Below are 72089 nucleotides of genomic sequence, written 5' to 3' on the forward strand. Positions count from 1 at the left end.
ATTAGGAGCCCCATTAGATAACTTTCTGTTATTTTTATATGACTTGAATTTTAGATATATTTTTCATGAACCCGAATTGTGGTCCGATCTGAAAATTTCGCGCTGCTACCTGATTGGGATAAAAAGTGAGATCTGTGGTGATAGTAGAGGGCACGGGCTATAGGGTTGCAATATTCTACTTATTGTTGTAGAGTTGTGAGATATTCAAGAAACACACTGTGGTTATGGTTAAGAGTTCTGAGTAATTGTATTTTATTTTTTTCATCATAGTGAAATTTTTTCTCTTATCTTATCCGTGGACATAGACCTTACAGTTAAACCACGTTAAATCCTATATTATTATTCTTATTCTCTTTTCTATACTGTGTAATTGTACGATTTGTGTGTACCTTAGATTTGTGTGCCTGTTATAACACTTTCAATATGAATCTCTCTACACCTTGTATTGTACTCCTATCCAACAAACAAAATAACTCATCCAAAAACTCACAAAAAATTCCTAAATTAGAAGACAACTCTATAAGAAAGAGACAAAATATAATAAATTCTCATTAAGGAAAAGGCAAATACACTAAGATCTATCAACAAGAATAGATTTGTGAACTTTGTGCAAAGGTGAAACTAGAAATTCAAATTTAGGGGGCCAAACATAAATATTAAAATGAAACTAAATGAATTGTTGACAAAAAATATAGAGACTAAAATAAAATTATAAAATATTAAGATATCAAAATTAAATAATATAAAAAATATGAATTAATTTACACAAAGATAGAAAAATTGGAGGGGCAAACAGTAATTGTTTCAAAATATACTAAAATTTATAGAAAAAATTTTAATTTAAAAAATTTTAGGGGGCAAACAGTTTCCAAATGAGTCTAGACCTCGGAGTTATTGTAAAAAAAAAATAATAATAAAAAATAAAAAATAAATAAGAAAAGAAGGGAGGATAGCCAAAGGCGAAAACCCTCACCAGTTTCCACCTAGAAAAACAAAATGGAGGAGGAGAAGATGGAAGGAAGAGAAAGAGGAAGAAAAGGTCCAAAAGGAAGGGGAAGATTCACCTAAAATAAAGTACTTATATCTCTTATAGGTTGATAAGGAAGGAAAACTCAATAATTAACCCTATTAAGTTTATAAATAAATTTTAAATGATAATGTATTAAATCATATGGTATATATATTTATTTTGTATAATTTTAATTATTAAATTCAATATAATGTTTAAATTTTAAATTTTTAAAATGTAATTAAAACCTTTAAAAATTTATATTTGGTTCATTAAAAAGTCATAATCTAGAGATGTTATCTTACATCGTAAATTTTAATTAGTAAAAAGTCTTTAAACAATACTATCATAGATTTTTTTTTCAAAATAAATATAATTTTAATATTTAATTATATTTTCATTAAGAATTTGATAAAATAATCATTTCTCGACAATTCATGTGACGATATTTTTTTCGTTCTTATTAATATTATGGGACTTTTTTTTACACATTTCGCAATGTTTTCATTGCATCTCTAATTTTCATTTTTGTTGTAGTGTCTCTGCTTTTGACTGAATATAATAAATTCATTAAAATATGATAAATAATATTTTTACAAACATAATATGATATATAGATATATTTAAATTTCTTCCATCTTTCTAATATCAATTCTTATTTTCAGATTTTTAAATAATAATGTTTCTATATTTAATTTTATATATATGTACATTATAGATTAACTGACTTTGTCAAGTAAAAATTGATAAAAAAAAATCTCAAAATTTATACTAATTAAACCGAATAGATTGATTTAATTTAATTTATTCAATTTGATTTTCATTCTATTATTTTCATTATTTTGAGTAAAAAAAAAAACTTCTTCTAAAAAAACTTTTATTAATTTTTATTTCTATCTTTATTATATAACAATAACAATTAATGATACCTACCTTATTTATTTTCTTTCCTCTCTATTGTGCAAGCATTTCATCAAACCTTTTATCATTTTCTTAATGAGTGCTACTATATTATACAAACAAGTTTTGATATCATTTTTTTTTTTTACAAATTTTTAAAAATAAATTTTATAAATATATAAATTTCATTATATTTAGAAGTACTATTAAAATAGTAAACAAAGCGAACGGACCCTAAGTAAATGAATTTAAAAATGAATTAAGAGAAACGTTAAATATAGTGGGTTGATGTGATTGTAGAATATTTTTTTTAGTAGAGAGATTGAGAGAAGGGAAACTCAAATTTGGATTTACTGCATGTGTGATATGCATTCAACCATTGAATCAAACTAAGTTAGGCATAGAATTTTAATTTTTAAATTAATGTACAAAAATCTTACATATTTTATATAGTAAGATATAAAGATTCATATCAAAATTGTACAATGGTATTACTCATGATTATATAAAATAAATTAAAAGAAAATGCAAATTTTGATGACACAAAAATTGACATAAATAGTTATTCATAATAAATAAATAAAACTCCATATGCACTATTGACTTTTCATATTGAGAAATAGCATTTCTCCTTGTCAATTAAGTTGGGAATTTTTGCAATTTTATTCATAAATAACCACAGTCAAGTTCTAGATTAATTGAAGTATATAGATTCCTATCACACTAAAGCTACTTGGGTTAGGAATATGCATATATGTATTATATTATGACATATAGCTTTTTTTTTAGGGGAATTGAGTCCTTAAACTTTATCTGTTAAGTGAATATCAATGTTTTTAGCTATTGAATCAAGTCAAATTAAACTATTATGATATACAGCTTGATCAATAACCATCATTTATTAAGGATATTTTAAGGGTTTAGGTTGGCACTTATACACCAAAAATCTTTTTTGCAAAGATGAAAGGAAGAAAAAAATAGAAATGACGTATGGAATTTAAGGGATTGAGTGTTGGGATTATTTTCATTATGTTCAGATAATAAAATTGAAGTTGACCTCCACCTTACGTAATAAAAAAGGTATAAAACGAAACAGAAGTAAGACTTCTAATATTTAAAACCTCCATCCTGGTCTACCACCAGCGCCACCACTACCAAATCCGAACTGGGTCACGGGAAAAGAACCGGCTCGACCTTAACAATCCCAGGAATGTCCCCCATACCCAGAGCAGAAAGCATGTCAATAGTCTTCTTGTCGACCTCAATCTGATCAGTCTTGATGGCGCAGACCTCAGGAACAAAGTCCATGCTGCGCTTACGCTCTTCATCAAGATCCCATGAACAGGTCCCTTCTGGATCCGCTTCATGAGATGGGTAGAAAACCCTTAAAGTAACATCCCCACATTGTCACGTTACATATCACAACCGCACTACATCTAACAAACTGATAGTAAAAGAATTCGCAGCTATGGCAGCGACAGCGGCGTTGATTGTAGCTGATACTGCCCACCTTCCTTCTTTCTGACCTTTTTTTCTTTCTTAATGAAAAGCAAGACTTTTTTTTTTAATTTTTTTAATGAAAAGCGGGACTTGGTTAAGTAAGTTGAATAAATGAAATCCAATATTGTAGTTGAAGTTCCCTCCTATTTCTAGGTTTGGTTGAACCCTACGCTAAGGCCTCAGAAGTCAGAAGTCTTGGATGAATTGTCTTTTGACTACTATACTGTGATTTAAAAAAGTCGGTTTTTGTCCAGTGAAGAAGTAATGACTCAAGACTTCTACGTTTTATCCATGGACACGGGGCCATGAATGCAAGTTTGGAGACTTGGTGTACCTCATTTCTCTATAAATATATAGCAACCTGACCATTCCAAAAGCACAGCCTACAATATAACCACCTAGCTATAGTTTGCCAAAATGATATTTTCCAAAATTCCCGTAGTTTATTTTCTCTTTATCGCTCTCTATTTTGCTTCCGCCCACGCAGCCACTTTTGCTATCACAAACAACTGCCCCTACACCGTTTGGGCAGCTGCTGTGCCTGGTGGTGGCAGGCGACTAGACCCTCACCAAACCTGGCGCCTCACTGTGAACCCCGGCACAACAGGAGCTCGCATATGGGCTCGAACCAACTGCCGCTTTGATGGAGCCGGCCGTGGCCAATGCCAAACCGGCGACTGCGGGGGTCTACTCCAATGCACAGCCTATGGTACACCTCCCAACACCCTTGCCGAGTTTGCCTTAAACCAGTTCAATAACCTGGATTTCTTTGACATCTCCCTAGTTGATGGGTTTAATGTTCCGATGGAATTTAGTCCAACTTCTGGTGGCTGCAGCAGGGGGATTACATGTAAGGCTGATATAAATGGGCAGTGCCCTAACGTGTTAAGGGCACCTGGAGGGTGTAACAACCCTTGCACTGTGTATAAAACCAATGAATACTGTTGCTATGACGGGAACTGTGGGCCCACAGATTTGTCAAGGTTTTTCAAGGATAGATGTCGAGATGCTTATAGTTATCCCAAAGATGATCAGACCAGCACTTTTACTTGCCCTGGTGGTACTAACTATAAGGTTGTCTTCTGCCCTTGAAGGGCCCTTTCTATAGCTACTTTCAGCAATGTCGATCGATCAGTATCCATCTATATGAATAAGCCTTTTAAAATTATTAGTTATAATAATAATCAAGGAATTAAGAAAGAAAAATTATGACCCGTTTCTTATATATTATAGTTCCTTTCATTGTATGTGATATTTGCTATGATGTAATCAAAATTGTAATGTGATCATGATTACATTAGATATTTAATTACGCTATTTGGTAACATAAAAAAATTATATAATAAAATGATAATTACATAATATAATCAATTATATTTAAAAAAATAGCATAACAATTATTATATATAAAAATGAATATCATGATAATTACTTGTTTTAACTTTTCAACACTACCACTACTATTACTATTTGGCCACTATTGTTAGTATCTTCAGTACTCCACCTTGCTACCACCATCACTGGACTATTGTTACCACTACTTAGATACTGCCACCACCATCACCGGCTGGCCAGTACCACTACCACTAACCTCACATTTCCACCATCACCTGACCACTGTTATTACCACCACCACCACTATTTATGTAACGCCCTCACCATAGGTAGTCCGTACATTTTACTATTCCGACGACTAATGTCTATTCGGACAGTCAAAATGTCTGGAACTATACCTAGACTATAGTGAGGAGGCATAAATTGAAGAAATAAATGTTAAGAAAATATAGAAAAAAGTAGAGAAAAATAAATTAAAATTTAGAGAATTTATAAATTGGTACAAAATAATAAAAATAACCTAATATGCACTACTAAGGCATTTTGGTCATTTCACCTCCAAAGGTGAATTTTGACTTAAATGTCAAATTAAAAAGTTAGAGAATTAAAATAATTAGTATGAATTAAAACTTTATAAATTGATGTAATGGCCCGGCCCACTAGTGATATTGTCCGCTCTGGGCCGAAACCCTCATGATTTTAAAACGCGTCAATAGGAGTTACGAACCACCAACTTATAAACTCAACATCTCTCCCGTGTTTTGTCGATGTGGGATTTGCCTAAGGTGTTACAATCCACCCCCCTTATGGGACTCAGCGTCTTCGCTGAGGTTTGCCCCACCATCGCTCAAGGTTGCACGCGGAGCGGCTCTGATACCACAAATGTAATGGCCCGGCCCACTAGTGATATTGTCCACTCTAGGCCGAAGCCCTCACGGTTTTAAAACGCGTCAATAGGAGTTACAAACCACCAACTTATAAACCCAGCATTTCTCCCATGTTTTATCGATGTGGGATTTGTCTAAGGTGTTACAATTGAAGTAGAAAAGAAAGAAGAAGAAAAGAAAAGAAAAGAAAAGAAAAGCTTGTGAAAATTTAAAACAATTTAAGTGCACATATAAATATATATATATATAGATAACCATAAGAGACAAAAGCCACCAAACACCATATTCTTCTCCACTCTTTCTCTCTCTCTCTCCCTCATATTGCCGCCCACCCTTGGTCCCTCATTTCCTCCATTGTTGTCAAGTTTCCAAGCTTGATTTCCCAAGCTTCCACACACCAAAACCCATAGCCCACTTCACAAAAATTTCTCCCCACACCCTAAGGAAGCTATAGATACAAAAAAGAAATAAGAAAATTGAAGTTTTGCAAGATACCCAAAAAGGTTAGTGCTTTAAACTTTTAATCTCTTCTTTAAGCATGAATATCATGCTAAATCAAGTGAAAATGTGCGTGAAATAAAAAGAAAATCTTGAGGAAAGAACCCTTGAATCTTTGGTAGCCATGGAACTTGAAATTTGTTATTTTTAAGTGATGAAAAATGATTCCATGATAATGTGTGATGAGTTGAAATGTTTGGGTGTTTGATTGTGTAGTGTTGTGAAAATTTAAACTTTGAAAACTAGGGTTTGTGTAAATGCTTGAGGACTTGGTGTAAATGTTAAAATTGACTTATTGAGTTGAGATTGTTGCTTATAGAAGTGTATTGCATGCAAATTGAAATAAAAAAGTTGAAGGAATTGAGATATTGGGAGTGTTCAATTTTCTGCAGCTTTGGACTCAATGAGTCCAGTGGGTTTATTGACCCATAACTGAAAATGTGTAACTCCAATTGGTAAGAGGCCAATTGGAGGTGAAAATAGACTCAAAATATCCCATTTTTCATGTAGACACCATGCCCAAATTTTGCCAAAATCATGACCAATTCTCTACCCAAACCCAGATGACCAAACTCTGAAACCCAGAAAATGACCAAATGAACAGTACGTGTTTATTTGGTCATAATTCTCTCTATACTGGTCCAAATGACCTAAAATTTATATCAATGGAAAGCTTAGACATAGGGCTATGCTTTTCATGAAGACCACTTGACCCAGTTTTGCCTTTAACCAAGTCAAATTATTAGCACAAGTTGGGTCACTAAAACTGCCAACCTAGAAATTATCCAAAATAATGTTCCTTTGGTATGCTTGACCAGTTTTGGCAAAAATGCCATAACTTGGTCTCTAAAGCTGCAAATTAAGTGAAACTAGTGCCAAAAGTTTTATAAGACATAGCACAACAATTTTTATGTTTTGACCAAGCTCTAAAAATCATTGCATCCTAGGGAAAAATTAGCCAAAATTAGGAATTGAAATCTGGAAAATGTTAAGTTGAACCCAGAATGCCATTTGATATCCGTGTGTTCATTTGGCCATAACTCCCACTAGGAAATTCCATTTGGGATCTGCCAATATGATATGGAAACATGATACTTAGGGCTACAACATTGATTTTGACACATTTGCCAAATTCTAAGTGTAAAGACCCTAAAAAGAGGGTCAAACATACTGCCCTGAAGTTTGACTATTGCCTTTATAGGATTAAGAGTCCAGGTCAATACATTTGTAATACCTTTATTTCATAGCCTGGTATATTTCACTATTCCGGTGATTGGTGTCGGTCCAGATAATTAAGGGGATTAGAACCATGTCTAAGACAACTAGATAAGCCCTGAACATAAATAATTAGTAATTGTCAATTAGTTAAGTATAAATAAGAAAAACAGAACACAAGAAGTTAAATGAGCCAAGAGTCACAGCGATAGGTGACTTTCTCGGGAAGGACTGCGAGATCGATTTAAACTTAAATTTCGAACCGTAAAATGTGACGCCGCAGTCCTTTGGACTATTGTGAACACAGTGGAAAAGAGAAAATCACGAAAAAAAATTGTTAAGTCGGTCAAATAATTAGGTCAGGAATCCAAAAGAAATATTAAATTATTTGCAAACCGGATCGAATTGGCGAGGGGCAATTTGGTCAATTCACCTCTGGAGCTGACTCCTGACCTAACTGTCAAATAAAATTGGAGAAAAGAAAATTTTGGGATCAAGAATTAAATTAAGGAACTAATAGAAAAATAAATACAAAAGAAAAAAGAAAAAAAAAAGAAGAAAAAGTTTATGACATCACCTTCCATGACATCATGGATGACCTCATAAATAATTATTGAATTAATGAATTTATTTTGACCAAGTAAAAAATGAGGATAAAACAAAAATAATTGAAAAAGAAATTTGGTCTTCATCTTCCTTCATTGCCGTCTCTCATTTCTCCCTTCTCTCTCTCAAAATCCTCCATTAGAGCTTGATTTCAAGCTTTTCAAACTCCCCAAAGTGGACATAAATCCCCCAAATTTCTAAAGAAAACTTGCTATTACCACTAGACAAGAAGATTGATCAAGAAATTTTGAAAGAAAAGTGAAGGATTTGGTGGTTGAATTTCAAAGAGAAAGGTTAGTAAGCTAAATTTTGTATTTCTAGTTTAATTATTGTTTTTATAGTTGAATAAACTTAGAAATTATGAAAAATGGAAAAGAAAATAATTTTTGGAGGACTATATGTAAATTTTGGCCAGCCTATGTAGGGAAATGATTTGCTTGAGTTTGATTGAATTAAACATCTTAGAAAGCTTGAATGAGTTGAGAAAGTATGTTTATATGCTTTAAATTAGTAAAATGTAACAAAATTAGTAAGTTAGGGTTTTGGGAGACAAAATTTTGAGAATTAGTCAAATGGTATGTTTAACCTTGTTTGAGCTGAAAAATGGTCATGTAGGACCAATTGTGGTATGTTGGAAGTGTTGGAATCAAATGGAAATTCGGATTAGTTATGGACATTCTGCAGGCAGCGGGACCAAGGTCCCTTTCAGGGACTAAAACTGAAAATTTACCAACCCAATTGGTATGAGGCTAATTGAGAATGAAACTAGACACAAAATGACACATTTTTCATTCAGGAATCATGCCCAAAAAGTGACCATAGCATAGTGAACAAATTGGCCAAATCCGGAATTGGGTGTTCTGCCCTGTACAAAAATGACCAAATGAACATTTGGCCATAACTTGGGCTAGGTAGGTCCAAATAACCTGAAATTTTACCAGTGGAAAGCTGAGATATAGACCTACAACTTTCATGAGGAATACAAACCCAAATTATGCCCTTAACCAAGTCATTTAGCCACCCAAATTTAGTTACCTAAAACTGCCAGAACCAGTTTTGGTGCCCAGAAAATCTGGGTTAGGCTAATCCAGCCAGCCATGTTCAAATGGCTATAACTTGAGCTATAAAACTCCAAATGGAGTGATTCAAAAAGGAAAATAAATTTAAGACAATAAGGAACAATTTCTATGAAGAAAACTTAGCCAAATTCTAACAGCAACATAACCAATGGAATAGTGCAACATAGGTCACTAAAACTGAAAATTTAAAAGTTTGCCTAAAAGACTTAAGTTTTGAGAAAATGACCAAAACCAATAAGTTTGGTAACCAAAATATGGTATGTGAGTATAGTTGAATTTTCCATACCTTTTAAGCCTAAGAAAGTCAATATTTTAACTTGAATAGTACAATGAATAGTAATCTCAACATGAAAATTTTCAAAAATATAAGTTTAAGCATATTGAGATTAATTATTGGAATTATTATGAGGTAAAGATACTGAGGTACTATAAATTTTATGTTTCAGCTGAAAAAGACCCGGAAGGTCTAAGAGACTGATTCAAGGCCTAGAGGCGACTCACGTCAGGTTTGTGCACAATAAAACCTATTTAAGCATTTTCTCATTGAAAATTTGATTTAGTATGCACTATGAAATTTCCGTGTTAATTATGAGTTTAAGAACTTTCGTGTTGCCACTTTGTGAATGAAAATGTGACTTTGGAAATTGATTTGATTTTGCATGCAATATTTGAATAAATTGTTTTAAATTGATTTTTGATTCACACTTAGCATGACAGTGCCTTATTATTCCTCCTCCATTTTTGGGGTTGAGATCGATTATTTTCCTCCCTCTCTGGTTTATCAGTTGAGGTTGTAGATCGGATGAGTACGCATTAGTTAGCTAGCCACCTCCCTCATTGATTTCAATTAGTAGGGTTGTAGATTGCTTTGTCGTGGTGTACAACGCGGCACTGATCGGAAATTTTGTGTTATGGCTTAAGTTGTGTATGAATTGACAACACTATGTTTATTAAATTGTTTGACCAAAATTGTATTATAATGAGTTTTGATAATTGTGAAATATTTAAATTGTGATTTATCAATGAATATTTTATGTACTGCATTTCAAATTTTTATTGTGCACCACTGAGTATTTTTATAATCAGCGATAACTTATTTTGCTGTCGTAGATAAGGGCAAGGAAAAAGCAGCAGAATGAGCTGCTGAATTGGCAAGACTTTCGCTAATCTTTTTGTACAGGTATTTATTTATACCCTTGTAGTTATTTGATGTAAATATTATAATGTCTTATGTATCAATGTAAAGTTGAGCAGTTGTATAATAAATTATAATAATGATATTTTAAATTTTCTTTTTGGAAATTAAGATCTGTATTTGTAAATTAAGTACTATATGCAATGTGAATGAATTTGTGAAATATTTTGAGATGATAAATTTTTGGTTGAGTTGTGGAACTAAATTGAACTGTGTTGACTTGAGTTGATTTAGGTTGGGAGTTGTGAAACAATTATTGGAAGTATTTTTTTCATGTATTTGATGAACTGTTTTCTCAAAATACAGACGGCACTCTGCCGAAATTTTTATAAAATTTGTAAAAAAATAAAAGAGGACAAAAATTTTAACTAGTTTTCAAACTTCAATTAAATGTTTTTAATTCCTACCAAAATGCTCACCACTTCCAAAAAGTAAGAAAATGGTTTTAAAATACCTTGTAAGGTACTTAATAAGTTATCAGTAGGTGAAGTTCGGTAGTTCATTAGGTATTCTACGGGATCATGTTATGCCTTACAGAGGGGTAAGATGTGACAACATTGACCATAACTCACTATACTAAGCTTGAAAAATTATGAAATTGTACCTGGAAGTCCCTAAGACATAGAGGAACATATCTTGTGAAGAAACATAAATCTAAAAATGACCATAAAATGATCAAATGACTGGTCAAAGTTTTTTTACCAGGAATTGTAAATTCTCGACAGCTTAGAGGCAAAGGGACCAGTTATGGTATTTTGACCATAACTTGAGTTCTATAACCCCAAATTCAGTGATTCAAAAACTGAAATTTAAGTTTAAACATAGAGGAGCAATTGTTATGAAGGAAGTGTGACCAAATGACATCCTAACCTAGTCAAATTCCTAGATAAAGATAACACATTAAAATGAACCTAAAGAAAGGTTCATGGGAAAAATGTTATATATGATAATTAAAATACTCATAAGGCTAAATAAATATTAAAAATGATATGAATATGTAAATTGGGACTAATGTCCTATTAATATGAAATTAATGGTACCACTGAACAGTACCAGAAAATAGTAACAATGAATAGTGCTAAAATAATTAAAAATGTTTAATTGCTCATAGTATACTTAGACTTATTTATTTAATATAGATAAATTGGTATACCAATTAGGGATTACAGATAACAGTACTACCTACCGAGAAATCATGAACTGACAATATATGTCTGGTATGATTGTTCTATAGGCTATATGCCTACTTATTGGCCATTGTGCCTACTTTATTTCTGGCTTTACAAGCCTGACAGCGGGTTTCGTGCCCGACAGCTGACCTCGTGCCTGACAGACGTATATTGGACAAACATATGGCTGTCTAACCAGTATACACCAGTGCATCCAGCTTTTATAATTTGTTATAGGTTTCTTGGGTATTGATAAAAATTAATTAAGACTTAAAATACAATAAGTAATCATAAAAGATCCCGATAATGTTAATTATTTCCAAAGAGCAATAAAAATATAAAAGATCCAGAAATTATGACTTGCAGATATTAATTCAATTGTTTAATTATTATTATTATTATAAATTATGCACCACTAAGCGTTATGCTTAGCGCGTTGGTTTTCTATTGCGTAGGTACTGGAGATCAGCAGCCGCCACAGTAGTGTTCGGACAGAGTTCCGACCAGATCTGCCACTGTCCAGAGTCACCTCACCGGTCTTTTGTATTTTTGTAGGGCCCATGTATAGACTAGTATTTTGATTCATTATGTCTAGTCATGATGTATTTCATTTTAGACTTGTAATTAAAATTTGAGATTGAAATGAAAACTTGTAATTTATTATCTATGAATTTCTATATGAATGCAATAGATGATACTTCATTTTTAGATCTCATAAATAATTATAAATGATATGATACAAGAGAATATGATATGGAAATTTGTGAAATGAATATAAACATGTTAACAGGTAATTAGTGGAACCTGCCAGATGCTAATAAAACAGGGGAGACTCTGTCCAGGTATCCACAGAAATAAGTAATAAAAAAAATTTTCTACACATAGAATAATATTTTAAATGATATCAAAAGTTTACAATAGATATGATAAAACAAGAGAGGGTGCTCCGGCACCGAATATGGCACTTCTTGCTTGGCTATACAGTAGATGGGTAAGGGGAGTCACAATTTAGCTATCACTAACACTCCACCACCAATTGCTATAATCATTACCACTAATTTTTAATACCATAAATAAATAAAATTTTAAAATAAAAATTATATATAATTAAATTACATTACTTATATTTTTATTTTGTAACCAAACATAGTAATGTAATGATAATTACATTACAATATTAATTTTATCACATAATTAATTACATTGTATTACGTTATATTCTACTAAACGTGATTATTGAAAGAAATTTCAAAATTACAGTGTCTCAAATTTAAATCCTAATGGAAGTCAATTATAATGAAAAAAAAAAAAAGGAAAAAATTTATTGTGTGCTAAAGTCAATTATAACTAAAATTTTATAAATATAAAACTAATTTTTTATAATAATTGTTTGTAAATTTCGCCTATGAATGATAATTATTACCAGCGACTTCATAGTTAAATGGAAGTTGTGCCCAAATCTCATAGCTATTTCCTAACCCACATCCCAACGATAACATTAGATCGCATCTTGGTCCAACCAATGTCAACGAGCCAAAATTTTCATAGCTTTACAATTCTTGTTAATTCATCTCTTGTTAATCTTGAAATTAATCCATCAGATTAATTTTCTAGGGTTGGCTTTGAGAACACCACTTGGGTCTTCATTTCCATCAAGAACGAAAATGATTAAAACTCTATTTGGAATTATGATGGACATATCAAAATACATTGTTTAAAAAATTGTGATTTTAAATATTATAAAAAAAAAACTGTTTAAAAAAAAATATTTAACTATTTTAAATTTTTATGAATAAAATATATTAAATTTAATTTTAAAATAATTTAATAGTTTTCCATAATATCAACCAATAAATAAAGACATTGAGTTTAGCTGTAAATAAATAAGCCTAATTAATTAGTCACTAGCCAAGAACCATCCACGAAACTTAGATGATGATGGGCAGAAATAACACAGGTACTTGATCCTTGGCCTTATCTCTTTTTTTAAATTCCACACATATGCTTTTTTATTATTATTATTTATTAATTATTTCTTTATATTCGTTTTATTGTCCATAAAAGACTAATTTATTCGGATTCGTATTCTCTCAACAATATCTTTTTTGAAAATTAAACTTGAAATTTTCTTTAAAAAATATGATAAATTTTATCACTGCACTCAACATTTATTGATCATCCGTTACTCCAAATGAGTGCAATTGCTTATACTTGTCATTAAATTTATCAAGACAGTATAAAATTTAATACATATATATAAATTGTATAAGGAAATTAATTAATTTTTCAAAATTTTCTTATTACGTAATTACTGCACTTTCTATTTTTGAAGTAATTAACGTACTTTCTGTTTATATTTTTTTTACACAGTTTAAAAAAAGAAATTTTATAAATATATCAATTTCATTAATTTCAAAGTACTACTAAAAATTTAAAAAAAATGATAAAAAAAATTTTAATCAATCAATAAAAATTATATTCATAATTTTTATGAAGTTTAATTAAAAATCATTATCTTATTACTAATTAAATAATATATATGAATTTAGAAAATCCGTAAACAGTAATGATTCAGAACTAACTCCAAACAAATGGATTTAAAGAATTGAATAAGGAAAATGTTAAATATAGTTGGGTGATAATGATATGATTGTAGAATTTGAATGTTTTTTCTTTTTTTTTAAGCAAAGAGATTGAAAGACTGAGAACTCAAACTTGAATTTGTCAGATGAGTGATATATTTTCGACTATTGAATCAAACTAGATTAGGCATAGAATTTCAATTATTAATTAATGTACAAAAATCTTACATATTTTATATAGTAACATATAAAGATTCACATCAAAATTGCACAATCGTATTACTCATGATTATATAAAATAAATTAAAAGAAAATATAATTTTTGATAAAAAAAATTGATATAAATAGATTCACAATAAATACATAAATAAAACTCTGTATAGGTTGTTTGCAATTTTATTCATAATTAATCACAATCAAGTTCTTAATTTCAAAAAATCACAATCAATTATATATTAATTGAAGTATATATAGATTCCTATCACAATAAAGCTAGTTGGTTAGGAATATACATATATATATATATATATATATATATATATATATATATATGTATGGGATTGAGGACTTAAACTTAGGTGAATAATAATGTTTTCAACCATTAAATCAAGTCAAATTAAGCTATTATGATCACCATTTATTGTTCTTAATTTCAAAAAATCACAATCAAGTTCTAAATTAATTGAAGTATATATAGATTCCTATCACAATATAGCTAATTGGGTCTGGAATATGCATATATGTGTTATGATATATACTTTTTTTGATAGAGGGATTGAGGACTTAAACCTAGGTCTGTTAGGTAAATAATAATATTTTTAATCACTGGACCATGCCAAACTAAGCTGTTATGTTAGTATTATCACTCTATGCAATTTATGTAAAGAAAAACTTAAAATTTTGAGATAAATGAGAAATGGAAAGTGAAATTAATTAATTAATGGATATATAAATGAAAATGTAAAGGGAGAAAGAGAAAGAACAAAAAAAATTTAGACTGCAAACCCTAATTGTTATATAATGTGGAGATCAACTTCAATTTTAATACCTAAACATAATGGAAATAATCCCAACACTAAATCCCTTAAATTCCATGCATCCTTTCTATTTTCTTTCTTTCACCTTTATAAAATGATTTTGTGTGTAAATTGAAAATCGCTATCATATATGCTTAAATCATAGTCATTAGCCATAAGTCAATGATAATAATTTGAGAATCATTATATCTTCTTCCATTATCATAGCATAAAGCAGGGGTTTGATTACGTTTGCAATGAATAAAAACCACTACCTTAAATATATGTAAATTATTAGTATTGTAATAGTTTTAATACCAAATTTATTAAATTTTTAACATAATTTATCAATTAATTTACAACGATTTTAAACTATTTCATAGCTGCGTAAAGGCAATAGTTGTATAGTTGCTGCAAGGAAATCGTTGCCTCAAATCTAATATGCAATATTATGCTTATTGATTTAATTAAGTAGCTAGGCTAGAAAAAAATAAAATTAAAATGTTATAAAAGCTATTTCTATTAATCGTATAATTTTAAATTTTGATATATTTATTTTACACTAAAATTAATTTCAAAGCTCAAAAGTGTCAAAAAATTGAATAAATTCTATTATTGATTGTTTTAAGAGTATGAAATAATTTATTCTTATTAATCTATTTTTTAAAAATAAATACTTAAAATTTATTCTTATCTTTTCCTCCTTAGCTCTAAATCTTGTCAAGAGGCTGCCTTGCTTTCTTGTAGAGCTACAGAAACCGACAACTGCATGGTCTCCGTTGAGATCCTTCAACGATGGTTGAATGGGTTGGCTTCCTCTGTATTTGCTGGTGAGTTTATTTCTTTGTTTGGGTGGAGCATTTGTGCTGAAATTCTCCTTCCTCGACCTAAGTGTTTGCTGATTGGCGTTGCAGTTTCCTCACTGATGGTTTCGCATCTCACAGGTCGAATCACCTATGGTTGATAGAAAATGGGTTTTTGGGCTCTCCATTCTTAAGTTTTCAGAAGATTAGGCTTGCTGGGCTTTAATTAATTTGCTTGTGCCTAGATTTTTCATTTGTTTATTCGAGGCTGTTTCTTATTTGGGCTGCAGGCCTAGTTTGGTACACTTCCCTTTTTTAATGAATCTACCATTAACTTTGGAAAAGAAAATGTTCATGGAAAATCAATTACGGCTCAGTTTTGATGGGCTAGTGTTTGAACACTGGATGAAGCCTGGAAGACAGATTAAGTTGTTGTTCTTATTAAATTTTTAATCTTTTTAAAGCTTCATTGATCTGTTAATATTTTAATTGTGAGTGTTTACAATTCTTGATTCTCCTTAATCAAATTAAAAATAATTGAAATTAAAAAAAATTACAAAAACTCAATAGCATTTAATTAATTTTATTAATAAAAAAAAAATACTTCCTTCATCATTCCAAAACAGCACAACCCACAAGAAGAAGATGACGGGCATCTCCTTCTCAGACTGGGAATTGGACGTGGCTCACCGGCTTCTGCAACTAAGCAAGGTCTACACCCTCCACCACCAGAGTGGTGGTCACGGAAGTGGCAATGAAAGTGAAGAGATTTTTGGAGAGGAAGAAGATGGGTCTCCTAAACGAAGGATAAAGAGATTGAAACTAGTTGATTAGATTTACAAATCCACTAAACCCATTACTTGCTAGAAAAGGATGATGAGGAGTTCATAGATATTTGGCTGTTAAATTATTACACAGAGATTGAAGGCTTAAATCACCGAGCGTGGTAGTTTAGTAGTTATTTGGTGAGACGTCCGTCCCATCTTACTTTTGACTCCCCACATTAGTATTGAGTATAATGACTAAATATTGTATTTGATTTATCGCACAAGGTGCTATATCAAATTAGGTGGCAGGTTCCTTTCTTTGGGATTGAGTTAAATCGAGAACGTCAATCAGTAACTTTGGGACTGGGACTATAACATTTATACCTGGAGAGCCTATTTTTTTCATTTTCAACAAAAAAAAAAAGTTAGAAGGCCTGAAAATTTTATATCTGCTTGTTTCCTAATATTAATTAAACAATGTAAATTAATTGGATCGTATCGATTATGATAATATTTAGTTAATTTGTATTTACAATTTTTTTATTTTCAAAAAAAAAAAGTTAAAGGCCCGAAAATCTTTATTATCTCCTTGTTTCTTAAAATTAATTAAGCAATCTAAATTAGTTGGAATCATATCGATTATGATAATTATTCGTTAATTTATATTTATGATTTTCAGGAAAGGATGGGTATAAAAAATTTATTTAGTGTAATTATGATATGTATAATGAATATATTTTAATTATTAATTATATAAAAATTATATACGAGTCATTACAATTAATAATTATAATATAATTATTATATTTTAAAACTTTTCGTATAATGCTTGTAATACTATTACTTGATTTTTGGCTTTGACTGGCTACGTAGCTCTTTCAAATTTGTGAGACATTAATTTAGATTTATTCAATTAGTGAATAATCTGTAAAATTTACTATAATCTATCGATTAATAATATATTCTGATTCTGAATATAGAGAGCTTCTTCTTTCCTATACATATACTTTTAAAAAAAAAATCAGATATACTTACATAATTTTATTATAAAATTATTAGTTTAATATTATTATAGAGTAGAAGCCAGTAATGGAAAAATAATTAGAAAGTTTTAAAAATTTTATTAATATTTTATTTGAATTAATATATGTAAAATAAATTAAAAAATATTATATAATAAATACATTAAAAATTTATTAAATAAACATGTGGTAGAACCTTTTATGCATAGGCCGTAATTAAGTATGATTTTTTAAAATCTCATATCGAATATAAAAATTAGTGTGCATCTGTTACTGAAATTTCAGACTTTAATAAAATTATTAAATTTTTATTAAGGAGCGTTTCCTGTTCATGATAAAGTAGAAATTAGAAGGACAGAATCCATGATCTGAGTGAAAATCTGACTCGACTCAACTCATTAACGCTTCCATGACTCAACGAGTCTAGACATTGCAAAACGCGAGGAACCACCCTCACTCACTGCTGCCTTGGCTGCTTTTTTCATAGCAATGGTTCGCTCCCTAACTGAGTTACCGGATTCCGACTGCATCAACTGATTAACTCGCTTCTCCACCTCCAACGCAGTTACAAACCCGTTCTCGTCTTCCTTCATTGGCAAAGCAATTTTTATTTCTTCAACCAACATCAACCTATTGAACTTTTGCTCTGCGTACAGCGGCCACGCCACCATCGGCACTCCAGCACACACGGCTTCAAGCACCGAGTTCCACCCACAATGAGTCACAAAACCACCAACCGAGTTATGATTCAATACTGCAACCTGAGGAGCCCATGACTTCACCACGAGTCCCCTCTCCTTTGTACGATCCAAGAAACCATCAGGAAGCAATGCGTTCAAATTTGGGTCTGGATGGGCTGAGATGGCTAAGCTTTGATTATCAGAGGGTGGATTTCGCACGACCCACAAGAACCTCTGGCCACTTCTCTCTAGCCCAATAGCTATTTCTCTTAATTGTTCCATTGAGAACAGCCCCAAGCTTCCAAAACACAGAAAGATAACACTTTGACTTGGTTGAGAATCAAGCCAGGTTAAACATTGATCTGTTGCACCATCACTAGCATTTTTGGTCACTATTAATGGGCCAATGGAGTAAACAGGAGGTGTGGTACTATTGGGTATGCAAAGTCCATCTGATATTGCCTTGAGAGCTCTGGCCTCCAGCAATTCAAAGGTGTTCACTATAATTCCTGCTGATTTTGGGAAGCAGAAAGCCATGTCCAGAAAGTATTCGTAGGCTTTATTGTTGCGATCACTTACTGCCGAAGAAAAATCGGAGGAAAATATTGGTGGAACACCCGGCATGTGAATAAAGGTGTTCAGATCTTTGAAACTTTTGGTAGTGTTCTGATGAAGGGTCGGAAAATACATGGAAGTAGCAAGAGACCCGCCACCAGAAGTATAAAAGAAATAGCCAGGGATGTTAAGTTGGGAGGCAAAAGATAGAGAAGCAAAACAGAAGAAGTCCATAATGAAGGCTTTAATTTTGTGAGTTCTGGAGATGGAGAGAAGGGCTTGGTGAACATGAGGATTGCTGAGACGGAGGACTTCAAAGATGAGAGTTTCAGGGTGTGTGCCGGTGGTGGAAGGGAGGGTAATGGTGGGAAGATGGTGGAAGTAAATTGAGGGAATGGTGGCAGCGACATCAGCAATGTAGGAGGTAGTGGAATCGGCATCGTAAGGGGCAGAGATAACGAGTATATGAATGGAAAGGGAAGGTTGGAAGTTGAGAATGAGCTTGCCAAGCTCTACCATAGATATAAAATGGCCTATGGCCGGTGACGGAAACAGAACTAACGCATCATCAATAGCTACAGCCTGCATGTTGTTCTTACGGCTATCCTCCTTCTGCTCGATCGATGAAACGATCCTCCTTCAAATCCAGGTTCTGTCTAGCTTATGATCAGAGATTGGAAGATGGACCACTGACGTAGTTCTTTTAACTGGCTGGCTTGGAGGAGATTACAAATGACAAGTGAATGACGATGTTTTATTATTATTAAAACATATATGTTAAAATAGCAATTTATCTTTGGTTTTTTTAATCCTTGATTTTCTGGAGGTTGCACTGCTTAAATACAAGAAATTCCTAAAAAGGCGTGTGTAGTGCTCTGACAAGTCTGATTTCCTGCTTTCCTGCTTTCAGGGCACGTAAAATTACTGGAAAAAACTTGGCTATATACACAGTAGGCCCCTGCAAATGGACACTTGCTTTCTGAAATATTTTTACTTTTAAACACACGTAAATTTGTATAATTAAAAAAGACTGCAAGAATTGTGATTAAATAATGATAGAAAGCACCTTTAATTATTAATAGAAAAATGACATGATTTTTTTGATACAAGAATAAATTTATTAACAGAATTAAAATAAAAAAATTAATTTATTAATCAAATCTCATACATAACTAAATAATTATGTAATTTTCCCTTTTATATAGTAAAGCTTTGTCAATTTTAAAAATGTTATAATAAGGTTAATTATTAAATCCCCAGAATATTAAAAAAAAGTGTTTATTTAAACATAAATATTTAATTTTTCTTTATTTATAAAGAAAAAAAAATCTATATTTTTTTATAAAAAAACATATGCTCCAGGAGCTACTAAAAATCCCTCCTCTTACACACCTTCTCACAATCTGAAGCCCTTCTCCCCCACCGATCCATCTTCCCAATCTTATCCTTCCCCGGGGCAGTGAACTTTTTTTCGCTCATCTTTACCATTTCTCAATATCTGCCTCTTCCTCTCCCCCTTCGTTGCCGACTACGATCAGTCGGCATAAAATATGGAAACGGTGCTCTTTGCCAACAACCTTCTCATCACATCCTAACCCCCCATGTGGTAATATTTTATTTAGCACCACTTTCGATATACAAAGCCATCGTCATGCATGTTTTCCCAACAAGAATTGAGTGTGGTGGCGTTGCTCCATAGTCCTCCCATGCCTGCTTAGGGTTGAATATTCGATTCAAATTAAAACTAAATCGAATTGAACTGAACTAAATTAAATCATGAAAATTGCATTATATATTTTAGAAATCGAATTGAATCAAAATAGATGAAAAACAAATCGAACCAAACCACTATATTTTAGTTTGATTTGATTCAAATTGATCGATTTTTATTTTTAATTTTTTTTTAATTTAGACTTGATCTTTAAGTTATTTAATCTAATTTTGACATTGATTTGAACCTAATAACCATTAATCAATGAAATTAAATAATTTATATATATATAATTACATATAATTCATAAATTTTCTATAAAAATAAATCAATTCAAAAATCAATAAACCTATTCGGTTCAGTTCGGCTTAACCAATTTTTTTTTCTCTTTAAAACTAAACTAAACTTAAATAACTGAAATTTTTATAATATAAAATCAAATCGAACCGAATCATATTAAAAATCAAATCAAATTATCAAATTAGGACAATTTAATTCGATTTATTCGATTTGAACTGAATAATACTCACCTCTATACCTATACCTGCTTACCCACACTCTTTCCGTCGGCCTTGTCATTTTTCTTTTACATTCAAGAGAAGTGTTCAAGATCACAAGGGATCGGCTACGGACGAAGCGGGAATTTTAAATCGAAACAAGTAAACTATTGAATTTTTTTTTTGGAAAAATGAATTTTAAAAATTAAATAAAAATAATATAATAAAATACTTATTTAAATTAATTATTAAAATAAAAAGTTAATCACTTAAATTTTTTTCTTTTTAATTTATAAGTAAAAAAATGTTATAAATAAATTAACATATAAAATTAATTTTAAAATTTTATAGACTAATTTAATTAACTCATAAATTAAAACAAAAATCTTCTCACTCTAAATTAGTCCATTTACTTTGAAAGGAAGAGTCTTCAGTGAGTGACATTTACTTGAATAAAACAAGGCGTAAGGTCGTCATGTCTTTTTCTGACAGGATAAGGGTGGTGTAACGCGCATTACAATGACCCTGATGTGTATGTGGAGGCGAGCTGTGGATTGGGCATGGCCATATATGTTTGGAATTAATCTGAATGATGATAAGGCTGAAAGCTATCCAATTGAGAGAAAATTGGCTATTCAATCACGTAACGTTTTGGTGGGGGACATATTATACTGTATTTCTTGCTTTTTTGGCGCTGACTGGCTTTGCAGGTCTTTGCACTTGAAACATCATCTGGGTTGTGCTTCATTTAATCTAGAATCTTATCAACATTTGTCTACTCCAATTCTCAAGCTTTTTTTCAATTGTGGTGGATGATTTGCATGTGATGGATTTGGAGCGGCTTATTTGGATAGATTTAGAGTTTAATTTTATTTTATTTTTAATTTCTTATATATAATGAGATTAAAAAAAACATGACAAAAAAATTGATTCATTTAATAAAACTTATGCTCTAAAGTTAAAAAAAAACTTAATTTTTTAATTAAAATTTGAAATAATAATTTTTTATTATTTTTTTAAATTAAAATTTAATAACTATTGTCAAAATAAAAGCATATAATATGGTAAAAATTATAAAGAAAATCTATGATTTAAGTATTAGTGGAATACACAAGTTCACTCCTAATTTTTATATGGTTCGCTCCCTAACTGAGTTAACTCGCTTTACAAACCCGTTATCGGCTTCTTTCACTGGCAAAGCAATTTTCATTTCTTCCACCAACGTCATAAATCCACCCACCAAGTTATGATTCAATACTGCGATCTGGGGAGCCCATGATTCTCCATGAGTCCCCTGTCCATTTTATGATCCAAGAAACCATTAGGGAGCAATGAGTTCAAATATGGGTCTGTCTCACTGGGTTGAGATGGCTAAGCTTCGGTCAATAGAAGGTGGATTTCGCACTACCCACAAGAACTTTTGGCCACTTGCTATTTCTCTTAATTGTTCCATTTGAGAACCTCCCCAAGCTCCAAGAACACAGAAGGACAAGTAGACAACACTTTAACTCGGTTGCGACTCGAACCAGGTTGAGATGGCTAACCAGGTCGATATAGTAAAGAGATGTGGAACAACTTGGTATGCAGAATCCATCAGAAATTGCCTTAAGAGCTTTGGGCTCGAGCAATTCAAATATGTTCACTATAATTGCCACTGATTTTTGAAAGCAGGTGGCCGTGTCTAGAAAGTATCCATAGCTTTTTATTGTGGCGATAAAGGCAAGTCAGAGGAAAGTAACGGCGGCAAACCTGGCACATGAAGAAAGATGTTAATATCTCTGAAACTTCTGGTAGTGTTTTCATGAAGGGTCCGAAGATGCACGAAAATAGCAGGAAACCCCGCAGAAGTAACGAAGAAATAGCCAAGGATTTGTTTTAAAATCATCCCTTCCACATTATTTAAAATAAATAATATTAATCACTGTGGACTTATTCTGTTTTGCTCCTCTATGTTTCTATTTTGTTCCTCCTATGTTGCCACCCAACCTAAGATAATAATTTTAAACCATTATCACTATTGATAATAATGGATTTCAAGTAAGTTTCATCCTAATCAACTATTAGAATTTATTTAGTATTTATATTTAATAGAACTCACAAATTAATCATAGATATAAGTTAAAAAATGATTTGATCCTTAAATTTCATTTTTATTAATAATTTAGTTCTCATATTTTATTTTTATTAACAAATTAGTCTCTATGAATAGTAAATATTGAAGACCAATTTATTAATAAAAGTAAAATGTGAGGACAAATTGTTAAACGAAAATAAAATTTAAGTGTCAAATTGTTATTAAACTTAAACTATGGATTAATTTGTAAGTCTTGTTAAACCTTAGGGAGGTAGTTGTAATTTACTCTTTGTAATAATCAGATAAAAATACAATTAATAAAATTCCAAATATATCCCAATGATAATAATAATTAACTCAAGGCGGCTTCTAATTAAATTACACTGTTTCTAACCGACTTAAATTCTATGACTTGCAGGATTAGGATTTCCCAGTCCACTTCGGACACGCTATAATGTTCTTCTGTATAAATATCAGACTAAATCCCAACTCCGATTCCATTCTCTTACTTTGTAAATCTTCAAGAAAATGGCAAAAAATCCTTCAACATTCCAAAACAACGCAACCCATAAGAAGAAGATGAAGAATATCTCCTTCTCTGAGTGGGAATTGGACGTGGCTCGCCTGCTTCTACGACTAAGCAAGGCCTACACCCTCCACCATCAGGGTGGTAGCCATAGCAGTGAAGAGATTTTCGGAGGAGAAGAAGAGGATGGGTATCCTAAGCCAAGGATCAAGAGGATGAAATTGATTGATCAGATTTACAAGTCCACTAAACCCATTACTTGCTAGAAAAGGGTGATTGAGGAGCTGATCAGCCTGCGGCAATATCTGTCTATCTGATAATTTATTCAATATAGCCATATAATCGTCGATTATAAAAAAACTAATATAAGTTTATTTCATTAATTTCATAATGCAACTATTGTATTTAAAATAAATTTATATTTTTATAAATAAATATTTAATATAAGTGATTCAACACTCTTATTTCTAAAATAAAATTAAATGCTCGATCCATCTGAAAAGAGAAAATATATATTGTGAACGTTTTGTCCCCTTAGAATAGAATTACTGCCAATGGGAGTGTTTTACCCCTTGTGGGCCAATCAAATATAATCATAACTTGACCTAAATGAATTAATCTTGATTCAGTAGACCGGGTATACCTATAAAATATTCAAAAAAAAATTTTAATATTTTTTAATTATTTTAATTAATTATAAATATTTTAATTAAATATATAACAACTTATAAACTTTAAATTAATTTATAAGTATTAGACGCTTATAAATTAATTATCATAAGATACTCTTGCACAAATTTAATATAATCGTATAATTTTAGTTTTTTAATAATTTTTTTACATTTATATTGAAATATTTTTTTTATTTTTTCAATTAGATATATATTGATAATTACTTTATATATATCAAAATTAATTTTCTTTTAGAATAATTTTACGAATATCTTGTTTATATACTTATTTAATATATTTAGAATTTTTAAATAATTTTGTAATATTCCTAACATTCTTAAAAAAAAAAAAACTCTCAATCTAATTAATTAGATTAATCATTTTGAGTTTCTTATACTAAGTAAATAGATAAATATATATATATATATATATATATATATATATATATATATATATATATATATATAAAGAGCCTTAACTATTACAGCACGAAACAACTAGCAATTATTAACGATTCAACACGTTACAGAAAGCCTGACTTATTCAACTCATAAACTATTACTCAAGTGAATAGAGAAACTGGCCGGATTCAACTCATTGACGATTCCATGACTCGGCCAGTCTGGACAATCCAACAAAGGAGGAACCACCCTCACTCAGTGCCTCCTTCGCTGCGTTTTTCATAGCAATTGTTCGCTTCCTAACCGATTTACCCGATTCCGACTCCATCAGCTCAATAACTCGCTTCTCCACCTCCAACGCAGTTACAAACCCGTTCTCTGACTCTTTCATCGGCAAAGCAATTTTCATTTCTTCCACCAACAATACCCTGTTGATCCTTTGCTCTGCGTACAGTGGCCACGCCACCATTGGAACTCCAGCACACACGGCTTCAAGCACCGAGTTCCACCCACAGTGAGTCACAAACCCACCAACCGAGTTATGATTCAATACTGCTACCTGGGGAGCCCATAACTTCACCACAAGTCCCCTTTCCTTGGTACGATCCAAGAAACCATCAGGAAGCAATGAGTTCAAATCTGGGTCTGGCTGAGCTGAGATGGCTAACCTTTGACTATTAGAAGGTGGATTACGCACTACCCACAAGAATCTTTGGCCACTTCTCTCCAACCCAATAGCTATTTCTCTTAACTGTTCCTTTGAGAACAGCCCCAAGCTTCCAAAACACAGAAAGATAACACTTTGACTCGGCTGCGAATCAAGCCAGGTTAAACACTCTGTCACACCATCTGTTTGATTTTTTGTCATAATTAATGGGCCGATGCAATAAACAGGTGGTGTGGTACTATTGGGTATGCAGAGTCCATCTGATATTGCCTTGAGAGCTCTTGCCTCCAGCAATTCAAAGGTGTTCACTATAATTCCTGCTGATTTTGAAAGGGAGGAAGCCACGTCTAGAAAGTATTCATAGGCTTTGTCGTTGCGATCAAGTACTGGCAAAATCATGTCGGAGGAAAATATTGGTGGCACACCCGGCACATGAAGAAAGGCATTCAGATCTTTGAAACTTTTTGTAGTGTTTTGATGAAGGGTCAGAAGATGCATGAAAATAGCAAGAAACCCAGCACCAGAAGTTAAGAAGAAATAGCCAGGGATGTTAAGTTGGAAGGCAACAGAAAGAGAAGCATAACAGAAGAAGTCCACAATGAAGGCTTTAATTTTGTGGGTTTTGGAGATGGAAAGAAGAGCTTGGTGGACATTAGGATTGCTGAGACGGAGTACCTCAAAAGTGAGAGTTTCATGGTGTCTGCTGCTGGTGGTGGTGGTGGAAGGGAGGGTGATAGTGGGGAGATGGTGGAAGCAGATTGAGGGAATGGTGGTAGCGACATCAGCAATGTAGGAGGCAGTGGAGCCAGCACTGTAAGGGGCAGAGATAATGAGTATGTGAATGGAAAGGGAAGGTTGGAAGGTGAGGATAAGCTTTCCAAGCTCCACCATAGATATCAAGTGGCCTATAGGCGGTGATGGGAACAGAACTACAGCATCATCCATAGCTGCACACCTGCAGAGTTTGTGTGTTTGGGATAGAGGAGGATTTATATGTGGAGGGATAGAGAAGTATTTATATGTGCAGACAGAGGGGTGAAATTATTGATAATATATTATATGGAAAACCTTTTAAATTTATGTCAATCATAATAAAAATTTAGAAAATCACATTTTCCAAAATTCTCTTATTACTAAATAGAAATTTTTGTATGAATTAATTCATTATAAATTCAATATATATAATATAATGAAACTCATTTATTAAATACATGAATCTCATATATTTATATTTTTTATTTATATTAAATTTAATTTAATCTTTACTAAATTACTATCTCAACAAAAAGTCAAATGAAAAATCAAAATTGTAATTTTACACGTATACTGGTTGATAGCTATATATTTGACAAATTGAGTAGAATTTAAGTGCTATATGCAATGAATTAATTGCATGAATTATTGGTTGGAATATAAATTCTCTAACACATGTGGCTCACACGCAACTCATATAAAGCCCACGATTCATTCAGTATGGCCCAATTGTTACAATTTTTTAATCAACTTGGTCAATCCCATTCAAGTTTGTGCACAAATTTTTTTATAGGAGATTAAACACTTAAATCTTGCACATGCTAAGTGAGTTGAATTTAAAATTTTAAAATTAACTGGATTAATATAATTTTTAATTTATTAATTAAATAATTAAATTTTTTCAAAAAAAAATAACATTTTAGGATTTTTTTTTAAAACTAACATTATAGGGAACACGTTAGTCACCATCATCTCTAGATCAAAGATGCATCTTATCCTCCACTTTGATTGAGTGCAACATTATTTATAATATATCATATCAAATAATTTTTTTTATATCATATCGTATAATATAATATAATATAATTTTTATTATTAATATATTTAAAAAAATAATATGATATATGATAGTTTAATGATTTTTTTATTTAATATAATAAATAAATATAAAAATTAGTAAAATATAATTTATTATTGTTTTATATATATAAATAATTTAAAGATATTGATGCATGCATTTTATATCATCATTTAGGTATAATTTTTACACATAATTTACCCTTATTCATAGCTATTACTATAGATATTAGGATATTTTTAGTTAATTTTGCCTTTTTACACTTCTTAGTTTAATTTTTAGAATTTATTTGTTTTATAGGTTAAATTTGGAGAATTTTAGTATATTTTGATCAGAGCAGCCATTTGGAAGAAATTAAAGTTGAATTGTAAAATTTTGAAGTTGAGTTAAAGAAACCGAAAGTTGCACAACCTGTGACACAGCTTGTGTCATTGTCAGATATGAAGTTTTTCTCGGGCAGAAGGTTTCACAACCGATTCAGCTTGTGTCGTTTTAATGAAAATGGCTAACGTGGCATTTTCATCCCTCTGATTTAATAAATCACTTTCTCCAGAATCTTTTACCTTTTTACTCATTCTAGGGCAGACATCTAAACCATATAAAAACTTCTTTTTCTCTTTCTTTCCAAAAAAGAGAAAAACAAGGAGATTTTGCAAGAGAAAGAGAGACAAAGGAGAGAAGCACGTGAAATCTGGTCTTGCTGCAGCAAAAGGGACGCCTTCTGCAACATTCCAGCAGCAGATTCTTCATCATTTTACTGGGTTTTTCTGTTCCTTAGCTTAGATTTTCATTATTTCTTCATTTCTATACTTGGGTTTGTCTTGAAACCATGATTTGTGTGTAGATCTTTGAGATTCTAAAGATGGATTTGTAAATATTGTTTTGTATTGTGGTTTTTGAATTGATTTAGTCATTTAAATGAGATTTGCTGCATTTTGATTTATTGCTTGTGAGCTTGTTGCCTTGCTTGATGAATGGATCCTCATTAAGTTAAGTTTTAATCCTTAACAGATGGACTAAAAAGTGAATGTTTGGGATAGATAATCTTGTAATAAACTTAGTTTTTTTAATGTTAGAGATAAGCTAAGAGGATTAAGGGGACTTTCAAAAATCAATTAGAGCTTTAATTAGGTTTTTATCAGGTTTGAAATACCGTGAAAACATGGTTTAATTTGATGAATACTAACTTTGAAATGCCTGAAAAAAGTTTAGATTTAATTTAGATTTAATTCCTCCCAATTTCATAATTAGCAATTTCAATTTAAATTTTGGTAATCTAGTTTAATTAATTTAGTTAATTGTTTGATTTAGCTTAAATTCCTCAAATACCAATTCTAAATTTTAAATTTTATTTTTTTTATATCTTTAAATTTTACCATTCTAATTAGTTTATCTTTTTATTTCCAATTTAAGCATAATTCCTTGTGAGAACGATATTATTTTTAAAACTATACTACTGTAACCCGTGCACTTGCGGAAGCTATTTCACAGCTAACACATCAGATATTTATTTAAATAAAAAATTTGAATTACTTTAATTGTTTTATTTAATTAAGATATTTTTAAATGCAGGCAAAGTTTTTTTTTTTTACTAAATTTATTAACAATATCAAAACCTTAACGCTTCCATGACCTCAATGCAGCCTGACTCAACTATAATGTTTCCATGACTCAACGAGTCTGGATAATACAACACGCGAGGAACCACCTTCACTCAATGCTGCCTTGGCTTCATTTTTCATAGCAATGGTTCGCTTCCTAGCAAAGTTACCTGATTCCGATTGCATCAACTCATTAACTCGCCTCTCCACCTCCAACGCAGTTACAAACCCGTTCTCGGTTTCCTGCATGGGCAAAGCAATTTTCATTTCTTCCACCATCATCACCCTATTGAATCTTTGCTCTGCGTACAGTGGCCACGCCACCATCGGCACTCCAGCACACACGGCTTCGAGCACCGAGTTCCACCCACAGTGGGTTACAAATCCACTCACGGAGTTATGATTCAATACTGCGACCTGAGGAGCCCATGACTTCGCCACGCGTCCCCTGTCCTTTGTACGATCCAAGAAACCATCAGGGAGCAATGAGTTCAAATCTGGGTCTGGCTGGGCTGAGATGGCTAAGCTTTGGTTATTAGAAGGTGGATTTCCCACCACCCACAAGAACCTCTGGCCACTTCTCTCCAACCCAATAGCTATTTCCCTTAATTGTTCCGTTGAGAACAGCCCCAAGCTTCCAAAACACAGAAAGATAACACTTTGACTCGGTTGAGAATCGAGCCAGGTTAAACATTGATCTTTTGCACCATCACTAGTACTTTTGGTCGCTATCAGTGGGCCGATACAGTGAACAGGAGGTGTGGTGCTACTGGGTATGCAGAGTCCATCTGAAATTGCCTTGAAAGCTCTGGGCTCTAGCAATTCAAAGGTGTTCACTATAATTCCAGCTGATTTTTGAAAGCAGGTGGCCATGTCTAGAAAGTATCCATGGCTCTTATCGTAGCGATCAATTAAGGGCAAAGGCAAGTCAGAGGAAAGTAATGGTGGTAAACCTGGCACATGAAGAAAGGAGTTAAGATCTTTGAAACTTTTGGTACTGTTTTGATGAAGGGTTGGAAGACGCAAGAAGATTGCAAGAATCCCAGCACCAGAAGTGAAGAAAAAATAGCCAGGAATGTTGAGTTGGATGGCAACAGGAAGAGAAGCAAAACAGAAGAAATCCATAATTAGGGCATTAATGGTCTGAGTTTTGGAGATGGAAAGGAGGGTTTGGTGGACATGAGGGTTACTGAGACGGATCATTTCCTCACAGGTGAGGGTTTCATGGAGCGTTGGGGTGGTTTTGGAAGGGAGAGTTATGGTGGGAAGATAGTGGAAATGCAATAAGGGAATGGAGGCAGTGACATTAGCAATGTAAGAGGCAGTGATTCTGCCACCGTGAGGGGTGGAGATAATGAGTATGTGAATGTAAAGGGAAGCTCGCCGGGCATGTATGAGCTTGGCAAACTCTATCATAGATACCAAGTGGCCTACGTTTGGTGATGGGTAGAGAACTATCGCTTCATCCATAGCTGTGTCTGTTTGTGCCTTGGCAATAGGAGATCTAGAGACGGAAATATATATGTGCATGCAGAGAAGAGATGGGTTGGTGGAATAATGCAGGTAATACAATTTATGTTTAATCTCAAATAAACATGTGTTATTGATATAAATATAATTATAATTACTCATAATATAATTGTAATTATTCATAAATTAAGTATGGTAGTAAAGCAAGCTCATGCACGTAGTTTATTAGTCAACAATCTGATTTTTTTTAACTCTTTACTAGATTATAATTTTTAATATCCCTAATTACATATGAATTTATATATTTGCTTTAATTTTAAAGCGAATTACAATTTGAGAAAATTATAATTTAATTAAATTGCTTCTTTCATTCTCAATATTCTCTCTCACAAATATGTGAAGTTTACTTTCTTCATTTTAAGAAAAATCCATATTTTTGCAAAAAAAAATGAAATATTAATTTTTTTATAATTTTTTTTAAAGACGAGGAAAATAATCTTCTAGATAATAATTAATTCTTTTTTATTTTGAATGACCGAACCTTCTATAACACTGTTCTTTCAAAAATTTACTATCTCCGCATAAGGGATTAAACCATCATAAAAATGAATGGAGAAATGATCACATTAACAATCTCCATTAATAAAATCCTATTACAGAAAAGAAAACAAGACCCGATAATAAAATATCAGAACTCGATATTAAGTAAAGAATCTCAAATTTATTCCTAATTAATACAAATCTAAGAGATAAAACTAAATCTATTTCAAATGAACACAAGTTTAATTATATTATCAACCACTAAATTATATATGTGTCAATCATTTATTAATAAGTATAAAATACTCAAACTGCTTTAACACTCATTTATTGATTTCATATAATGCTTTATTGTGTTTGGTGTATAAACAAAATTTTCTCCTTTAGAAATTGTAAATTAAAAATTTATAACAAATTAGATTTATTATTTACTCAGGCCAGAGTACTCCATGCACCGATTTCCTCTCGTCCCCATCATCCAACCACCGCAGAGAAATGGAAATGAAATTATAATTATTTCGCTAATTCAAGAAGAAACGAACGCATGCAGCAAACAAAATGATGGCAACTAATTAACTGCAGATTGAAATGAACAAGCAATGTTTATTATTCCTCATACACCTGACTATAACTCCTGATCCATCTAGCTTGCTGACGTTGATATACCTAGAGCTGGTCATGGCCGGTTCAGGGTTGGAATCCACTGTTTGATCGACCTCACAATTTGGGTTGGTTCTAATTCGTAATAATTTCAGTTCATTACATTTTCAATTCCATACAATTTTGATTCAATTTACAATTCGGCTCAATTCTAATAAAAACATGAAGGGATTCAAAATATATATATATTTTTTAATTATGAATTAGGCCGATTTCGTATTGAAATCGGCAGTTTTAGGCTGGCTCTTGTTTAGATTTAAAGCAAACTCTATACTTAAATCTTAAATCGATTCATATGGACCGAAACTATTAACCCGGATCAGTTCTAATCTGATTCACGATTCAAACAAGCCTATAGTTGAGTATAAGATATACCCAATAGTTGAATCAATTTCTTTATGTTATGAGAATTAAAGAAAAAAAAATGTAAAATTGGAGAAGAAACGAAGCCTATTTTGCTATAATTCTTTCATTTTCACTGAAAATTAAAGCAATGTTTTAATAATTAATGGCGTGCACTATTCAATTATAATTGAAAAAAAATTAATTAATTTCATTATTTTAATAAATGATAATATATTCAATTATAATTTAATTAATAATTCTTGAAATTTTCATTACTTTCTTGAATTGTCAATTTAAAATTAAATTTAAATAATTTCTTTTGTATATGTTAAAATTTTCATATTAATTCCGCCCTTATAATAAGGTGGTACATATTATTAAAATCTAGTCCAATTTATTATGAATTAAATTCCTGAGTATGCCAAGCTCAACCGATTAGGTTGATAAAGAGGTCATTAACTGTTCACCGTACCATACTCCTATGCACAGTACACCTGAAATTTCAGGACGGTGGGACGCCATTGTCAACAGAAACCCCAACCACCATCTTATTTTCCTTTATTATCGAAGCATCTCTCCAACCAATACCATATTTGCCTCAACAATATATATATCTCAAAGGCTTCCTGCCTAACAAGAAGTAACTCTCATGGTTGCCTTGAAAAAATAACCCTAATTGGATTTCTAATTGGGATTGAAGCTCGAGACACTATTGTCTTAACAAGATTTTAATACCATTAAAAAATTAAACTTTTTTTATATTATTAATTTTAATTAAAATTTAAACTCAAAATCTTATAATTCTTAAGACAACTCTAATATTATTGAAATAAAAAGTATTAATTAATATTTATTAGACTGATCATAAATTACACGTTAAAAAATAAAAATGAAATAATTTAAAAAGAGGCTACATGTAGTAAATTGTACAATGGAATTGAATTTTATTATAGTCACAAAATATTAATTTATTACAATTAAATCTCTTAGCTTTAATTTTATTTCACTAGGTTCAATTGGATAAATTTTCATAAGCTACTATATAATGAACATAAAAAATATTTTGATATACAACTCAACTCAACTAAGTATTTATTTCAAAAATTCAAGGTCGGCTATATGGATTCTCTTTCTCCACTCTAAACGATTTTGGGTTAAATCCTCGGAAATGTGTAATGCTTATAGGTCATGTTGTACTACTCTCATCAAAGTCAGTTTAGGTCTACTCTTTCTTTTTTTTTCTTTCTATCATCTAACCTAATGTGCTATACTTGTCTAATTGGAGCCTCCGTACGTCCACGCTTCACATGATCAAACCACCTCAATGTCCATTCTCTCAATTTATCCTTAATTGGCACTACTCCTACCTTTTCTCTAATACTCTCATTACGGACTTTTTCTAGTCTAGTATGGCTACTCATCCATCTTAACATTCTCATTTCAGCAACTCTAATCTTAGACACATACGATTCGTTTAGTGCCTAACACTCACTATCATATAACATAACCGATTGTATGGTTGTACAGTAAAATTTTGCTTTCAACTTATTGGGAATCTTGCGATCACATAAGATTCCTGTAGTACTGTCACGACCCAACCTCAGGGCCGGACCGGCACTAGGACCTGGGCCAGCCTAAAGCCCCCGAGGCCCGTAGTAAGCCTAACTGTTCATTAACCCAACTCTAAGGCCCATTTGGGCCCAATATCAAGAAAACAAACGGACAGAGTCCGGCCATAAAATGGACTTTCCAACGGGGAGTTTTTGACTCACCCGACCTGTAAACACAATAATACTCAATTGGGGAGCTCAGCTCACCCTCCACATACTCATCAGCATAAAAATAAATGGGAGCTCAACTCCCTCATCCAATCCATCAAACCGACATAGAATATTAAGTTTACAGGTACAACATGATCATAATATTACAGACCAAATTCAAATAAATACTGCTAACACATGCGAAAATTCTAGGAGTAAATAAAATTACACAAATATCGATAAACAACCTGCGAAGTATAAAAGCAGGTTAACCCAGAATAAAGTATCCTCCTGTGGCCTGTAAAAATTTTTGAACAGGAGTGAGCGTTCGACTCAGAGAGTAAAATATCAATCTTAACTATAATCTCTATAACTATCTGAACTAATGCACCCTGTAGAGTAAAATGCAACATAAACAACATTTTCACATCATAACATCAAAAAGGTAATTTGGAGCACTCACACACCCTGTAGTATCAATCATAACATATGGAGTGATCCTATCGACTCTCTTTAATCCAACACGTGCCGAATTACTCAAGCTCGGACTTCCACTTAATAACCAAATCGAGGGTCCCAATGAATTACTCAAGCCGTGACTACCCTCGAAGGATCGAGTCCCAATTACTCAAGCCGTGACTACCCGTCCTATCCATAGTCCACACCACATCACACGCACGCCAACGCACGCTGCTGCTCCAAATTACCACAACAACATCCATGGCACATCAGATTATGAATGCAACATAAATCGTGCCTAGAGTTTAACTGCATAAATATATGCATATAAGTGATGCATGGGCATGCTGAACATATAATAATATCGAAATTACAATTAAAATTAATATTTTACTCACAGACTTGTGATGGTCACCGAGGTGGCGGAGGAAGAAGGTCATCGGCTCACCCGACAATTTTATTACAATCATTTAATAAATTTGACTCAATACAAATAAAGAAAAGACCAATACGTCCTAAGTCGTGCGAAAATCCAGCAGAGTCTCCCCTATACCTAGGACCTACCCAACCTGCAAAAGGGCTAAAAACGCACTTCTATATTCACAATCCATATATCAACAGTTCAATCATATCACACAGCCCCTCCTGGGCCCATCAAATCAGTCATCCATCACAATACGCAAAATTTCAATTTAGTCCTTATTATTGATCATTTTTGCAAAAACTGCCCAAACAAGCTCTAAAAATTATAAAACTTTGCCCATGGTCCTTAGCAATATTACTAAGCTATTGCAAAAAGAATCGTAATTTTCTAAGCTACCACGAATATTTTATGGATTTTTAATCCTATTTAAGCACTAGAAAATTACGAAAAAACAAGGTTCGGGTTTACCTTTGCCGATTCCAACTTCGGGAACGCGCTCGGGACGTCTGACAATGGGGGGGCTAGCCAAAACCTCGGTCCAATTCGGGGACTTTTCCGTGCAGTCCATGCAGTCCGAAATTTGCGGACCAATCAGCTGTCAATTTCCGTGAATCGAGGGTACCTACACGAAGCCTATAACACGGGGGTTAGTACATAAATTTTTCAGAATTTTCTAAGCTCATTTAATGCTCGAAAATATACTGCGAAGTTCCGTGGGACCCACCGAAAAACGGTGTCGAAAAAATTTGAAATTTATGTCGTTGCGAAGCTCTCGTGAATGGAGCGTCTTTGGTGGCCTCGGTTTTCTCGGGGGATTCACGGTTTTCGAGAAATCTAGCCCAAAAGTCGAAATGGGCTAAAATCTTCCCGAGCAAAAATCGGACAATCCGCTCGATGGATTTCGGCGTTCTTAGTGTCTATGGAAAGCTCTCGCCGAGTAGATGATTTTGGACACAAGACCCGGTCCAATTGGTGGCCGGATCGGCCGGATTTGGCCGGGGAAGCTGGAGCGACGCAGCGTGCAGTGAAGCGTTCGCTCGTTTCCGGCCATTTAGGCGTGGCCCGGCCCATTTGGTGATTTGGCGTACGGCTGATTGCGTGGCCGGGTGGAGAGGAGAGAGAAACGAGAGAGAGAAGAGGGGAGGGAACGTCGCGCGTGGGAGGAAGAAAAAGAGAAGAGACCGGTCCGATTCGACCGGTCCGATTCGACCGGTCCGATCCGGTCCGGTTCGATTCGACCAGTTCGATTCGAAATACAAAATTTTGAATTTTTTTACTCTGCCTCGGGACCGAAAACGAGGTCCAAAAATTCCGAAAAAATTTCAGAAAACTCAGAAAAATACATAGACTCCAAATATATTTTTAGTTTTGCCACGTGGTCTTTAAATTAATTTATAAAAATCATCAAAGTTTATATTTTCGGAAAATCGAACCCGATTTTTAAAATCCGAAAAATCTCAAAAAAATTCCTAAAATTAAAATAAAATTAAAATACCAAAAATACTCATAAATAATAAAATTTAAAATCTTGGGGTGTTACATTCTTCCCCCCTTACAGAAAATTCGTCCTCGAATTTTTACACAAGGCAGAATAAAGCACATGATTATACATTGAACAGATAAGGGTACTTGCTGCGCATGTCCGTTCGACTCAGTGCACTCTTCCACTGACTGACTCCTCCACAAAACCTTAACCATAGGGATCTGCTTTGATCTCAGCTGTCTCACTTGGTAGTCCACTATGGCTACAGGCTGCTCCTCAAATGTCAAGTTCTCTTTTAGCTTTATCACATCCGGCTGCAGTACATGAGAAGGATCGGGAATGTATTTCCTGAGCATGGAGATGTGAAACACGGGATGAACGTGAGAAAGGTTGGGTGGTAGCTCCAACCGGTAGGCAACTGCTCCCACTCTATCAGTAACCTCAAAAGGTCCAATATACCGAGGTGCCAACTTGCCTTTCTTTCCAAACCTCATGACTCCCTTCATTGGAGAAACCTTCAGGAATACATAGTCACCCACTGCAAACTCCACATCCCTTCGTCTGGGGTCTGCATAACTCTTACGCCTCTTGAACGCAGCCCTCGATCGTTCTCGATTAAAGGAACTACCTCTGAAGTGTACTGCACTAGGTCTACATCATGCACCTTTGCTTCCCCCAATTCTGTCCAACACAGAGGAGACCTACACTTTCTTCCATATAGTGCTTCATAGGGTGCCATCCCTATACTGGAGTGATAACTGTTGTTATAGGCAAACTCCACCAAAGCTAGCTGCTCATCCCATTGACCTCCAAAATCCAATACACTCATGCGAAGCATGTCTTCCAGTGTTTGGATTGTCCTTCGACTGCCCGTCATGCGAGGGTGGAAAGCCGTCTTGAAGTTCAGCGTGTGCCAAGTGCCTCCTGCAACTTTCTCCAAAACCGAGAAGTGAATCGGGGCCCTCTGTCGGATATTATGGGCCGGAACTCCATGCAATCGACTATCTCTCGAATGTAGAGCCGGGCATCTTGTGCCCGAGTAGGTAGTCTTCTGAGTAAGAAGTGAGCCGATTTGGTCAAGCGGTCTACAATTACCCATATCGAATCATACCCTCGCGTACGAGGCAACCCATCACAAAATCCATAGTGATCATTTCCCACTTCCATTACGGGATAGGGAGCTCTTGCAGCTTCACTGACGGTCTCGGTGTTCAAACTTCACCTTCGACAAGTCAAGCACTTGGACACAAAGTCTGCTATGTCTCTCTTCATGCCATTCCACCAATAGCTATCTTTCACATCATGGTACATCTTGGTGGAACACAGGTGGACATCATGCGGTGTGTAGTGTGCCTCTCGCATGATTTCATTCCCGAGGTTGTCCACATCGGGCACACATATCCTAGAACCTTGCACTAGGGCGCCATCATTAGCAAATCCAAACTCACCACCTTCACCTTGTACTCTTTCTATGATCTTCATCAATTGTTGGTCTGTCTTTGGGAAACTCTAACTCTGTCCCTCAAGTCTGGCCTCACTGAAAAGTGAGCGAACAATACCCCCTCATCTAAAAGATCTAGGATTAAACCTTGATCCATCAACTCATGTACCTCCTGAATCAATGGTCTCTTCTCTACTGAAATGTGCGCCCAACTGCCAGAAGATTTTCTGCTCAAAGCATCTGCTACAACATTGGCCTTTCCAGGGTGGTACTGGATGGTGCAATCATAGTCTTTCAGAAGCTCCATCCATCTCCTCTGTCTCAAGTTCAAGTCCCTCTGTTGGAAGATGTACTTCAAACTCTTATGGTCGGTGTATACCTCGCACACTTCACCATACAGGTAGTGTCTCCAGATTTTAAGTGCAAAGACTACAGCCGCCATTTCCAAATCATGTGTGGGGTAGTTCTGCTCATGCCTCTTCAGCTGCCTTGAAGCATAAGCCACTACCTTTTCATTCTGCATCAAAACACACCCTAGGCCAACTCTGGAGGCGTCACAGTACACGGTGTATCCTTCACCACTCATAGGTAGTGTCAACACAGGGGCAGTGGTTAGACACTCCTTAAGCTTCTGGAAACTCACCTCACAGTCATCTGTCCAAATGAATGGAACATTCTTCCTGGTCAACTTAGTTAGGGGAGCCGCTATTCTGGAGAAATCTTGTACAAAACGCTGAGTAGCCACTAAACCAGTAAAACTTCGCACCTCGGTGGTTGTAGGCCTAAGCCAATCGATTCTGACTTCAATTTTCTTGGGATCCACTTGAATGCCGTCACTAGAAACCACGTGTCCCAAGAATGAGATGCTTTTTAGCCAAAATTCACATTTCGAAAATTTGGCGTATAGCTGGTGCTCCCTCAAAGTCTGCAACACCATCCTCAAGTGCCACACGTTTTCTTGCTCGGTCCGAGAGTACGCCAAACTGTCATCTATGAATACGATGACAAAACGGTCCAAAAATGGCTTGAACACCTGCTCATCAAGTCCATGAAGGTCGCTGGTGTATTAGTGAGTCCAAAAGACATCACCAAGAACTCATAATGACCATATCTTGTCACGAAGCCGTTTTGGACACGTCCTCATCCCCGATTCTCAATCGATGGTAGCGATCGCAGTCTATCTTGGAAAAGAATCTAGCTCCTTGGGTGATCAAACAAATCATCGATCAGGAAGTGGATACTTGTTCTTCACGATTACCTTGTTCAATTGCGTAGTCAATACACAACCTCAATGACCCATCCTTCTTTCTCACGAATAGAACAGGAGCACCCCAGGGTGAAGTACTCGGACGTATGAAACCCTTGTCCAAAAGCTCCTGTAGTTGCTCCTTTAACTCTTTCAATTCTGCTGGTGCCATCCTGTAAGGTGGCATGGATATGGGGTTTGTACCCGGAATAACATCAATGCAGAACTCTATTCCCCTTTCTGGTGGCAACCCTGGAAGCTCTTCAGGGAAGACATCCATGTATTCTCTGACAATAGGAACATTTTCCATGCTGACACCTTCTACAGATGTATCTCTCACCAATGCCAAATACCCTTGGCATCCACGCCTCAACATTTTTCTGGCACTAATTGCTGACACCAAATTATATGGAGCCACGCTCCTGTCACCATCAAAGCTAAACTCTTCCACACCAGGTATGTGGAAATACACCTTTTTGTTCCTGCAGTCTAAGGTGGCATAGTGAGTTGCCAACCAATCCATCCCCAAAATTACATCGAAATCCATTACTGGTAGAGGAACCAAGTCTGCTGGGAGGATCTTTCCATCCACTATCACTGGGCTACCCGGAAAAAATCATATCTACCTCTATGTTATCGCTAAGTGGGGTAGCTACCGACAAAGGGAACTCTAAAGTTGTAGGGTTTCTACCCAACCTCATGGCAAACACAGGGGAGACAAATGAGTGCGTAGCACCCGGATCTATCAAAACACGAGCCTCATAAGAACAGACCAGAAGAATACCTGCCACAACTGCATTTGAAGCTTGAGCATCCTGGTGGGTCAGGGTGAAAACCCGAGCTTGACCCCTACCCTGAGTGGCAGAACCCTGATACTGACTTCTACCTCCTGATCTACCTCCAAATCCACGTCCCCCTTGTCCTCGGCCTTGTTGGCCACCGAACTGACTGCCTGCCATGTTGGAAGCACCTGGATACAACTGGCGAGGAACATTTGCAACAGAACCCTGTGACCCCATCTGTGGCTCATCAAACGGGCATTCCTAGCAAAGTGACACGGTTGGCCACACACAGCATACTCTGAATCCATCAGACAAGGTGCTGAATGGCCTGTGCCACACTGTGCACAAGGTGGCAAGGAGGATCTGAACGGACCAGGCTGCGTACCAATCGTGACCCTTTCTTTGGATCCGTACCACAGTGCAATCCTCGTGGTCTGTGTCTAAAACCACTTCTCTTGCTCCTACCCTTTCCTCTGTAATTACTCTGGCCACCACTATCCGGAGTACCCATTTGGGGAACACCTGAAGAACCCTCTGCTCTGTTTTTCTTTGCTCTTCCGCTGTCATCCACAGCATAGCTAATCTCAATCTGTCTGGCTCGATCAACCACCACATCAAAAGACTGATTAGACATCATGGCCAGGTTCGCATACCTCCTGTCAAGCCCCTTTAGGAACTTCTTCACTTTCATAGTTTACGTAGCTCTCTGCTGTAGGGGCATATCTGCTCAATTCCAGAAATTCTGTAGCATATTCATCTACAGACCTGCCATTCTATCTTAGGGCCTCGAAGGCCCACTGTTTCTGATCTCTGAAGCTTTCTGGCACAAACCGATTGATAAACAGTTCCACAAACTGAGCCCATGTCAAACCCTCCGTCCGGGGTAACACGTAGTCATTCATCCATTGTCTAGGCATAGGCCCCATGACATGCTGCATACACTCTATCAATCTTCTATCACCAATCTGTAATTACATTCTGCTGTCTGCAGGAATCCAAAAACCGATATGCATCATCTGACACATCATAAGTACCAGGCACCAACTTCTTGAAATTTATGATCTGTTTGTAAGATTCCTCTCTTGGTGCAGTGGATTGCTGCTGCTGTGGAGGGTGTACCATATACTGCGCCATCATGTCGATGGTTCTCTGCAGACCAGCTAGAGTAGCTGCCATGGGGTCCATGGGACCCTGTCCATAAAGGACTGTTCCTGTCGGGGTGTTGCTCCTCTACTTGAGCGACTCTAGGCCTCCTACCCCGCCTCCTGGCGGCGCCTCATCTGTCGACACCTCGTCAGGCACATCTAGTTCAGTGCAGTGGCAGCTCTCCTGCTTCTACGCATCTTCCTGAAATTCAGCAGCATTAGCCCACAAAATTCAAAACTGCTCATTACACAGCTCTATAGACTCATATTTACACACAATATATGGAGCAGAAACTAGAAGCAAAGATGACAATGCAAGACGAATGTGAACCCTATTTTTCCGCATGTGACTCCTAGTAGACTCTTCCCAACACTTAGACAACTTTTCCCTAGGAATCTGGAGCCTAAGCTCTGATACCACATCTGTCACGACCCAACCTCGGTGGACCGCACTAGGACACAGGCGACCCTAAAGCCCCGAGGCCCGTAGTAAGCCTAATTGTTCATTAACCCAACTCTAAGGCCCATTTGGGCCCAATATCAAGAAAACAAACGGACAGAGTCCGGCCATAAAATGGACTTTCCAACGGGGAGTTTTTGACTCACCCGACCTGTAAACACAATAATACTCAATTGGGGAGCTCAGCTCACCCTCCACATACTCATCAGCATAAAAATAAATGGGAGCTCAGCTCCCTCATCCAATCCATCAAACCGACATAGAATATTAAGTTTACAGGTCCAACATGATAATAATATTACAGACCAAATTCAAATAAATACTGCTAACACATGCGGAAATTCTAGGAGTAAATAAAATTACACAAATATCGATAAACAACCTGCGAAGTATAAAAGCGAGTTAACCGAATAAAGTATCCTCCTGTGGCACTGTAAAAATTTTTGAACAGAGTGAGCGTTCGACTTCAGAGTAAAACATCAATCTTAACTATAATCTCTATAACTATCTGAACTAATGCACCCTGTAGAGTGAAATGCAACATAAACAACATTTTCACATCATAACATCAAAAAGGTAATTTGGAGCACTCACACACCCTGTAGTATCAAACATAACATATGGGGCTGATCCCTATCTGACTCTCTTTAATCCAACCCAGTGCGGTAATTACTCAAGCTCGGACTTCCACTTAATAACTAAATCGAGGGTCCCAGAATTACTCAGCCGTGACTACCCTCGAAGGATCGGTCCCAATTACTCTGCCGTGACTACCCCGGCCCTATCCATAGTCCACACCACATCACACGCACGCCAACGCACGCACACTGCTCCAAATTACCACAACAACATCCATGGCACATCAACAGTTATGAATGCAACATAAATCGTGCCTAGAGTTTAACTACATAAATATATGCATATAAGTGATGCATGGGCATGCTGAACATATAATAATATCGAAATTACAATTAAAATTAATATTTTACTCACAGACTTGACGATGGTCACTGAGGCGGCTGGGCGGAGGAAGAAGGCTGTCCCGGCTCACCTGACAATTTTATTACAATCATTTAATAAATTTGACTCAATACAAATAAAGAAAAAGACCAATACGTCCTAAGTCGTGCAGAAAATCCGGCAGAGTCTCCTCTATACCTAGGACTTACCCAACCTGCAAAAGGGCTAAAAACGCACTTCTATATTCACAATCCATATATCAACAGTTCAATCATATCACACAGCCCCTCCTGGGCCCATCAAATCAGTCATCCATCACAATACGCAAAATTTCAATTTAGTCCTTATTATTGATCATTTTTGCAAAAACTGCCCAAACAAGCTCTAAAATTATAAAACTTTGCCCCGCGGTCCTTAGCAATATTACTAAGCTATTGCAAAAAGAATCGTAATTTTATAAGCTACCACGAATATTTTATGGATTTTTAATCCTATTTAAGCACTAGAAAATTACGAAAAAACAAGGTTCGGGTTTACCTTTGCCGATTCCAACTTCGGGAACGCGCTCGGGACGTCTGACAATGGGGGGGCTAGCCAAAACCTCGGTCCAATTCGGGGACTTTTCCGGTAACGGGTATGTCTGGCCCGAAATTTGCAGACCCGGTCAACTGTCGAATTTCCGCGAATCGAGGGTACCTACACGAAGCCCATAACACGGGGGTTAGTACATAAATTTTTCAGAATTTTCTAAGCTCATTTAATGCTCGAAAATACACTGCGAAGTTCCGTGGGACCCACCAAAAGCGTGTCGAAAAATTTGAAATTTATGTCGTTGCGAAGCTCTCGACGAATGGAGCGTGCTGGTGGCCTCGGTTTTCTCGTGGGATTCACGGTTTTCGAGAAATCTAGCCCAAAAGTCGAAATGGGCTAAAATCTTCCCGAGCAAAAATCGGACAATCCGCTCTATGGATTTCGGCGTTCTTGGTGTCTATGGAAAGCTCTCGCCGAGTAGATGATTTTGGACACAAGACCCGGTCCAATTGGGAAGCTGGAGCGACGCGCGCGCGCAGGGGGAGCATTTTGCGCTCGTTTTTCCATGCTTACTACGGCCATTGGCTGGCGCACGTTTGGGTCAAGGCTACTGGGGTGGAGGAGAGAGAAACGAGAGAGAGAAGAGGGGAGGGAACGTCGCGCGCGGGAGGAAGAAAAAGAGAAGAGACCGGTCCGATTCGACCGGTCCGATCCGGTCCGGTTCGATTCGGCCGGTTCGATTCGAAATACAAAATTTTGAATTTTTTTACTCTGCCTCGGGACCGAAAACGAGGTCCAAAAATTCCGAAAAAATTCCAGAAAACTCAGAAAAATACGTAGACTCCAAATATATTTTTAGTTTTGCCACGTGGTCTTTAAATTAATTTATAAAAATCATCAAAGTTTATATTTTCGGAAAATCGAACCCGATTTTTAAAATCCGAAAAATCTCAAAAAAATTCCTAAAATTTAAATAAAATTAAAATACCAAAAATACTCATAAATAATAAAATTTAAAATCTTGGGGTGTTACAAGTACGTCTCCACTTCAACCATCCGGCTTTAATCCTATAACTAACATCTTCCTCACATTTCCCATCTCCTTGAAGGACTGAGCCAAGATATATATAAAAAAAAATCATTCACTGGTTGATTATAATTTATTCAATTAAATTTAATTAAAATAAATGTAAAGTATAATAATCTAATTATAATGAATTAAAGTATATAAAGTTGGGTTTCGAAACAAATTAATGCAATATTGCCAGGAGTTCGTTTGGTCTTGTGAAGATGCAGAATGCTCAACATCATGAGAAATGAAGGCAACTACTTGGTTTGGTGACTCAACTAAACAACAATTTCAATTGGTAAATTAACTAAATGACTTGTGAATGTTAAATTTGTGTTGGGGTTGCGCAAAAATCTAATAAAATTTCCAAGCATGCAGATTCCCATTCTTACTTTCCCATCTACAAGATTGAGTATTTTTCCATTTCAAAGGGAAATATATATATCCATTATTATAATTTTGACAAATACAAATATTTCATTTTTAATAGTCAATGCATCTTTTAATTAATTAGTATATTAAATTCCATATCAGTGTGACAATTATGACAAATTTCATTATTAATTCGTATTTATTTATTTATTATAAGGTATTGAGATAATCAACTTCACTTTATTTTTAGTTTCCCATAACCAATCCAAATATAATAAAGAAAATTGAAATTATAAAAAACTATATAATGTTACAGTCCTACATTTACCTTCTTCGAAACCTAATTTCTCAGGAAAGTGATTCCAGTTGAGAATATTGAATTCTGGCAACCAAACACTCCCTTCGTGGATTTCACCTATCAATTTTCAGCCATAAAAAGTAAATGACAGCTCTAGCAGAAGTACCCAACTAGATGGAAAAAAAACTGAATCTTAAGATCCTTTGCTAGCTGCACATCCACGTTCTTAACATGTTCAAGGCATTTACTCATTTGCTCAAGCAATCTACATAACTCGGGTATTCAGTAAAAGTTTTTAGAAGTTGTAACGCATGTCTAATGCTCAAGGTGGAATACATATTCTGTCAAGCGCTGTAGTTTACTGGAATCCAGTTTCTGCTCTGTCACAATCAGCTGCTTCTTCACAGTTAGCATCCCTGATGCAGGATCAACAATCCAACCTTGCTGCATTACATCTGCATATGACAACAACAATTTCATTAGCAACATGTACAACTAATTAAATCCTGTAGTATTTGCAACAGAACCTATAATTAGACAATCCATTGTTATATGCACACACACACACACACACACACACACACACGTAAAGCTTGTATATTAAGACCTCAAGCTAAAAGCTTCCAACCAAAGCACTTGCCACATTTCAGTTCAATGAATCATTTAGAATTTCAGAGATACAATTTATAGTCATCCTTTTGATCTTTACCAAGGATATGAGTGCCGTTAAAAGTGTTGCTCAAGCTTTCATAAAGCAAAGAACTGAATGAAATATCTGTAAGGGTTCATAATCTGGACTGATTGCTTGTCTAAACATTATAGCACCCTCCCATAGTTTGTATTCAGGTAAACTGGAGACATCTTAATTGGTTACAGCCTCTGGAGTCAGGTTGGACATCTATGTTAGTCCCCTTAAATATTGAGGGCAAGACGCCAAGTCCTACTCAGTGACTTTTCATACGGTCGTCAGATAATCAGATTAGACTGTATATTACTACCATTAGCAGAAAAGTAAATGTAGTTAAGACAGTTGCTTGCGTTATCTCTTGCATACTTTCTCATCTTTGTATGCCTAGTTTGCTTAAACTCTACCCATCTCCTCCTTTTTTAGGTGTATTTATGTGCTCACATGCATGTGAACATGTCATTGGCTAACATTTCAACCTTAGAACAACATGAAATGCTCAACTCAGAAATTAAAGGATATAAAAAGCCATCTTCAAATTCATTTTGAAACAAATACTGTCATCTTGGACGCTCATTGGAACAAATATCATAAAAAGGCGCAACAGAATCTTACAGTTTGCAGCATCATCCTCGTTCATTCCAAGAAAGTGAGCTGTGTCTTGGATGCTTATTGTTGAATAAGCAGACAGCAACAGCTGAAACATCCTCTTGGTGTAAAGCTCTGCATAGATGAAAGATCTAAAGTGTTATACCACTTCCAACAAATCCGGGCATTTGATTGTCAATACAATTGCCTCAAAACATCCAAGAGCTTGCTCAAACTATAACAATATTATGAATAGTTTCCAATTGAAGGAACGGAAGCGTGAAAAACACAAGATTATACCATTGAATTCAAAAATTTTCACCTAGGGTCACATGCACCATGCAAGATTTATTTTTATTTATTTGATTTCAATGATAAACAACATATTAAAACTCTTTTAATATGTTTTTGGATCTGTATTTGCCATTTAAGATTTTAAAATTAATCAGATTAATTTTAGAACCCTAGATTAAATCAAGAACGATTACACTAACCTCTTGATGTGCTGCAGCGTGTCTGCGCCTTTGAGATTCGTCTTCAGGACACCAGATGTTGTCCCTCTAGCTTGTCCACACCAAGAACACCTATAGCAGCCTCTCCTCTCCTTTGTCACGCCACTTTGAGCCTCTACACTTACAGTTCCACAATATTTTTCTTGCTTTCTTTTAATTCAAATCTATGTTCTGTAATGCAACTTTCAGGAAGGTACAGGTGGTGTTCTAGCAGTTGAGTTTGATTAGTATCATTAATTCATCATACTGTACAAGAAAATGAATCGCTTAAAGACGATGATTGATGAGCTCTGTAGATCCATATTCTGCATGTGCCTAAGCCCAACCAATACCAAAAGAGTCTCTCTTCCCATAGAAGGTAGAAAGGAATCTTTTTTAGTCAAGTTTGAAATAAGGTAAGGGACAAGAGATTTTGCAGTGACAAAGAGCTATTAGAGGTTGGTGTGAATTATACAACTTTTCTTTTCCCCTGGAAACCAAATAAATAAATAAAAATAAAAATAAAAATAAAAAAAGAGTAAAATCATTGTCTTAAGGGCATCCTAGTGCATGAGCTTTCCCACATTGCATGCTCTAGGGAGGATTAGACCTACACAGCCTTTCCCTCACATTGCAAGGTTGCTGATCAAAGCATGAAACTTTAGGGTCTCAATTCCAAATTTGTGCTTCTGTATGGACTTCAATTTGTTTTACTACCATTCATGACATTCAAAACAAAGATAATCATCAAGCAAATAAAACGATATGAACATAGTAATTGCGCTATATGAGTTATGGAAAACTTGCCTGAGAATGCAGCAACAAGAACACGAGTTTCTTGACTCCAATCAAAACCACGAATAGCCTCATGCACACCTGCATAGTCACGTGTCCATAATTTCTGACCAATTCTCCAAGCTGCTACCACTTCCGGTTGGTTTTCTTTGACAGCTGAGGGTATTGATTTCCAGAGAAATCGAGCACTGTTACTGCATGATCATGATCATCACTCAACAGATGAAACCCTTAAACTACACTAAAATCCCATAAATACAAAATCCTCTCCAGCTTTAAAACAACAAACAACTCAAAATAATTGAATAATAACTCCACCCAAAAAGTAAAAAATTGCAAAACATACAATCCCTTTAAAATCTCTAAATGCAAACCAGTAGCTTTCAAAACCCTCTATTAATCACCAGCAAAAACACAAAGCAAGGGAAAAAAAAAAAAAAGAACATATCAATTTCCAATCCACCATATTACATCCCAAACTAACAGAGAGGGGAGAAAGGAATAATAGAAGCAAATATTAACTAACTCACATATCATTAACATAAATATGGCCCAGAAGATGAATAGCATAAGGCCATTCGTCCTGAAAAGGAGTCCCCTCTGCTGCGAACTGAACACAAAGAAAGAGAATTAGGGTTTTGATTAGTGATATAATTAACCAAAAGGGTACCGGAACTTGACGAGAATCTGAAGAAGAAATTACGAACACGAGGTAAAATATGTACAATAGAAAAACTAGAACGAGTTAGAAATTGAATAATAAAATCCAAAAACAAAAATTGAAAGAAGAAAAACTGCCTCGAGCATGAGTTCGTCGCAGATATCAGAAATCTTATCATAGGATTTTGAGGACAATGTGTCTGTTAGAGGAGTGAAATCCATGGCTGCTAGCTTTCGCTCACTGGTTTCTGTACAGAAAGAGGAGGAGAAGCAGAGAAAGCGAAATTTGGGGCTTATAAATAAATAAAACTTGTAGTTTATATAACTGTAATTAATGTTAATTTCTAAATTTTAATATATTGCATTTTCTTAAAGAAATATATTGCTTTACAAATTCAATGATTAAAAATTGTTTTATTGAAATATTTAATAAATAAAAAGATTTAGAATTAAAATTATTTCATTTAAAGGTTTAAATCTTTAAAAAAGAAATTGCCACTTTTAGCAGGCATGTAATTTGTTTTTGTTGCAATGGAGGACATAAATTTTATTGCCATCGGCAATTTAAAGACAAAGAACTAACAGTGTTAAGTATCACTGACGTGCTGCTGTTAATGTTATCATTATGTTTAATGTCGCGTGACATGTTGTTAGCATGGCATGCTGATTAGTGTCATGTATGACATAGCATGAGCAATTTATGCCATTATTTATTTTTCTTACCCATGTGCAAAATAGTTGAAAGTTCATGTCTTGATTTGTAAAAAGGCTTAAAATACATATTCTAAATTGTAAAAATAAAAAAGTTCAAACCTTAAATATTAAAAATGCAAAAATTTTGAAAGTAAAAGGATAGTCACAAATGGAGGAAAGAAAGGCATGGTGGAGAGTGCGTGTGTGTGGGAGAGATAAGGCAAGAGAGACGTGAGAGAAAAAGGGAGAGAGGCATAATCAAGTCACTCTCTCTCTCTCTCTTTCTCTTTTTCACACACACACTCTACTAATTTTTTTTCTCTCTCAATTAACTAGAGAGAAAGAGAGAAGAGAAAAGTTGGATAAAAAGTTTAAGATAGAGAGAGATGAAGAGACAAGCAAATAGATAGAGAGAGATAAAGAGACAAGCAAATAGGAAGAGAGAGGGAGGCATAGGGAGAGAGAGAAAGAGTGAAGATGTGGAGAGAGATAGAGACTGAGTAACTCTCCCATATCTCTCTCCTCATCTCTCCCTTTTTCTTTCATTGTGTCTCCCTCTCTCTCCCATTCCTCTCTCTTTTTACTTTAAAAAATTCATTTATTTTCAATGTACCCAATAATTTTTTGAAAAAAATGTAAAGATTTAGCTGGCTTGAGCATATATGCATCCATTTGTTTTTAATCCCCCTCTCTCTCTCTCTCTCTCTCTCTCAATATATCCAATCTAGCAACAAAACATTTTCTTTCCTTAGGCTGCAACCTGCAAGAGCAAGGTTCACATCACATTCTACTAGAATTATAGCTTCTGTGCCTCAAAATCATCCACACTGCTTAAAGAAAAGATGCTTGAATATTTCCCTCAAGAAATCCTGCTAGAAATTTTTCTTAAACTACCTATTAACTCTATTGTACAATGCACATCTATCTGCAAATCTTGGAATGCCATCATCAGAAATCCCACCTTCATTTCCACTCATCTAAATCAAGCCATTTCCTCAACTAAAGATTCCTTATTTCTCCTTAAGTTATGTTATGAGGATAAAAATTTCTGTCCATTTTGATGATGATGAATTTAATGTCTTCATGCAGCTAAATTACCCTTTAAAGAGAACTGGCCAATTCTTTAGTTTTATAGGTTCTTGCAATGGCTTGATATGCCTTGCTGATTATCATTACGCTGCAAGCAACACCTTCATTTTACGGAATCCCCCCATTTGCAAGTTCATGACACTTCCCAAGCCGAATGTCACCTTCGAAACCCATGACAAGTGCAGTTCTAATATTGGATTTGGGTTCGAGCCCCAAACAAATGACTAAAAATTGTTCAAAATGGTGAAACTCAACAATAATGATAAGATTGTGATTGAGATTTACTCTCTGATTTCAAATTCTTGGAAAATTCTTAGCAAAGTTGTCTTAAAATATGGTATCGTTACTACTTGTCCACGGGCATTTGTTAATGGAGCTGTCCATTTTTGTTGCTTTTCCAGCAATTAAACCAGGTAGAACTTACAGGTTTTTGGTTTTGGGTTTTGATTTAAGGAATGACATATTTCAGGACATGATTTTGCCAGAAAGTTTTACCTAGGAGGTTAGGTTTAGGTTTGTGTTTGTGTTTGAGGAGTCAATCATTGCTATATTAACAGGAACTTGTCATGGTCTTTATCAGTGCCATTTGTGGGTGATGAAGAAGTATGGTGTTGTAGAGTCATGGACTAAGCTGTTAAACTTTGAGTCACCATTGAAAACATAGCCATTACCAAAGGCAATTGGAATTACGAAAACTAGAGCACTACTTTTACAATTCTGCTGTGGGGAGCTTGCTTCATATAATGTAGAGAGCCAACAGATCAAGCGTTGGATTCATCAGGCAATTATTTTGTACAGACTTATGTGCAAAGCCTAGTGCTACTTGACAGAGCAAATCATTATACAACTCGAGGTTAGAAAGGCAGCAAAAAGGGTCAGAAACGACTTCCGCTAGTAAGAAATAACTTTTTTACCAAAATTTTCTGATTAGCAATTATTTTAATGTTCCCTACCTTGTATATGTTTGTAGTATATTGATCTCTGAGTAGTTTATGCATATCCCTTTCAAGCTTGAATTTCTATTTTGCATTTCACTGATGCAAGGGTTAACAGCATGGGAAACCAGGTGAGAACAAGCTTCCACTAGCAAGAAATCTTTGAGTAGATGTGTCCAGTTAGAATTAATTGATTATGGTGAAGTTACACTATTGTTCTTGTAATCATATCCATTTCAAAATTTAGAAATGTCAATAATCTTAAGATTATCATAACCAAATGAAAGAATTTCATTATAATTTAATGTGGCTTAAATTTTGGATATGTCTTCATGAACTCGAGTTGTGATCCGACCCAAAAGTTTCACGCTACGATCCGATTAAGGATAAAAAGTGAGGTCTATGGTGGTAGTAGAGGGCACCACTGATCTTTTAGGGGAGTGGAGGTAACGCCTCATGGTATGGACTAGTATAAATATTATAATATTCTACCATTTGTGGTAGAGTTGTGAGATATTTAGAAAATACAATGAGGTTAGGTTTTGAGAATTTTGAGTGATTGTAGCTCACTTTTTCATTATAGTGGAATTTTTTCTCTTGTAGATGTAGGCCTTAAGTTGAACCCCATTAAATCTTATTTTATTTTTATTCTCTTTTTTATACTGTATGATTATGCAATTTGTTTATGTGCCTTAGATTTATGTAACTACTACAACAAAATCCCAACCAATGTATGTAGATGAGTTAATAACAATTAAAAGCAACTAAAATAAATCATTTGGTTCTCAATGTTCTGCTTTTGCTAGATTAGAGTGCTCATAATTATCTCATTTGAAAAAAAAAAACCTATTACTCCATCTGGAAGAAGATGGAGTAAAAATGGCTCATAATTTTGAGTTGGCACTTGTTTAATGGAGGATATCTGCTATAGAGTTCTTGGTGGCAAGAACATTAAGAGAGAGGTCATAATCATTGATGTGGATCATATTACTGATAATTTTATTGAAAATTTGGAGAAGGTTCAAAGGAGAAAACAAAGGAAGCACTGTGGAGAGAAAACGAGTGAAAAAACAACAAGTTTGATGCAAGTTTTGGTGGGTAGTAAAGGGAGCTACAATTTTTAATAATTTTTTTTATCACCAACAGTCCTAGATCAACTTGGGCGCCTTGTTTAACAAGAGTAATTTTTTCAGAATTAATTTTTAGGCTTTCCTATTCTATTTAGGACTCAATTATATTTCTTACTTAGGCTAGTGTCGACACCATATTTTGGATAACCCCCGAAGTCAATTGACTTTGAAATCAATCCCCACTCGACATTTTTTTCGGTTACAGATGACTCGACCGATCTCCCATCTAGTCGATGGCTGTCTGATCTCTCGTCAAAGGAGGTCAAACAAATGTCAAGTCTCCATGCCATCCAATCTCATTTCCGATCTCTTGTCGAAGGGAATCAAACCAACACCCGGTCCCCAAGCCATTCGGTCTCGTCTCCGATCTCTCTTTACAAATGTAGTGGAAAATCATCTAGCTAATGCTAGAATCGGGTCCCGCACTTGTGTGTTCCAGATGTTTCTTAAAATAAAGCTAAAAGGTTTATGTTCGGTCTATTTCTTAAAATAAAGTTAGAAGGTTTATGTCCGGTCTATTTCTCAAAATAAAGCTAAAGGTTTATGCCTGGTCTATTGATGATCCCGATCCTAAAATTCAAATCAAGTCTTTCAATGTTCTAAAGATTTACCGGGTGTTTGGTCGGGGCTCAGCCCGATCTCAAGCTTATCTGTAATGTTTTTCCGACCTCTCATACTTTGGTTAATGTTGTTTTTAAAGTTTACCGTCCAGTGCGTGCAAAACAATTAAGTACTCATACAATTTGGACATTTTCCGATCTTAACAAGAAATTGAGCAAAAAGACTTCATTTCATTTCAAGGTAAACATTTACAAGTCATTCGGCTGGAGGATCTCCCCCAGCCTGATCCTTCGGTACATTTCGCTCATCCTCCCTCTCTCTCTCTGATTCTTCCTCGCTCTCCTCTTCGTCTCGAGGAGCCAGGTCCACCATCCAAGAGAAGTCTTCCTCGGGATAACGCCTCCTGAGCTCAGCCAAAAGGTCGCTGTGGGTGTTCAAATAAGCACCAGCTTCCCTCGTCACAAGCTCTTCTTCTTTCACTCTGAGTTCTTCAGTGAGGCGAGCGACGTTAGCAGTTGGGAGCGCTCGAGCCTCTCCGAGTTCATGAACCTGTTCGGCCAATTTAACCTTGTAGGACTTCATCCGACTTTCGATTTCGGCAATATAATCTTGGGCAGATGAAAGCTGAGCTTGGGAAGAGGATGAGTCCTTGATTGCTTTTAGAATTTCCTGCCTCAGAAGATGAGCTTTTTCCCTGATTATATGTTGGTTCACCAAGCTCTCTACGCTCAAACTCATTGTCTGGGCCAGGAGATCGTCAATGCTACTCGGGGTCAGCCTATTTCGATCCTCCTGAAGGCATATGGTAGCGCCTAAAACCTTGGCCAAGCCTGGATTCTCCCGAACAGATCGATTCTTCTTCAGAGAGTGAATGAGGACCTGGGCGTTGTGGGAAAGGGTCCTCGTAGTAGGTTGGGAAGGTCCCCCTTCCGTACTTGTGGGAACTGGTGGAGGCGATGGCCCTTCTTGCCGAGGGGGAGAAGGAGCTACTTCTACTTCCTAGACCGATTGCCCCGAAGGTCGGGACGAGTCTCTCGGCACTTCTTCTGAGTCTCGCCTCGGCGTCTGTGATACCGCGGCTATCTTTTTTTCCTGCACCTTTCTGGAGATCTCCCTCTTCCACTTACTGCTCTCCTTGGAAGCCTCGCCGCCCGCCATATCTGCACAAAGAGAAAGTCAGTGAGTTCGCTAAGGTTCAGAGATTAGAGATGGGGAAGGTACCAGGGCCGAGGTTAGAGAGCTGGAGCTCACATCCTTCATCGGTGATCAGCCGCATCATCTAATGTTTCAGCTTGGCCATCACCGCATATAAACAAGAGAACTTCTGGGTGGCCGCCTGATCCTTAAGTTCCATTACCATGGCACCCTCATCCCTACTCAGGGCGACATGCTTCGGAAGTGGCGGGACCAGATATTGCCAGCTACGGGAGAAACCCTCGAAATCGTTCGGAATCTTGCTCCTCAGCATGAAGAAGCGATTTTTCCAATTCTTCAAAGGAAAAGGAGATCGATAAAAGCCCACAAAGGCGGTTTTGCTCGAAGAACCGTACTGCGTCGTCCTTTCGGTGAGTAAGCCTATGCAGCTCAGCAAAAACCTTCGCGGTAAGATCGAGCTTCTTAGCCCGGCATAAGCCTCTGAAAGCTACCAGAATTCGCCACGAGTTCGGATGTACTTGGGCTACCGAGACATGGTGAAATTTCAGGACGTCCTTGAAGAAGTCATCAAGGGGAAACCGAAGCCCGGCTTTTAATTGCTCTTCGTACACCATGATCGCATCATTTTCATCGAAAAAGTGATCGGCTCTGAGATCGCCATGGCATCTGATAAGCTCGAAGGAGTCAGTCCGAAGGTTGTACTCTTGACTAATCGACTGCAGATCAGTTTCTTGGAGGATTGACGGCAGCTCATCCACGGGAAGATTTTCTCTCCCAGAGGAATGTGTTCGTCTTGATTGTGCCGCTTGACCATGGGCTGAGGCGGAGGTCGTAGGAGGCTCAGGTCGCCCACTCGACCTAATCACCTCGACTTCATCTGATGACCACGAGACATGGACGGAAGGGGGGCTCGCCGCTCTCTGACCCTCGGCGCCGCTCATTTTCAAAGAAATAAAAAAGCTTAAGTAAGAGAAGGATTAAAGTCCTTACCGGAGTGTGATCGGTGCTGGAAAAACTTGAAGAAATGAGAGAGAGTTGAAATTGCGAGCAGAATGCTGAAAATGGCATAGGGGAGCAACTGAGGGAACCTCCCCCTATTTATACACGTGTGAGCATTCAATGCTCACAAGCGGTGCATCGGTAGGTGTAATTTGCCCGCTTTTTTGACGCTCCATGGGAAGGTTCCAGAAATAAAATAAATAAAATAAGAGGAGATCGGCTGGCCAAGATCGTCGGATTAAGGCGGATGTTCAGAGTTACAGATCGGCTAAGGGTGATTCAGTTAGGAACCAGATCGGATATGCACATTAGAGATCGGAAAATAATCAATGCAATAATTAAATGATAACTGTCAAATAAAATTTCATTTCATTTCCAAAAGGTCAGATTACATCATTTGGGCGATCTCAAGAGATCGGATTACATCATTAAGAACCTTTAAAGGTCAGATTACATTATTTGGGCGATCTCAAGAGATCGGATTACATCATTAAGAACCTTTAAAGGTCAGATTACATCATTTGGGCGATCTCTAAAGATCAGCACTACATCCTACCTAGCAGGGACCTATGTCAAAGCCTAGTCTTGTGGCTGAATTAAAAGATGTGTTTGTACAGAAAACCAGCCATAGGCATCAGATAGATGTACAGCTCAGATGGAGTGACTATGACTCTCATGATAATGAGAGGAATCATCGTCGATGTCATCGACCAGAACTGAGCCGCAGTCGGGACGCCCGATGTGGTGAGGAGCCAAATGAACTTCAAGAGGCAGTCACCGATATTAAGAGGGAAATTAGCAGTCTTCTCGCCAGAAATCGGTTCACCGATTATATCGGTAGATAGACCAGAGATCAGTACGATCGATATTTTCGATCTTGATCGGTAAATTAGTTCGGTTCTCTCTCTGTTATCAGATATAGTTATCATGATTTTCTAATCACCGGGGTCGTAAATTTTCAGTCGGGGAGCAAAGAGAATAGTCGGATAAAGATCAAAAGCGGTCACCATGGCCAGAATGTTACCGGAAAAACTAGAACAGAAGGGGAGAGAAATGGAAAGAGGAGAAATGGAATGTGGGAGAAATTCCCCGCTGAGGCATATATATAGGGGGTCTGAGCATTTATTACTAGCGGAAATCGAAGCGGATGCATTGGTAACCGAAGGATTAAATGCTTTGACTGATTCTGGAATGGGAGAGATCGGGAGAGGGGCCCGGTATGAGAGAGCGGAAAAGGGTCATAATAGAGAGATCGGAAAAATGGGAGATCGGAAAGCAAGGAGAGGATGAGACAATTTCTAATAATCCTCTACATAATCAGAGCCGAGGTAATTAAAGCATTGCAGGCAAGATCAAATCTTCACCGCACACTTCATTTGCAGAATCGCCCACAATGCTGACAGACGCCAGGACAGTTATGACAGTCCTTTGCCTCTGAATCTCCACCGTTGATCTTATTCGTAAGGACAAACCCGGAGCCCTTGGATCGAAAAGTAGATGACAGGACCGACGCCTTTTGTTCCCGGCCTTCAGATCCATCTTGACAGGAAGATCCTGAGCCGTTGGATTGGAAAGAGAAAAGACAAATATTCTGAATAGGATCTTAGTCGTCCATTCTGATTCTCTTCAATTCTCAGGCATCAGATCATGTCCTTTTAAATCCAAACCTTCCATCTCCCCAGAAGAGATCCTGACCCTTCATTAGGAGCACCCGTTCCCTATAAATACCTGCATGCAATACTGTTGAGAAAGGAGGAAAAAAGAAGGGGTGGTAATTATAGTGGAGAAGCTCTGAAATTTGATTCAGTCTTGCTACTTTGCTATTTTAAGCTTTCGAAATAGAGAAACTTCAGAAACCAGTTTTCTTAAGTATCTTCATTGAAGGAGTGTTGGACCCTGAAACTCTTCATTTTCAATTTGTTCACTACTCTGCGATACCATTTCTCGATTGATTTAAATCTTCATCATCTTAATATCAACATTTTATTCTCCAAGCTTAATCTCATTCCAACCCGGTCACTGTCACTTCGGCTCAACTGCATTCTAACTTGGTACTTGTTATTTCAAAGTAAGCATTAGTCCCCAGACTATTAGCTCGCAGCTCTACAATATTTGTGGCTCCACAGTTAGTTCAATAGACTCAATCCCCCACAGGTAAGTGTCTAGACCGTTGCTTTATCAAATGCTCGCATTTTATTTTCTTTGTTCTCATGCTCGTAATTTTCATTAAGTTCAGTTATGCTAAAGAGCCCCACGTAGATAGTTATTCTCTTGAGTTTACCTTTTATTCATCAGTTCATGTTATTTATTTGTTCTTAGCTTTTATTACCTTCAAATATAGGTGTTCTGGTTACGGGTAGCGTGTAGGTAGTCTAATAAAACGTTGGTAGCTGTATCTTAACACGAGAGTTTCTTTAAACAAATAAAAATAATAAAAGTTTGAATAATAAATCGGAGGAAAAAGTTATGAAGTCGAACCACTAAACGAGCTCAGGAGATAACCTGGTATAGTGGGGATCGATATAAGATCGGATCCCAGACTAGTAAACGAAAGAGATCGGACATTGCCTGCCAAAGAGTACTGGTAAGGCGATCACAAAGGGGATCGTCAAAAACTCAGTCTGGTATCCCCTCCCTAGTTATAAGGCATCAATGGGTTAAGAGAAGCCTCGCTCGGGTTCCTGGCGTCTTCAGGCGCCAGAACCCTTAATCCAAGGTTCTTAAGACATTCGATCATAATAAATATTTTAAGAGATCGGGGGAGAGTTCTTACCTGATTCTCATCCAAAATCTAAACAAAACGAGGAGATCGGAGGAGAGTTCTTATCCGAGATCCTTCACTAAAATCTTTAAACCAAATATTTTAAGAGATCGGGGGAGAGTTCTTACCTGATTCTCATCCAAAATTTAAACAAAACGAGGAGATCGGAGGAGAGTTCTTATCCGAGATCCTTCACCAAAAATCTTTAAACCAAAAATTTTAAGAGGTCAGGGGAGAGTTCTTACCTGATTCTCATAATATGTGGAGATCGGAGGAGAGTTCTTATCTGAGATTCCTCATGCTTAACTCTAAATTAAATACTTAAAGAGATCGGAGGAGAGTTCTTATCCGATTCTCAACCAAAAATTTTAATAAATATGTGGAGATCGGAAGAGAGTTCTTATATGAGATTCCTCACGCTTAATTCTAAATTAAATACTTAAAGAGATCGGAGGAGAGTTCTTATCCGATTCTCAACTAAAATTTTAATAAATATGTGGAGATCGAAGGAGAGTTCTTATCTGAGATTCTCCAATTAAACTTTAAACAGATTACCCTAAGAGATCGGGAGAGGTTTTTGCCCGAATTCTCTTAAATCCAAACTAAAATATCACAATACACAAAGTAACCCTCTAAATAAATAAAAAAAACCACTACACAACACCGACTCACTAAGGGTCATCTCATGTACTTATGTATTTGGGTAACCCGAACCAGTGAAAAATCAAATATTCCTTTTTATCTAAAGGATTAACATTATCATTCTAACCCCCTAATTATCGATCTTAATTCATAAAGAGCATAATCCTAAGTCTATTTACCCTCATAGAGGGATGAGGCAGGGTGCCTAACACCTTCCCCGCCCGTACATGGACCCCGAACCTAGAATCTCTATTTTCGAAGTGGTTTCTTTTAATTTATTTCCACAAATGGTTTCCTTTAATTTCCCTTAAAATTAAAGTGGCGACTCCTCACTCTTTCCCACTTCAGTGAAGAGCTTTCGTCTAGGCGACCGCAAAATACCTTGCGATAGCTAGTACTAGCTAACTTGAATTTAGTTTAAATTTCTATTTAGTAGAGCTATTTTCCTATTAGGATTAGGAGTCTAAAACTCTATAAATACTCCAAAAACTATGTATCTCATATTCAAATTTCAATTAATAAAATTTTAGTAGAGATTTTACTCTCAAATTCTTTCTCCCACATGTTTGTGTGAGTGATTTATCTAGCTTCACTATGTTAAGTAGTATCAGAGCAAGGATGGAAATTGGCAGTGATGATGGCAATGACCCTCGTGATAGTGATCGGAGAGCTAGAGCCCTTGAACTAAGGGACGATGCGTTGCAACATTTGGAGCAATCACTAAAGCAACGAATGGACCACAGATTCGAGCATATGGAAAGGTGTCTTGACGAAATTGTGGATCGCCTTGATACTTTAGAAATTAATGGCAACAGGTATCGGGTAGATAATAGAAGGCCAAGGGATGGTACAGCCCATGGAGACCCTATTGAATGGCCAATTGTTGCACTTAGACATCCTGTCTACAATGAGGACTTTGAAAAGGAGGATGAATATGAACAATTCCCTAGACACCAATGACAAGGTGAATATTGGAGGAGAGATGCTGGTGGTTATGATGAGCAGGAAAACAATGATTTTCAACTCAAAGTTGATATTCCTAACTTTAATGGGAGTTTGAACAATGAGGAATTTCTGGATTAGCTAGCTGATGTGGAAAGATTCTTCGATTACATGGAGATAGCTCTTGAAAGGAGAGTGAAAATAGTAGCATGCTGGTTGAAGGGTGGTGCTTCTGCCTAGTGGGAGAGACTGCAATCTAGGAGGGAGTGAGAAGGTAAGGGACCAATTTGAACTTGGTACCGGGTGAAGTATTTGCTACAACAAGAGTTTTTGCCCCCCAGATTATGAGCAAATTCTCTTCTAACAATACCAAAGGTGCCAACAAGGTAGCCGAATGGTTCATGAATACACAGCTGAATTCATGAGGTTGGCTGAAAGAAACAACCTTCATGAATCCGAGAGGTAGCAAATTGCAAGATATTTGGAGGGATTAAAGCCGTCGATCAAGGACCAAATTGGAATTCAAGTATTGCGAACCTTATCCGAGGCTAAAAATATGGCCTTGAAGGCAGAGATGATGCAAAAGAGGAGTTTCGATTCCTAGAAAACTACAAGTCCAGGTACTAAAGCTAAAGCAAATGATTATGATGGATCTTATGAGAAGTATGGTAGCAACCGTGCTAGTAAGGAGTTTGTCTAAGAGGAGAAAGCAGCCAAAAAGCATCCAATGAATGAAAGGAAGGAGAAAGAGATGCCTAAAGCTGCCAATTCTAATGCTAAACCGATCTATGGGAAGTGTTTTAGGTGCAACTAGCAAGGGCATCTCTTTAGTGATTGTCCTTTGAGGAAGATGGTGAATGTTATTGCAAGAGAAAAGGAAGATAAGGCTGAAATTTATTGTGAAGCCAAAAGGGAAGAAGATGAATATGAAGAGGAACTTGATGGGGGCCAAAACTATGTGGTTAGAAGGATTATGCTAGCTCCAAAGCAAGAGGATCAAACACAACGCCACCAACTATTTTGAACCAGGTGCGCTATTAATAATAAAATATTTGGTGTTATTATTAATAGTGGTAGTTGTGAAAACATTATAGGAAAAGAGACTGTAAAGAGTTTGGGTTTACCAATAAAAAAACATCCTAACCCATACAATTTGGGATGGATCAAGGCAACAGCTAGCACTATTAAGGTGAATGAAAGGTGCGAGGGTTCATTCTCCATTGGCCAATACAAATATGATGTGTATTGTGACGTTGTAGACATGGATGTGGGCCATTTGTTGTTTAGGAGGCCACAACAATATGATGTCAATGCACAACACTCTGGAAGAACTGACACCTATAGCATTGAGAAGGAAGGAGTGAATTATTCTCTTTTGCCATTAAAGAACAAATCAACAAAGAAGGAGGTGCGAAACTTCTTACCAGTCACTAAAGAGTTCGAGGCGGAGGCTAAGGAAACAAAGCACGTCCATGCTTTGTTTGTGAAGCAAATCCTTATGGAGGAGTCAAAAATCCCAAGTGGAGGAGCCTCCTAAGTTAGTAAGACCATTGTTGAAAGAGTTTGAGGAGTTGATACCGAATGATATATCGGATGGATTGCCTCCCATGCATGATATCTAACATCATATTGATCTTATTCCAGGTGCTAGCTTGCTAAATTTGCCACACTATCGTATGAGTCCTAAGGAGAGAGAGATACTCAAGGAGAAAGTGGAGGAGCTCTTACGAAAGGGGCTTATCAAGGAAAGCATAAGTTCATGTGTTGTTCCTGCATTGTTAACACCTAAGAAGGATGGGAGTTAGAGGATGTGTGTAAATAGCAGTGCCATCAACAAGATTATGGTGGGCTATAAACTCCCAATTCCTAGATTGGATGATATGTTGGATTAATTACATGGTGCTAGATGGTTCACCAAGCTAGATTTGAAGAATGGGTACCATTAAATACGCATAAGATCTAATGATGAATGGAAAACAACATTCAAGACAAAGGATGGGCTTTATGAGTGGCTTGTCATGCCATTCGAGTTGTTAAATGCACCTAGTACTTTCATGAGATTGATGAATAAGGTATTAAAACCCTTTATTGAGAACTTTGTGGTTATTTATTTTGACGACATTTTAATATATAGCAAGTCAGAAGAGGACCACTTAATGCACTTGAGGAAGGTGTTATTAGCCTTGCAAGAGAACATGCTATACATCAACCTTAAGAACTTTAGTTTCATGACCAACAAACTACTATTCTTAGGGTATGTTATGAGTGCAAAAGGTATACAAGTGGATGAGGCAAAGGTCAAAGCAATCAAAGAGTGGCTAACTCTAACTACTATTTCAAAGGTTCGAAGTTTCCATGGGTTAGCTACATTCTATCAGCAATTTATCAAAGATTTCAGCACCATAGCACCACCGATGACCGAGTGCCTAAAGAAGGGAAAGTTCCAATAGGGTGAGGAGGCCACAAATAGCTTTGCAATTCTCAAGGAAAAATTTTGCACCACACCAGTATTAGCTTTACCAAACTTTGAAAAGCTATTTGAGGTGGATTACAATGCAAGTGGAATCAGGATTGGAGCGGTTTTATCCCAAGAGAAAAGGCATGTGGTATATTTTAGTGAAAAACTAAGTGATGCTAGGAGGAATTGGAGCACCTATGACAATGAGTTCTATTCAGTGGTGCGTGCTCTTAAAACTTGGGAGCATTGTTTGATAGGTAAAGAGTTCACCTTGTATTTAGACTATGAGGCCTTAAAGTAACTAAATAGTCAAAAGAGGATTAGCAAGGATATGCATGCAAGGTGGTGCCAATTCTTACAACAATTTCCTTTTAGGCTTAAGCACAAATTCGGAGTTCAAAATCAGGTAGTGGATGCTTTGAGTAGGCATGGAGCATTATTGGTGACATTGAGCCATGAGATTATGGGGTTTGAGCAACTAAAGGAACTCTATGCCAATGATAAGTACTTTGGAGAAAAATGGGGGTAAGTGTTCTCAAGGCCATCCTTATGAAAATTTTTATGTGCTTAATGGGTATTTGATGCATGAGAACTAGCTTTGCCTTCCTCGAACCTCATTACGGGAGAAGGTAATCCAAGATCTACATTGAGGGGGAGTAGCTGGCCATTTGGGAAGAGATAAGACCATTACAGCGGTGAAAAAAAAGATATTTTTGGCCTAAATTGCGCAATGATGTGACTAGGTTTGTCATGAAGTGCTTTATTTGTCAAACTTCTAAGGGACAATCCCAAAATACTAATTTATACATGCCTTTGCCTATACCTAAAAATATTTGGAAAGATTTGTCTATGGATTTTGTGTTAGGATTGCCAAGAACACAAAGAGAAGTGGATTCAGTGTTTGTGATTGTTGATAGATTTTCCAAGATGGTATATTTTATTCCTTGTAGAAAAACTTTTGATGTAATTCATGTTGCTAAATTGTTCTTCAAGGAAGTGGTTCGTTTGCATGGGGTGCCTAAGTCAATCACTTCAGAAAGTCAATCACTTCAGATCGAGATAGTAAGTTCTTGGAACACTTTTGGAGGACCTTGTGGAAACTTTTTTATTCATCTTTGAATTTCAGTAGTACAACACATCTTCAAAGTGATGGCCAAATTGAAGTAGTCAAACTCACATTGGGAAATCTAATTTGAAGCATTTGTGGAGATAAACACAAGCAATGGGATCTGGCTTTTTCCCAAGCTGAATTTGCCTACAAAAATGCCATTCATAATGCTATTGGAAGGTCTCCATTTTCAGTGGTATACACAAAAGTACCTCAACATACTCTTGACTTGGTCAAATTGCCTAAAGAAAGTGGAAAGAGTGTAGCAGCTAGGCCCATCGTAGAACAAGTTGTTGAGGTGCACAAATAGGTAAAGTTGAAGTTGGAAGAGCCTAGCAAGAAGTATAAAGAAGTAACTGATAAATACAAGCGAAAGCAAGTGTTTGAGGTGGGTGACAAGGTGATGGTGTTCCTAAGGCGTGAGAGGTTTCCCGTGGGTTATTATAGCAAGTTGCAACCAAAAAAATATGGACCTTATGAAATTGTCAAACGAATCAATGACAATGCATATATTGTTGATTTGCTAGATAGCATGGGAATTTCGCAAACTTTCAATGTAGCTGATTTGTATCCATCCCACTCCATGGATGAGCCTTTGTATCCTCCTAATGACTCAAACTCGAAGTCGAGTTTTCCCCAAATGGAGGAGACTAATGTGGATCATATTAGTGATAATTTTATTAAAAATTGGGAGAAGGTTCAAAGGAGAAAACAAAGGAAGCATTCTAGAAAGAAAACGAGTGAAAAACAACAAGTTTGATGCAAGTTTTAGTGGGTAGTAAAGGGAGCTATGATTTTTAATTATTATTTTTTTTTTATCACCAACAGTCCTAGATCAACTTGGACTCCTTGTTTAACAACAGTAATTATTTCAGAATTAATTTTTAAGTTTTTCTGTTCTATTTACAACTCAATCATGTTTACTACCTAGACTAGTTAATTTCCACTTTATCTTTATCTTCCTAATGTATATGGATTTAATTTAAATTCTTGTTTAGTAGAGCTATTTTCCTATTAGGATTTGGAGTCTAAAACTCTATAAATACTTTCAAAATTATGTATTTCTGATTCAGATTTCAATTAATAAAATTTCAGCTGAGATTTCACTCTCAAATTCTTTCTCCCACGAGGGTGTTCGAGTAATTTATCTAACCTCGCTGCATCAATCATCATCAACATCATCAGAGTCGTATGCAAGTAGAAATGTTAGTGCCCCAACAAAGAGAACCAAAATGAAAAATCTAGAGCTGTAACCAATGTAGAGTGCCGGCCTGCTGAAAACAGGTTGGCAAAAAAGGACAAATTGAAAATACCAAAATAGAGTTGCAGGGTAAACATCAGCCGGCTTCAAAATGTCTGCATTCTTTTTTGTAAAGCATACCAGCAGGAGAGGTTGTCTCTCTCTCTCTCTCTCTCTCTCTCTCTCTCTCTCTCTCTCTCTCTCTTTTCACCTTCTTTGTGACTAGAAGTCCAGCAAAAGAGCTTAAACAATAGCACTATAAGGCAACTTCTACATCCCTTTTTCTTTAACTTCTCTCTTCTTGTAAACCCAGTCAGAAGCTTTTTCCCACCTTGGGCTACAAGGGCAAGGATATACACATATCAAGACTATTTTCCTCAAGAAGTAATGCTAGAAATTCTTCGCAAACTTCCTGTTAAATCCGTAATGAGATGCATGTATGTTTGCAAGTCTTGGCACTCTCTCATCAAAACCCGCACCTTCATATCTACTCATCTTAGTTAAAACATTTCCTCAACTAAAGACTCCCTATTCCTTCTCAGGTTTTTCTCTAACATGAAAGAGTATTTTTCACTCCAATTCGATGATGAGGAACTAAATGAGAACATGCACATGGATTACCCTTTAGTGGGCAACCGATACTTCGATTTTATCAACTCTTGTACTGGCGTAGTTTGATTTGCAGATTGTTTTTACCCTCACAGTAAAACCTTATTCTGTGGAACCCCTCCATCAGGAAGTCCCTGAGACTCCCCGAACCGAATGTGACATTCGAAACCCATGGCAGCTACCATCCTTTGTTGGGTTTGGGTTCGACTCACACACCAACGACTACAAAGTTCTGAGGATTGCAGAATTCAATAATAATGAAATGCCTATGATTGAAGTCTATTCTCTTATTGCAGGTTCTTGGAAGTTTCTTCCTACAACCAGACAGAAATACAATATCGTTCAGAAATGTAAACAGGCATTCGTTAATGGAGTAGTCCATTTTATTGCTTTTCAGGAAGATGAACATGGTGATACTGAAAAAATGTATGTTCCGGGTTTTGATTTCAGTGACGAGTTTTTCTGCGAGTTTATGTTGCTGGAAGGTTTTGGAGAGCGGATTCTTTCCGTGCTTGTATTTTAGGAGTCAACAATTGCTATTTTCTGTATAGAATCATATTCCCCCATTCAATGTTCCCTGTGGGCGATGAAGAAGTATGGTGACTTGGAATCATGGACTAAACTGTTCGCAAAACAAGGAGAAGCAGTGCCAAGGGCATTGGGACTAAGGAAAAGTGGGGAGTTACTGTTGGACTTTTACAGAAGTAGCACCAAGGGCATTGTTTCATATGATGCAGAGAAACAGCAAAGGAAGAGTATTAATATTCATAACAAACGAGGCGACCACTTTCTATGTACTTATGTGGAAAGCTTAGCATTACTTGATAAGCCATAGCCAATTATTAATGTCTAGGTAAGGAGAAAGCAGGCCAGAACAAGGTTCCACTTGTAAGAAATCTTTGCATAGCATGCATGAGTTTGCTCATGGGAGTTTTTATACAATCCACTTAAGGCTTGCTGTAAAAGTAATTTCCTTTTCTGGTTTTCTCTATCCATTTGGGTGTGTATATTGTAAATGAAAGAACTTAATTCAATTGGGCTGAAAGCACTAATATTTTTGGCTAAAGCAGCCAATCATTTTCTTCAAACAGCACGCTGATTTTCACTGAACGACTACTCACTTTCGTAGTAAAATTAGTGTCATTTCCTCTAGATGATCCAACAGAAACTCCTATAACATACAAACAAACTGAAGTCCATCAATTCATGGTTCCTCTCGACGACCTGTTGTTGTCAAAAGCCTGATGATGAGAGTTGATCACCCGCAAGGCCTAAACCAGTGTTTTTCTTTTTCCTCTAGAGAGAAAGAGCATTTCCTTTTCCTTTCTTCATGCCATAGAATCTTAGCAAATGAAAGATATTGGAGGCATAATAGAGAAAGGGCAACCTGTTTGCGAATATGCTTAAAGCAGATCGCAGATTAACAAGTTCTTGCATCCATTATCAAATCCTGTCTGCCCTCTTAGACACCAAATGGGTCAATGCTCTTCGCAACAAAAAAAAAAAAAAAACTCTGAAAATAGACCCTCTCCTACCTTTGTTTCCGAAGCAACTTTTAACAATGTTACCTCTTTGAACTCATAAAGTCAAATATCTGTGATCTCCAAGCACAGCCTCTTTGGATACCAATTCCTAGCAATAGATAAATTATGATTCCTGCATATGCGCATATTCCTGTATTTTCCTCGAAAGATTATTGAAATCCCACTTGTCCGCAGGAATTATCTAAAAAGCACCTTGTTTGAACACATTAAGACAGAAAGCCTGACAGAGAAGTTATGGATGGAGTTTTCTTTCCTTAGGTTGTATTATGCAAATCCAATTCAAGCATCCAAAAGAATGTACTTTATTCAATATATTCAATATTCAGCAAGTCTTTATCATCTTGGCTTGCAGGTTATTTTTTTTGTATTGACAGAGAACGAGTGCGATCAAGTCTACAAATACATGATTGCAAGAAAAGACAACAAAAAATATTAAAATAAAGATGTTGCATAGTGAAACTTGGCCGGCTTCAATGTCCGGATTCTTGCTCTGCATTATATCAGCAGTACTATTTTTACCTTCTCTTGGACAAAGAATAAATCACACAACTAGAGTATGTGGCATGTTTCAGATTTCTCTTTTTGGTCTCTTTCTTCATGATTTTCCAATCCAGAAGGGTGCATCTTATAATCCTGGGCTAAATCAAAACCCCAAAGGAAGAATTTCTTCTTTTCTGTGAGTAATTGTGAAGCTCTTCTCATCTCATCTCATTTCCCATTAAAATTTTTGCTGTTTTTAGTCTCAAATTCTTCCAAAGGAAGAATGAAAAGGCCAGCCTGTTTACCTCAAGAAGTGATTGTAGAAATTCTTCTGAAATTGCCTGTTATATCCCTTGTAAGATGCACATGCATATGCAAATCTTGGTACTCGCTCATTAAAAACGCTGTTTTCTTTTCCACTCATCTCAAACAAGGCCTTTCTTCAGCTAATGATTCCCTATTTCTTCTCAGAAATTTCTATAATCATGAAGAGCACTTATCCCTCCATTTTGACAATGACAAATTTACAGAATATATGAATCTGGACAAACCTTCAAAACTCAAGCAGTATTACAGTATCATTGGTTCTTGCAATGGCTTGATTTGCTTCGCAGATAGTTTTTGGGGTTGTGGCAATGCCTTCACTTTATGGAACCCCTGCATCAGGAAGACCTTAACCCTCCCCAAGCCAAATATCACCTTCAAAACCCATGGTGGTTACCAGGCTTTTGTTGGTTTTGGGTATGACCTACACACAGATGACTACAAAGTGTTGAGAATCGCTGCATCCACCGAGAATGATCAGTCTACAATTGAGGTTTATTCTCTTCTTTCAGGTTCTTGGAAGTGTCTTCCTACACTAGTGCTAAAATATGAAATCCTCGATTCTTTTTCGGAGGCATTCGTCAAAGGAGTTTTCCATTTTATTGCTTCTCCGAAGAATGCTCAGGATAGGATGTTGGTTCTGGGTTTTGATGTGGGTGACGAGGTTTTGCGCGACAATCTGCTACCGGAAACTTTCAATGAAGAGATTCGATCTGTACTTGTGTACAAGGAGTCAAACATTGCAGTTTTCACACTAGACTCAAATTATCTGTGTCATCTATGGTTAATGAAGAAGTATGGTGATCTTGGGTCATGGATTAAGGTGTTCATTGTTGAGACTCAAGAGGGATTAATACCTAGAGCATTAAGATTTAGGAAAAGTGGAGAATTGCTATTGAGCTTCAGTGAAGGGGAGATCGTTTTATACGATTTAGAGAAGCAGCAGACCAAGAGCCTTGGGATTCATAAGAAACTAGGCGATTGTATTTTCCTACATCCTTATGTTGAAAGTCTAATGTTACTTGATAAAGCTCATCACTAGGGAAAAGTGATGCAACTTCTGATAACAAATCAGGTAAAATTCAACTCAGGAAAAGAATCCACTGGTAAGAAATTTGTAATTAGCTCTTCCCAATGAGAAAATTACTTCAGAGTTAGCTATCACGTCCCTATATAGTCTGTATACCACTTGATTGCGCGCACGTGTGTGTTTGTGTTTGTGTGTGTGTGTGTGTGCGCGCGCGCGTGTGTATATACATATACAAATTCATGCTGCCAGTAAACCTTCTTTCCATCCCAAACCCTCAATAAATTGTTAATGATTGGTCAGTGAAGTAAAACCACTTTCAAATTGTTTGAAGATATTATGATACGAAAAACTGAATTTCTTGCCAATTGACCATAGCAATGGAAGTAAATATTGGTCTGGTACAGAATAATGCCACTACAAAATCGAATGAATGCACTGCTCTGTTATTTATAGGGGAAAAAATTAGGAGTTATGAATTGTACAACACTAATGTGGCGAAGTAACACTTCTGTAACAACTACTGACTAATGATAAAGTGAATAATTATACCTAACTACAAAAATGCAGCTTACAGAAACAATTTCCATCTGATGAAAAGTTAAGTGCAGATCAGGCATCCAATCCATCTTTTCACGCTGGAAACTTACGTTTTATCTCAAATGCTTGACACTGCCAGTCATGCAGCTGCTTGGATTGGCCCGCCAGTTCTAACACCTTGACCACGACCATGAGGCCTTCCCCTGCCACGCCCACGACCTGTAAGAAATCCCATGAAGCAATGATTGAATGAACCACTGTCCTATGTCTTAACTCACCATTAAAAAGGGAAGGCACGATCATGAAAAAAGAGGAGGCAAGCCTACGAGAAGAGGAGGTTAGTACTTAGTGGGAAAAAAATAACAGGGGAGATTGTTCACATATTGCGGTGTATATAAGGCAACTAACCAAGAAAATAACAGGAAAGGACTGCAAAACAATCATCAATGGAAAAGGAACTTACCACGGGTTTGAGCAGGCAATCCCCCTGATCCACCATAACCATTGTAATAACCTGAATCCTTTTTCATGTTTCCACCACCATAACCTCTTCCAAGCCCACGGAAACCGCGCCCTCGATCTTGACCTCTACTACCATATCGTCGACCACCATCCCAACCCCCATTGCTATTTTCTGCTACACCATTGCTATTACCTACATAATAACAACAGAAATCTGGGATATTGCAACTTTCACAACATAATAGATTAAGTTCACAAGAATACAGTGGCATGAACGAATGCACCAATTTAGCTTCATCAAGTTGTCACCCCATCATAACAAACCCAGTCTCTGGTGCAACGTAGGCTTGCAAAATCATCAGAGAGACTGCCAAGCATTCACTTTAAGTTTAAGAAGATCAGTTAGTTGTTACTTTTTTGATGAGTTCTTTAACACCAACTGATTTTAGTAATCTACAAGTTTTGTCTTTCTATTAGTTTAACTTCCATTTTCCTCGTAGAAGTCTCCTGTGGTTAGGTAGCATAAGTTTGACATACTTTTTGTATCTATACATCAACTCAACTCAACTAAGCATTTATCCCAAGAATTTGGGGTACCTATACATCACTTCTAACAAAAGATTTCCTTGCACCCTGGAATAAGGCCTTGGCTCCACTCCAATTTCAGTCCTATCCCTTTATGGTTAAGAGCAGCTGATTTATGCTTATTTTCATTAGAAAATTAAATTGCAACTTCAAAAAAGTAATATTTTCTAACAATATCAAACCAGGGAAACTATCTATGCTATATTTCTTCCTTGACCACTACTACCTTTGCTTTGCATGTGAATTGCAAATAAAGTATAATATTAAACTTAAGCTGCAGATATTGGATGAAGAAATGCATATGCACCAACAGAGATAGCAGAAAAGGAAATAAGCACCTATGAGAAATGTGAGCTTACCTCGCTCGTCATCATATTCAGCTAATGGCTTTACTTGATCAGCTGGGATTGGGGGCTGATATCTGTCATTTAAGGGAGGGCAAAAGTTCAATAAAGCATGCTATATGCAATCATTATAGACTTAAAAGGATGGGGGGAAAAAATAAATAAAGCATGTACTAAAAAAATTGTAATCCCCTCTGACTGACTACGAAAAACAGTGAATTTGATCTTTTCTAAAAGTGAAGTGAGATAAAGAGGAATAGGAATGCAAGAACAAAAAGTAAGTTCAAAGAGCAAAAATGATCATCCCTTGGGGCCGCCCAGGTCATGTGGAAAAGGAGCAAAATGGGCTTGAAATATTTCCCAAATACAAGTCACCCACAAACACAACAACTAAGCTTTAAGGGGTGTTTGGTTCACCTGTTCGGTGCAGTTGATAACTGATAGACACCCAAACAAGTGAACTAGAGTGTTTGGTAAGTTTTAAAAAATAAAACTGATAGCTGATGGGTAGCTGATATGGTACCCATCAGCTGCAGTTTGTATCAGCTCTATTTTTAGAGCTGTTTCTCATCAGCTGATAGCTGATTTGATTTTATTTTTTATTTTGACCATATTATCCTTTTTTATTTAACTCAAAAATTAATATTATTAATACTTTTATATTTTTCATTTATAATTTTAACATTTTAATTAACACATTTCAACTTTGTTAAAATATTTTTTATTAATAACATAAAATGTAAAATATTTATTTATATCTAAAAACTTAAAATTAATTATAAGTTTTTTCTTTATTAACAATAATAATTACTTTGTTATTTTATCTATATTTTTTAAATTATTTAATTATTTTTTAAAAAAATTAATTATTTTCTTATTTCAAAATAAAATAAATAATATAATATAATAGATTAATAATTATATTTTTATTTTAATAATATAATAAATGATATAATATATTAATTTGATAATTGTTTATTTAATTTAATAATAAAATAAATAATATAATATAATAAATTTATAATTTTATATTTATTTCAATAATAAAATAAATTATATAATATATATCCTTATTAGTCATTTCACATATCAACAACATCAGCTAAACATAATTTTACCAAACACTTAACATAAATCAGCTATTATCAGCTACCAGCTATCAGCCATCTGCTAACAGTTATCAGTTGTATTCAATAGTTAAACCAAACAGGCCGTTAATCCCAAACTAGTTGAGGTTGAATATATGGATCTTTTTTCACCATCCAACTCTATTACACACCAGGTTCACCTCGATATCTCCCCACATCATCTTAGACCTCCCCCTTCCCCTTCTCACTCCTTCCCATACTAACTCATAGACGCACAAATGGGGGAAAATGACTTACAAATAGATGCGGCAACAAAAAAAAGAATTGTTTTATTTTTTCATATAAAATAATAAATTTCATTCCAAAGAAGAAAGAAAGAAAGGGGATAAGCTATTCCTTGCTGATTGATATAATTTATAAGACCTAGAATAACAAAACTAAGCTATATTCTATAATCACATTGACAACACAATAAGAGCACTGCACTTTAGTTGATCTCACACATCTTAATTGACAACACAATCGATGATCCATCTGAGACTTCCAGAGCAACCAAAAAACTGCTACATAAACTTGTTTATAAGATTAAATCTGAACTAAATTTACATCTGTACTATAAATTGATAGCCTATATCCACCATTCATTCAACATATAACCATGATCTCAAAATACATATTTACTTTTGCTACTTACCCGATAGAAGACAAATTAAGCTCCTTCTTAGACAGGGTAATCGTGATAACTGAAATATGGCGGGTTGGTTTCTAGGCTGCACAAGTAGACATGCACCAGTCATAAGAATTATAGCAATAATAGTATTAAAGAATAAATGAATAAATTGAAAAAAGAAATTTTGATTCTTACGGAAGTAGACCTTCTTCTAAGGGTTCCCAAGTGTCAGTTATATCAACAGATCCAATTGATGTGATTTGATGAAGACCAACAACTCATCTCTACAAGGGATGCATTTCAACATAACTGTTGAGATATATTCTATATTCCAAAAATGTATCACCAAGTATTTTTTGTCTAAATTAACTAATTTTGAGAAGTTAAAATATCATAAACAGTGTCACCAAAACAAGATATCATCCCATTTCAAAAAGATTTTTCTACATAAATATTGCTATGGCACACAAGGGAGCCAACAGCCAAAAAAAAAGAGACTAAATATATAATAAAATCAAATAGAAAGTTAGACACCTTGAGCAATTCAGAAATCATCACAGTCTTGTTGATAGCTCTACCCGTAGCTTTCAGGACAACCTCATCAGTGCATTTGTCCTGTAGGAATATAAAACACAGCATTAAAAAACAGCCTGATAATAGAAAAACACGTTAATTTTATGCGATGCAAACCATAAATAAAAAGTGGAAAGAAAATAAATTCAACAACATGTACATCCACGCACAAACAAGCAAATATGTACGCAAATATATTCATACGTGTATTGCATGGATGCACAAACATGCCCGCACACAGTCACACATGTATGAAAATGTGTGCACCGGTACCTAAGACTACAGCCTTCCCCCCCACCCCCCGCGGCGCCACGGCCCGGCGCGCCAAAAACACCGCCCAAGTATCACCTGAAAAATTATTATGGTAATCACATTTGCTGATATTCTACCAAAAATTTAAAAAATAAAATAGCAAGTATGAACTAACATACACCAGAGCAAACTCAGACAAACAGAAAGATATATAATTCGACTAGAAAATCTCACAGAAATCAGGCCCCATTCAGTTTCCCACTCTATTTAGTTGAAAGACTGAAAGCAGAGCTTTTAACTAGACACAACTACTTGAGTAAAATAATAATAAAGCAACTTAAGCCACTAGAGTCCAAACAGAGAGCACCAAAAACTAAGTGAAGGTAGGGCGTGAAAAGAATATAACCTGGAGAAGA

General features: G+C 35.8%; 7 protein-coding genes and 1 pseudogene across 11 annotated transcripts in view; 3 read left to right on the plus strand and 5 right to left on the minus strand.

The window, feature by feature from the left end:
• The first annotated feature begins 3803 nt into the window (after positions 1 to 3803).
• LOC110670652 (thaumatin-like protein) lies at positions 3804 to 4619 on the plus strand. The gene has a single exon (XM_021832774.2). It carries the CDS (start codon positions 3827 to 3829, stop codon positions 4499 to 4501), a length of 675 nt encoding a protein of 224 aa, XP_021688466.2. The 5' UTR covers positions 3804 to 3826; the 3' UTR covers positions 4502 to 4619.
• A 13251-nt stretch (positions 4620 to 17870) lies between these two features.
• Positions 17871 to 19666, minus strand: LOC110670575 (UDP-glycosyltransferase 88A1-like). The gene has a single exon (XM_021832667.2). The coding sequence runs from the start codon at positions 19404 to 19406 to the stop codon at positions 17982 to 17984; it is 1425 nt and encodes a 474-aa protein (XP_021688359.2). The 5' UTR covers positions 19407 to 19666; the 3' UTR covers positions 17871 to 17981.
• A 5113-nt stretch (positions 19667 to 24779) lies between these two features.
• On the minus strand, positions 24780 to 26482 carry LOC131172659 (UDP-glycosyltransferase 88A1-like). The gene has a single exon (XM_058134099.1). The coding sequence runs from the start codon at positions 26309 to 26311 to the stop codon at positions 24893 to 24895; it is 1419 nt and encodes a 472-aa protein (XP_057990082.1). The 5' UTR covers positions 26312 to 26482; the 3' UTR covers positions 24780 to 24892.
• Positions 26483 to 28697: 2215 nt separating this feature from the next.
• Positions 28698 to 30479, minus strand: LOC131172658 (UDP-glycosyltransferase 88A1-like). Its single transcript, XM_058134098.1, has one exon. It carries the CDS (start codon positions 30449 to 30451, stop codon positions 28847 to 28849), a length of 1605 nt encoding a protein of 534 aa, XP_057990081.1. The 5' UTR covers positions 30452 to 30479; the 3' UTR covers positions 28698 to 28846.
• A 13942-nt stretch (positions 30480 to 44421) lies between these two features.
• Positions 44422 to 47745, minus strand: LOC110670669 (COP9 signalosome complex subunit 8). Its single transcript, XM_058134100.1, has 5 exons — positions 47598 to 47745; positions 47333 to 47412; positions 46815 to 46996; positions 45544 to 45651; positions 44422 to 44698 (listed from the first exon to the last, which is right to left on the minus strand). The coding sequence occupies exons 1-5, from the start codon at positions 47682 to 47684 to the stop codon at positions 44559 to 44561; spliced, it is 597 nt and encodes a 198-aa protein (XP_057990083.1). The 5' UTR covers positions 47685 to 47745; the 3' UTR covers positions 44422 to 44558.
• Positions 47746 to 48997: 1252 nt separating this feature from the next.
• Positions 48998 to 50102, plus strand: LOC110670602 (F-box protein At3g07870-like; annotated as a pseudogene).
• A 15741-nt stretch (positions 50103 to 65843) lies between these two features.
• On the plus strand, positions 65844 to 67218 carry LOC110670601 (F-box/kelch-repeat protein At3g06240-like). The gene has a single exon (XM_021832705.2). The coding sequence runs from the start codon at positions 66092 to 66094 to the stop codon at positions 67172 to 67174; it is 1083 nt and encodes a 360-aa protein (XP_021688397.2). The 5' UTR covers positions 65844 to 66091; the 3' UTR covers positions 67175 to 67218.
• A 366-nt stretch (positions 67219 to 67584) lies between these two features.
• Positions 67585 to 72089, minus strand: part of LOC110670590 (uncharacterized) — a 4981-nt gene continuing 476 nt past the window's right edge. For 2 of the 5 annotated variants that reach the window (XR_009143643.1, XR_009143642.1), the window contains exons 2-8: positions 72080 to 72089; positions 71383 to 71463; positions 71044 to 71132; positions 70873 to 70948; positions 69106 to 69167; positions 68163 to 68354; positions 67585 to 67918 (exon numbers count right to left, since the gene is read on the minus strand). The exon at positions 72080 to 72089 is cut by the window's right edge and continues 118 nt beyond it. Coding sequence is in view for 1 of the 5 variants with exons in the window: in XM_058135611.1 (XP_057991594.1) it covers positions 69144 to 69167; positions 71383 to 71463; positions 72080 to 72089 (115 nt within the window). In the remaining 4 variants the exon portion in view is untranslated. The other 3 variants (XR_009143644.1, XR_009143645.1, XM_058135611.1) reach the window with 3 other exon arrangements.

This window comes from Hevea brasiliensis, chromosome 14, assembly GCF_030052815.1.
Source record: "Hevea brasiliensis isolate MT/VB/25A 57/8 chromosome 14, ASM3005281v1, whole genome shotgun sequence".
Taxonomy (NCBI): domain Eukaryota; kingdom Viridiplantae; phylum Streptophyta; class Magnoliopsida; order Malpighiales; family Euphorbiaceae; genus Hevea; species Hevea brasiliensis.

Coding starts and splice junctions, on each gene's coding strand:
- LOC110670652 (XM_021832774.2), top strand. CDS start 3,827: ATGATATTTTCCAAAATTCCCGTAGTTTATTTTCTCTTTATCGCTCTC.
- LOC110670575 (XM_021832667.2), bottom strand. CDS start 19,406: ATGCAGGCTGTAGCTATTGATGATGCGTTAGTTCTGTTTCCGTCACCG.
- LOC110670669 (XM_058134100.1), bottom strand. CDS start 47,684: ATGGATTTCACTCCTCTAACAGACACATTGTCCTCAAAATCCTATGAT. Junction 47,413..47,597: donor ACGAACTCATGCTCGAGGCA/GTTTTTCTTCTT, acceptor CTTTGTGTTCAG/TTCGCAGCAGAGGGGACTCC. Junction 45,652..46,814: donor TCTTGTTGCTGCATTCTCAG/GCAAGTTTTCCA, acceptor TCATCTATGCAG/AGCTTTACACCAAGAGGATG.
- LOC131172659 (XM_058134099.1), bottom strand. CDS start 26,311: ATGGATGATGCTGTAGTTCTGTTCCCATCACCGCCTATAGGCCACTTG.
- LOC131172658 (XM_058134098.1), bottom strand. CDS start 30,451: ATGAATAATTACAATTATATTATGAGTAATTATAATTATATTTATATC.
- LOC110670601 (XM_021832705.2), top strand. CDS start 66,092: ATGAAAAGGCCAGCCTGTTTACCTCAAGAAGTGATTGTAGAAATTCTT.